Here is a 60,948-nt window from a genome sequence, read left to right on the forward strand (position 1 = left end):
TGTAGGAACGGTAGGCCTGATGCATTTAGGATGCTGGTCATCGCTGGAGCATCCAAATCTGTGCTGCCTTCCCAGCTAAACCAAAAAAATCAAATCAAATAAAAGGTGAATGATGCCAGAGGCCATCCGTGCTCATACAAAGCAACATGTAGCGTATCCTTCCAACGAGCAAGGTGTTTAACTGAAGTACTGAAAAACAACAACAGGAAGCACAACAGAAGTTTGGTCTGTAACCATTCTGTGTCCCTGAGAAATTTAGGCTGAAATGTATTGTCCTTCAAAACTTCTTTACTGTTGCAAAACCGAAACTTATGCACTGTATTTTTGCATGAGACAAACAAATAAAAATAATGAGAGAAACATGCTGACGAGGCAGAAATGACTGAGCAGGCACAATCTAGGGCACCTATAGGGAAGCTGGGAAATGGAAGCAGACGTGAACCGGGACCTTCGGGTATCATCAGGGACGGCATGGGCCGTAGACCTGAAACATCATGTGGTCTGGTGATCAGCAGTCTGTTTCCTTGACAGAACTCACTGTGCCACAGGAGGATGCAGCCAACGAGGCATGAGGAAGGAGCGAAGAGGAGGAGGAGGAGGAGGAGGCTCGGCTACACTGAGCTGGCAGTCGAGACTGAACAGCAAAGCCAGGATACACACTGTAGAGGCTGGGTGCTATGGGGTGGCAACTACAGTACATCCCCTGATTATCACATCTTACTAAAGTTACTGTACAGTTGACACCATGCTAGCACTCATGGCAGCGAGTTGTACGCCCAGCGAGATCCACTCTAAGAGTCCTCTTGTAGTCGCTTTGTAAGTCAGCTGGAGTACAGGTTTTCACAGTAGGCCAGTCTGGCCTAGATCACATCAACTCACAACCCGCCTCCCCTCCAGCGGTGTCTAAAGCGAGTCAGGAACAGTTGTATCAAAATAACTTTTTAAAGAGGGCCCTTTGAAGCAGCGCCTCTGTCGGAGCAGGCTCTGTGTGGCTTCGGAGCATGATGGCAGCAGCAGCAGCAGCATGGAGTGAAACAAGAGAGAAGAGAGAAAGAGGGAGAGAGAGAGGGAGATGATGACTTATCTGCCTTCCATTTTGTTGTTTTGATCCCATGCAACTAAAAAGTGAAATTGCAGAACTCTCCCTGGTTTGTGTAGGAAACTGATGAGGCCAGTTCTCACATTTGAAGCAAGGAAAAAACATGGAAAAAGGGACCAGAGGGAGAGAAAGAGGGAGAGGGATACAGTAATCAAAGTTAAGAGACGGTAGACAAGCCTCGAGATGAAAGCAGCGACGAGCTGACAGCGGGACTTGACCGAGGAAGAGGAAAGAGGCCGTCGTCAAACGGATAAAGTGACAAAGGGAGAGAGAGGCAGACAGTGAGAGACAGAGAGTCAGATTGTGAGAAATAGTGGGAATCAGCAACAAGATCACAAGAGAGGAAGAGGAATAAGACTGCGTTTGGATTGAAAAGAAATGGGTAATGAGATGCTAATGTAACAACAAAGGAGCGAGCGCCCTCCGGGGGGAGCTATGCTACAGCAAGCTGCTTCAGTGTGAACGCATTAGAGGGTGGAATCAAATTTTAAAAATGCCCTTTATTAAACTACTGCAATGTACACAGATTCGTTCAGGCTCATATATAACGATAAAAGCCAAGTGATATTTCCCTCGCCCCACCTCTGGCCCAGTCTGAATAAAATAAAAACAATTTAAGCAAAGAGGGGCGATTGAGGTGACAAAACGGGAAGAAACTGCGAGGAGCAGAGATAGTATCAGGCTCACGTAACACCTCCTTCACAGTAGACATTCATGTCACCTTCCACTGTGTGATGTGATGGGAGGTGAGCATGAGGACAAGCGGGCGAGGAGGAGCGAAAAGAGCGAAGAAGAAATGATGGCGTCCCTTGAGGGACGCCGGAGAGGAGAAATGAGGAGAAAGCAGTGAGCAGACAGGCGTTTGTGTGGGAGGAGGAGATGAAGCTTTACGACTAAAGAGGAATAATGGTGAGATCCATGGTGCAAAAGATGTAATTACTCAAGAGAATACGTGCAGGAGAGGAGAGATGTGGAGGATCTGTATGAAAAGAGCGACTGGGCAGTACTCAAGAGGCCGTCAAAGAGAATACTGGGGGAAGGGGAGGAGCGCTGTACACTGACAGATATCAGCCTTGAGCTATTAAAAGACGCACTACGAGAAAATTAGAAAGCTGGAAAATCATTACATCGCGAGTCCTCAAGAGGATGCTGAGAAGGAGCCAATACCAAAAGGACATCGAAAGAAAAATAAAAGCAAGCTTTAGACCACACGTTAAACCTTGTGGATTGTGGGATTTTTGTGCTATAAAGAGATGCGGAGGTAACAGAGGTGTGCGTTCAAGAGTATCATTGTGTGGAAAGTGTGTCGGATTCATATGTTGGATGAGGCCCAGAGAGCAGACGAAGGCAGGGAAAACAAAGAAGTTACAGCGTGATCTCAAGAGGATGTTGTGAATGAGTGAATGAGTACAAAGAAACAAGGTTGAAGGGAAAAAATCCATCAGGAGAGTCGGTTGGGGTGCTGCTGCAGGTGGAAAGAACGATGCAATAAAAACCTGAGTGAGACCAAGTTTTCACAAGATCCGTGTTTACTTAACTCTGTCTCAACCGGTGGGACAGAAAAATGTCCGTATCTATCCTCACCTCTCTTGTTTGCCTTTCGGCTCTATTGTTGCATAAACTTCTGACTCATCTAGTCAACTTTCCATGGCCCCAAACTAAAAGATTTGAACCTGTTGAAGAATGCAACGTCACATTTTTAGGGTGAATTCAACAGCTAAGACTGTATGTTAATGTACCCCCCCGCCTCACAAAACAGCAAATTCAGCGAGCACTGCTGTAGCTCGGAGGACCTGCAGGCCCGGAGCGTGTTAGCGGTTGCGCGGGCTAATTGGGTTTCCGTTCCTAATTAGGCCAATTAATTAGGAAATGCAGCTGAGGCTATGAGCACTTCATCAGGTCATTTAGGGATTATGGGGACGGAAGAAGAGTCGTGGGAAGAGTGGAGAAGCAGCGCAAAGGAATGGAGGAGTTTATGAGCAAAAAGGTCATTTGCGAAGCGCCTTTGTTGCGAGAATACCTCAGCGATGGACCCCATCACCCTCCTGCTGAATCTTAAATGATTCATGGACTGAGGGCAATTACCCATTTGTGACAATTCAATCCAATCAATCACTGCTTTTGGGAGTCAGTGAATTGAAAACAGAGCCTGCTAATTCAGGCAATTTCCCCGACTGACACGCATTGTTGTTTAATCTGCCATGAGAAACACGTGAAATGGAAGAAAGGAAAAGAAAGAAAAGAGAAGAGCAAGAGGAGAGTTCGCAGACAGAAGACTGTAAAATGTGCTTTCTCGAGTCCGTGTGACTCCAAGTTCCCAGAGGTTTCTAAATCCTCCAACACCAGCAGAGTGTACCGATAACTCATTTCTCCCCACTATACGGCACAGCCCGAGATTTAGGTTAAGTCAAATATGAAAAATATCACCTTCAGTTGTTATTGGGGACAAGCCTGCCTCCAACAAAATGATGTTCCCGTACGACTGAACTGCATTCTCAATAAAGCTTTGAGGGGAGCTTATCGTCTCCCGGGTTACGGTCGCAGTTTTAAACATGCAACGACAACGAGGTTAGTAAAAACATCTTGGTGAGGCTTTAAATTTGTACTTGTGTTACGTTGTTTAAGTGACAGTCGTACATTACAATTAGTCAACATTGATTTATGGTGTCACACAGGATTCGAACAGCGCCGTCCTTGGTGAAAGTCTTGTGTTGACCTACCTGTCCACCTGTCCATGCAGACTTCTGCAGACTGTGCTGTGATTAGAAACATGTTTGTGATTTGATCAGAGACCAGGCTGCTGCATGCTGGTCCCTTTAGAACAAATGTGTCCAGACACTCACCTCCACTAAGAGGAAGCAGGGCACGATGTAGGTGCTGGTCTTCTGCTGGCCGCCGTCTCCTGGGAGGCTCCTCATAGCCCTCCTCTGTGCCGACAGCTGGCTGTCCATCATCTGTGGGGTCAAAGGTCATTGCAAAGCTTCAGTTTACTTTGTTCAAAAGGATATGCTGGGTGCAGAGCTACTGTGCAGCAAAAAACACAAACGACTGTGTTTGACAGAAGCTTTAAAGGAAAATGTTGAACTCATTAAGAAACATCATCACACAAGCATAATGACACTGATCTCATCTGAAGGTCATCCACGCTCTCATCTCTTCTCCTTCAGATTATTAAAACTCATTGTATGCAGGGTTGAGTCGTAGAGATCAATAGAAGATCATATCGGCCCTGTTTGAGCCTCACCTCACTTGTTACCGTTGCGTTTTAGGATTGATTTTAAGATTTTATTGATCCCCTCCATGAGGTGTACCTCATGGATCAGCCACTAGCTACGAGCTGGGAGGCAGCCTCAGATCCTCAGGCTGGGCTCTGCTGGCGGTTCCTGAGCACCGGCTCAAAACCAAAGGTGTCCTGGATTTTGCAGTCAATGCCCCTCGGCACTGGAACTCCTTGTCTGAGTGTCTGATGTTCGCAGAATCAATGAAATCCGCAAATCACTTCAATGTAAAGCACTTTCGAAAAGGGCTTTATAAATAAAATGTATTACTAATGTTATTATTGTGTGCTACTTTACATTTCCATGTTATGCTATTTTATGTTATCTACATTTCAGAGGGAAACATTGTACACTCCTCTGTCAGCTGTAGTCACTTTGCATATTCTGATCATTAATACAAACGGTGTAAAGAGTGCATGAGCACTCACCTGGTGCCGTCCATCCATTAGTAAACCAGGGACCTTCAACACTGCTGATAGCGCATGTGTTTCATATATTCAATGTTACCGATAATCACGTCTGAGCACAAAAAGGCAATCCTTTTAACATCCGTCATCATCATGTGCTCACCCGCTTATATGCACATACACAACGCATACAACTCACTCATATATGCAGATGCATCAAAAATGCACACACACACACACACGCGCGTGCACACACACAAGTGAAGGTAAGCAATCAAAAGAGTTTTGAGGAGGGGGGGGGGGCGAGGTTGAAAGGAGGAGAAGTAGAGTGGAAAGAGAGGAGCGATGATCAAAAACAAAAGCCTGACAGAAAGAGATAAGAGAGAGACAAAGTCATGATGCAGACGTTCGGAGACTCCTCAGAAGTGTGTGTGTGTGTGTGTGTGGGGGGGGGAGCAGACTCAGCACTGGGAAATAACAGCAATCGGGGGATAACAGGTAGAAGTTGAGGAAAAACAGCCTCAGCCCCTAAAGTGGGAATAGGAGGAGACAGGGGAAGAGATGGTGGGGAAAGTTAGTGCAGGAAGGCCAACTTATGATGATGCTCAAGGGTTTCAGACATGCAAATGACTGCGCTCATGCAGAATAATGTCAGCTTCTGCAGGTTTTTTTTTTTTTTTTAAGTTTAGGGACGCCTCAAAAGGGATTCAATATCCCCTTTGAATCAAACAGCAGTTATTCTAAGAACTTTGAAATTGTGATTTTATCAATCACAAAGTAACTGCCCTCAGCAAGTCTTCAACATAATTTTATTCATTCAAACACCAATTGGTTTTCTTCTCAGATATCGAGCCTATTCCTTCATCTCCTTGACAACAATTATCTCGCCGGCTTTATGGCTGAGAGCAAATCTCTGTTGCTATGTCAGCCCTTTCTCCGATCAATGGTTGTTTTTGGGGAGAGGGAGGAAGCCACTAGTAAAATGTTACGTACAACATGAAACAACAATGACAGGCACCACCATTTAAACCCTGATATCCACGGAGTTCTTCAAAGCTCTATTAAAGTAAAAGACGATTCATTCCTTTACACAAATGCTAAAATCGTCACCATCACCTGTGATGAAAATACAAATGATATAGTACTACCGGTATATTAGTATATTTGCACGTAAGGAGAACAGGAAAAATGACCATTTAATACTGCTGCAACACATTTTAAGGAGCATTACAGCGTATGCATTAATAACTAAAGCATTAAATATGTAACACTCCCTGTAACCTAAATTCTCTTGGATCTCCTCTCATCTGGAAGAGTTTAATCTAACAGAAAAATGTATCTAGACTTCTGAACCAGCAACAAGCTGAGTTTTAAAGAAATGTTCAAACTTGCTGTCACAGTGCCCATGAACTGAAACTTCAATTATCTGGCAATTAAGTCCCTTTTGGCAGTTTCTGTTCATGGATTTATCATCACAGCTCTCTATTTATAGATTCACGAGAGACTTGATGAAGATGTTCTGATACCACCTCAAACGCTGGATCGAGGAGCATGCAGGTCTTTCACGTTATCATAGAATTGATCAAGAACAAGATGTTTCACGCTCTACCAGATGTGTACGCCATGCCTACAGCCAACGTACGGACTTAGTTTTGAGTCTCATCATGATGCGTTAAAGTTGAGCTGAACCTTACAACCTGCAGCTCTGATAACGGCTGTTGCAAGTTGCAGATTGATTGATGGATGATGATTGATGTCAAGATATTGTTGGTTGACATCGGTTGGTACCAGCTGATGTAAGCACACACCATATTGGATTTTGAGTTAAAATATGAATTAACAGTTTATTTGGGTGATTTGTTTTGCCTTCTATTAAATATGTGGACAGTGTGACCAAGGATGTGATCTAGCATTTTTCATTTCAGCTTAAGATTAAAGTTTGAGTAAGTGAGTCTATTCAGAAATATTTCTGTTTTACTAATTGAAATCCTGGTAACGTATACCGTCACCAATAGCAATTAATAAATTCAATGATTTGACATAAAAACATTTAAAAAATGTAATCTGTGGCCATGGCAGGACTGTAAAAACCCCGTCCAATCAAAAAAGTCGGCCGGAGAAAATAATTGGACGGCCTGTCTGCAGGGGCGGATCTAGGATTATGGGAGATTCTAGGTTTAGCCCAGAGGGACGAAAGATGTATGCGCAAAGTCCTGGCTTATATTCTGCGTATGCTAACTGTTATTACAACTGACGGTAATGAAAACCATCTAGCAAAAACTATAACTTTAAATCTTTTTTTTTTCTGGCATAGACGCCTTTTATTAGCAGTGGGCAGATAGGAAACACAGCAGAGAGAGGGGGTGTGACATGCAGCACAAAACCTGGATTCGAACCAGGGTTGGCTGCCTATACGCGTATTCATGGCATGTGCTCTAACCACTCGGCCACCTGCGCACTTGAAAGCTACTACTTTGTCAGTGACTAACTTCTCACACACTGGGTGTTAATCTTAACATTCACAGACCTAAAACATCTGTTCCGACGTTGGTCGTTAATTGTTGGTCGTTGCGCCGCCGCCGAGACAAACTTTCTTCTGTCCATCATGTAGCTACGTCCATCTGACATGTCGATTTGAACCCGCGGGCGGAATCAACACAGGAAAGAGAGAGAGGACACACTTCTTCCCGGCAGGGCAGGCTATGAACGCAGGTTACTTTCCCGCTACTGCTGCCTCTCTGTTGGACTCCGGTACTGCAGGAAGGCTACACTTCAGACTCTGGTGCGGTCAGGGGAGGGAGACTGACATAAACCGCGTTGAGCTTTTCCCCCCTACTGTAAACATTCAGGGCTTTGGCAAAAACATCCGGGGCTTGAGCGCAAGTAGCCATCCCCTAACCCCGCCCCTGCCTGTCTGTCAATGCTTACATTTTGATTGCAGCTCTGTCGATATCAAGCACTCGTTTCTGGGGGAGCGGCTTTGAACAGGTCTGAATGAAGGGGGCGGGACTTTAAGCTCTGTTCAGTAAATTAGAGCACCAGGAAAAGGAATTATAATGCTATCAGGATGTGTTCAAACGTAATTTTGTACAAATTTAGGTTTTGATAAGAAACTGGTAAAAATAAAGTTGTTTAAGAGACATTTTCAACTTAAAATCTGAAATAGATATTTGAGAGGGAATTGTGACCTGTTTAATATTAAATATATTAATTTATTAATTTAAAAATATGTTTTTTTTAACAACGGCTGTTTGGTCATTTTTAATTAACAATGTTAATTTTGCTTTTGATAGCCCAGACCCATTAACTGGTAACTAAATAATACATTTTAAGCAAACAAAACAAATATTTTATATTTTTACAAAAATGTCGAAGAGCAATATGCATCCAGTTTTCATGTTTTGTGTCGTAAATGTTTATTGCTGCATTTTGATCAGGTTACGGCTGCAGCTCACGAATATCAGCTGACCACCCACTGATCGTCCTCCGCTGACATTCGTTCTAAATAGTTTGATCGGTGGTCTCTCTAACCGTTGACATCCTTAGCTGATATGCAAGTTCAGGTATTGGCATCAGGAAGCAAAATATGTTATTGGAAAAAATGGTTGAAACACCTGATAATATTCCTTAAAAAAATCGTACTACTTGCACAAGCCATGCATAGTCTGTCCAGCTACGATGTTAAACTGAGTGACAGGCACACAGAGTGGTGCAAACGACACTCGCTGTGTTTAAGTGTGTTAATTATTCATGCTGTGGTTCATATACTTGTTTTCTTCGCTATCTCTTGGCTGCCTCACGGAAAACACTATCTCACTATTTCAATATAAGTTCAACCTTCTACTATAGTCGATACGGCATTAATTGATACTAGAGAGAAAAGGTTGTACAAGTTGTGGCAGCAGATAAAGGGATTGCAAAGACACACACACAGAGACACACTAACACACACACACACACACACACACAAAAACACACAGAGACACACTAACACACACACACAAAAACACACACAGAGACACACTAACACACACACACACACACACAGACACACACACACACACACACACACACACACACACACACACACACACACACACACACACACACAAACACACAAACACACACACACACAAAAATACACACACACACACGGTTGTCTGCCTTTATGGACCCGTCTTCCAAAGCAGTGAGAAGCAATCAGGCATAAGGTTGGCATGACTGATTGTCTCTTGTGTTGCTGTCCATGTTGTTCACTATGATGTGCATCCCATATGCTACGCACTGGCACCACGACAACAAAGACTGACTCACTATCTCGCCGGCACACACACACACACACACACACACACACACACACACACACACACACACACACACACACACACACACACACACACACACACACACACGTACACACACTTTCAGCAACTGATATTCACACACCTGTATACAGAGGCTCATTCACACCCATCGCATTACATGTCAACTTGGCTGTCAGTCCAACAAGTGTTGCTGCACAGCTGATGCCTGTGTGTGTGTGTGTGTGTGTGTGTGTGTGTGTGTGAGACACAGAGAGAGAACATCTTGCACAGAATTCCTCCTGCGCTGCACCTCAGGTTCAGCGATGTGGGTCGTGGAGATGCTCGATCGCGCTCACACACACTGTCTCTCTCTCACTCTCTCACATGCACATTCAGAACGAACCCTTTTAAAAAAAACATAGCAGACCAGCAGGGCAGTAACTGGTTCGAGACAACTCACCTGAAATCTCTGTATGTTGGAAATGGTGCTGCTGCTGCTGCTGCACAGTGGCCGCTGCCTCCTCTGGGTTTCCGTCTCTAGGAGGATTTGCTCCTGCATTGGACTCCCATTCTGTGGTTGCGTTGTGGTCTTGGCTCTGCTTCTTTCTCTTTTCCCCTTTATGTCTCTTTCAAAGCAAAACCACCCCTCACTTCCGCCGCTCCGCCACCAAGAAGCCCTCGGCACTGAGTGAGAAGAGAGAGAGGGAGAGAGATAGAGAGCTTGCCCACTGCCAGGCACCAAGCCTCCAGTCAGCCGAGTCTATATCTGTCTGCACTCTGCCGCTAGGTCGCTAAGCTAAATATGATGATCTTCAACAGCACTTCAAGGCTAATTAGTCAAGTGAAGGGATCCACAGGCTTGGTGAGGGAAGCTTCCCAGTGCAGTAGCCGGTGGATATGAGGAGAGATGAGAGAGTCTGTGTGCGTGCGTGGATCTGCACGCTTGTGTGTGAGAGAAGGAGAGAGAGAGGAGAGGCAAACAGGAGGAGGAGAAAACAGAGAGTGGGAAGAGGGAATAAGAGAATTAGACAGCTGGAGAGGAGATGGGAAGCAGAAAAGAGCCAGTGTGTGTGTTTGTGGAGGGAGAGAGAGAGAGAGAGAGAGAGAGAGAGAGAGAGAGAGAGAGAGAGAGAGAGAGAGAGAGAGACTGTATGTCAGAGTCTGAGGCAACACAGTGGCTAAAATGGGAGACACTTTAGTAATGATCCATTGACAGTGATAGTGATAGTGGAATCTCTCTGGAGGTTCTAACTAGAACCATTCCTTTTAATAAGGATGCAAACAAGAAACCTCCCCAGAGGTTTCTACCAAGAACCATGTCATATACCAAGGTTTTAATATAGGACCCAACCAGGGGGTTCTACCAAGAACCATGTCATATACCAAGGTTTTAATATAGGACCCAACCAGGGGGTTCTACCAAGAACCATGTCATATACCAAGGTTTTAATATAGGACGCAACCAGGGGGTTCTACCAAGAACCATGTCATATACCAAGGTTTTAATATAGGACCCAACCAGGGGGTTCTACCAAGAACCATGTCATATACCAAGGTTTTAATATAGGACCCAACCAGAGGTTTCTACCAAGAACCATGTCATATACCAAGGTTTTAATATAGGACCCAACCAGGGGGTTCTACCAAGAACCATGTCATATACCAAGGTTTTAATATAGGACCCAACCAGGGGGTTCTACCAAGAACCATGTCATATACCAATGTTTTAATATAGGACGCAACCAGGGGGTTCTACCAAGAACCATGTCATATACCAAGGTTTTTATATAGGACCCAACCAGGGTGTTCTACCAAGACGCTTACACGATCCAAGGGTTTCACCTGGAACATTAATGGAGGGGGTATATCCCAAACCCGCAAAAATCCTGGTCCATATTCACAGTGATTGGGGTGAGTGGGTTAGATAATTGGTTTCAACTATCCTGGAAGACGCGAATAGATGCAAATTCAGGCTGGTAACGCACAAATGACGAATTAGGTGAATAGGCGACATTTCTTCATTTGCTTATTCATGTGAAAGCCAGCTTTGGGATTCTCCTCCTGTCGTCACTGAATCATAAATGGAGATAAAAATATTGTAGCGGTCTTTGGTCTCCCAGAGCTCTACGATAGAACCTCACATTAGAAGAGAGACGGAACCAAACTATATGTATAAACCAGAGACTGTGTTACAAACAACAAGTTCACTGGATGACATTATTTTATGTGTTGATGGAGCAACTACAGTGTTAGCATAGCCTAGCTCTGATCGATCCAAACTCCATTCAGAAAACAAGCTGTTTTCTGAATGGAGTTGCTCCAAAAGTTGTTTGCTTGTGGACAGACCTAACATACCATGACTGAGTTTTTACACATTTTTTAACCATTTATTGCAATTAAATCACATGAAAATTATTTATTTTGTGTTCATACCGCTGTAGTAAACCAGCCGAAGTGTCTTGCTATTCACAGTGAATACAGCACAGTGAATTTCACTATGAATTCAGAAAAGACGGTGTTTGGTTTCCAACATGTCTAGTACAACGGGTCTAGTGCATGTGATACAAATAAACACAAATTATCCTGCGGTCAAACTTGCGTGAGCAACACAATTTGCTTTGTATAACACTACAGTAAAACTTGAGCAGATAGCATTGTTGGTTCTGCTGCTCAATTGCCAGTTACATCACTGACTTACCACAGAATAGAACAGTGGGTCACAGGTGATTTTACTTCGATCGCTAAATACATTTCGGAATTTCTCCCATAGTTTTTTATTTAAGATTTATATCTGCAGTACACCTTTGAACCATATGAGGGAGCCTGAATGTTCATATTGTTCTAATAATTGTTGCCTACTTACATGCTAACAGTGAATCTAAAATGAAAGTCCTTCAGTGGACCAGCGTTCCACTAAAGGTGGAATACTGCTCTGAAAGGCTGGGGGCTACCATTGAAACCTTATTTTATATACTGGTGGATACTGTGTATGTGTGCTTTTGATCTCTGGATGATTTATTGTTTGACTTGTACAGCACTTTGGTCAACTTTGTTGTTTTTAAATGTGCTCTATAAATAAAGTGGATTGGATTGGATAAAAACACATATTATGTGGTGTGACAAACACCAGAACACATTCATATTTTACTTTCTCTCAGGAGAATAGGGGGTCAAGGAAAAGGTATGGAATCCCTCTGGCGAATACAAATTTCCACTTCACAGCCTCATGAAAGCTGCCTGTCGTCTTGCTTCACTCAAACAAATCATTCCACTCACAGGAAAGCTTTTTTTTTTTACCCCCACTGATTGAATCTTGGATAAAATCATGTGATGTCACGGATGTCATTGTTCCCATGGCAACACACTGCTTTCATAGAGTGAAATGACGAACGAAATGCACATAAAAGTGCACATACAATGTCGAAAACAAGTGCCACTTAAAAATGGCCTTGTTCGCAAAGCATTGAACACCCATTGCTGAATGACACCCCTCTCACAAGATTGCAGCGACACACCTAATATAACTAGCTTCACTCAATGCTGTCTGAGGTTAAAAAAAACCCTTCAAATTCAGAAGTTGGTGACAAAGAGGACTTCAAGTAAAATAAGCTTGAGGAGCAAAAATAACATGACTCCATTAATGATTTTTTATCACTGACATTGTGATCAAAAGCTGAAAACTTATGAGGCAGGATCAGCAAGTTAAAGCGCTGCCATTTCTTCCTCTTCTCATTGTCATCGTTACTATGGCTACTTGAATAAACCCTAAAAGGCAAAGCAGCTTTATGTATTTCATGACAGGGAATGTGCTTTACATCGAAGAGAAAAATAAAGTAAGAAAAAGGCATGAAATAAATAAATAAACAAGCATATTCATGTTGCAACAGTGTGTAAAAACACTCTACAAGACTGTTAAGTCTCTAGGTTTAATAATATTCAAACTTGTAAAAATCACTGCATTGTTTATTTTATCTAAAATTACTCTATTACTCTAATAAAAGCCATTAAAACTGCGCATTGATATCAAATCTCGTCTCGTCAAAGCTAGAAGCAGGTTCTGGGTTCAGTTGTTGTTAATGTCCGGCTGCTTCCAGTTTACGTAAGTGAAGCTAGTTGGTAATATCAGGTTCAAGAGAGTTTCCTTTCAGCATACGGCGATCTTAACATGTTCCCTTGCCTGAATCCCATTGGCCAAAAGTTTATGGAGTCTCATAATTCATAAATGCACACAGAAATTCATAAATGCACAAAAAAGATTTACAAATGTATTTGGGGATTTGTATATACATGTGACTCAAAACACAAATACATTTTCAATGCACACACAAAAATACAGCTGAATGCATTTACTTTCTGTCACTGAAAACAGGTTTCAGACCTGATTTAGCGTCACGATTCATGCTAAACAGTCATTCATAATTCTGGAATATGACTTATGTAAAAGATTCACAAGAAATTAGTACTTTTTACTTACATTTGAACTGCCAGAGGCCATCTTTCGTCTCCGCCGTCTGGAGGAGGGGAGACACTCACGTGATTGGCTGTAAAGGAGGGAGACATCTGATTGGCTACAGACAACCTCCTCTTAGAAAAAACGCATTTGTGGATCAGAGTCACGTCAGGGGAGTCTCAAAAGCTTCACACACAAATGCAGGGAGGTTTACAAATTAAAAGCACTTTGTAAATACAGGTCCAACAGTTCATATATGAATGTAACAAGCCCCAAATGCGTATTTGATGAAGATTGCAAATACTTTAACATTCATGTATTTGTGATTTTTTTTTAGATTTGTGTGTGCATTGGAAATATGTTTATGAATCTTGTTTTTTATATGTGAATATTTTTTACTTACATATGAAATGAAACATATTTGTGTGTGCATTGAAAATGTATTTGTGTTTTGAGTCACATGTATATACAAATCCCCAAATACATTTGTAAATCTTTTTTGTGCATTTATGAATTTCTGTGTGCATTTATGAATTATGAGACTGTTCTAGCCCCATAAAAGTTCACTGGCTCTGATTGGACCAGGAAGCGGTGAGATAAACAAGCTGGTAAGATATACCGCTCAACGAAATGCAATTCATGTATACTGGTCAGATAACAACTTCCCAATACTCCCAGTATGAATATGAATATGAGGAAGGCGTACTGGCAGAAGTCAGCATGAGCCTGAAATTCACATTAGCCTGTAACTTTTAGCCAATCGATGACCTTTATAATTTGGTTCCGCCCTCTGAGCTGTCAATCACTACAGAGCCAAGACTGAATGTTATTACGCTTGGAAAAATAGTTTCTCACAAGAACTGAATTTGGAGTCGGAAATTTGAGCTAGAGGATTTTAACGATGAGGTGAGCTTTAACTAACACTGACAAACATTTTCAGATACATTGTATCTTTTATTGAATATGGACATAATGTAAACAAACAAAAATAAATCAATTTTGGTAAACATGACGGAGGTTTATGTAAACTAGGTGATTAGTGTTGTCGAGCTGTAGTAACACTGGTATGGTCCTTTAAGTGTCCACTACATTGATCCTCCATAAAGTGAAGTCATAAGTGGCACAACCTTTAAAAGCTCCCGCAAGGTGGACATTTTCCACAGATACAAGGTTGCTTTATGTAACAGTAGCACCTGGCTGCCGCAAGGACAAAGAAACAACCGCAGTGTATTTCAGTGACTACATTAATATCTGTCTTTTACAGCCTCCCAACGGGCATCTACATTATCCACCCCATCCTTTTAACACTCCTATTCACACTCTGCAGGTGTGTGGTTTTCAATCAGCATCGCTTCCATGATGGTGATGATAACTTTTACATATGCCTGCATGGTCTCAAAATTATCTTTATTTATTATGATTTAATTATTATTATATGAAATGCTTCTGGTAGCAACATACATAATAAAGATGTAATGAGGGAGAGGAGTTGTCAAACTCAAGGGCGAAATGAAGAAGGTAAGACCCTGTAGGACTCAGTAAGCACACAGAGGTGGGCATGTGTAGCCTGCAAATACTTGCAAACACACACACACTCCCTACATCCAATGCAGTAGCTATTGTGCCCTTTGTGTAGTAAGGTGTCATGTACAGCATACACGACTTTCATACAGCAGACCTGAGTCCGTCTCCTGAAACAATGAACAACACGATCTTTCCCTAACGGTAACCAAGTGTTTTAGCTGAGGGCCGAGGTTCTACACAGAACCATTTGCTTCAGAAGAATGCTTTTTGGAGATAAGAGTTGTGATTTGTGAAATACTACTTTCGAAGAAACTGCCCCCCCCCCCCCCCCCCCCCATTAAAAAAAAAAAAACATTTGTATTGTAGGCACACGAACACAAACGCATGGACACAAATGGTGGTCTTTTCATGCAACAAAAGCACACAGAAGCAAACAAAGAGAGGTTCTTTAGAAGGTGCTGGTACTGGTATGCATGAACACACAGGTACAAAAGCACATGCATGCAGTATTGTGAACGAAAGCTTGCTATACTGACAAATATCCAGCCTCCGCCCCCCCTCCGTCCCCCCAGACTGTTTAGCCATAATGTAAAGGGGCAGCTGTGTGATATGAGCCTGTGTGCTCACGTTATCTGGCTGTTCATGTGAAGACTCCCTCTTGTCTTGGGGAATCGGAAGTAGGCCGAGGCAGAGGATGTGCTCATTTCATACACCATCACTGTGGATCACAGCCAAGGACATGCTTGCTTCAAATTGCCGTGCTGAATTTCAGCCATAAAGAATTAATCAGATTTTTAGCAAAATGGGATTATAAAGAAGATATAGCACAGGTCAGCTAAGCTGTAATTCATGTGACTAAAACACTGACCATCTCTAAAGTATGATAGTACATCAGGGGTCCACGCCGTGGATTTGGGCAAATTAAAAAAGCAATTAATTGGGATAAAATGAGCCTGAATTATATTGTCATATAAATTAAGCAAGAGTGAGATTTAATACAATAGACATAAAAATAGGTTGATCGTGAAGCTGGGGAGTAGCTGAATGGTGACTTTGGTCTAACCTTGCTGTCATTCATCAAGAACAACTTCTTATCTTTCCCACACATGGGTCAACAGTATTATTTTCTGACATGATGTAATACAGGACACTTCAAGGAAATGGGTTTTCTTCTTGTGTGAACAGCATAAAGCCAAGTATGGCTGCATGCTAAATATACTCCCAATACATTCGTTTTAATATTGCAAAAAAAATACAAGGAACACAATATAGTATAAAACATATTAAAACAAAAACAGCTGGAAATGACATCCTACACCTCAGCAGGCCCAGAGGGATGTGCAGTGTGTAGTGTATTTAAGTTTGACTGATCTTAAAAAAAAACCTACCTGAAGAATACGACACACACCATTAGCTTGAAAGGTTTGGAGCTCCTTCACAGAGGACGGCGGCAGCAGCCAATTTGGATTCACAATGGATTCCCACAGAGACCCTGTATCACAAAGGGGGAAATAATTATCAAAAGAAGTCACTTTTTGCAGCATAATTAATTGATCATTTGTTAGTTCATTGAGAGGCACAGGGCACTGATTTTGGAAAAAAATATCTACGGTAGTCAATGGCGAGAGACAAATCCCTTTTTTATCCAGTTTGAATTGTTCCATGAATTACAGATGTTTGTCAATTGTATTACCTTATCTTATTATCTTTTATTTATCTTATTATCTTATCTTTTTTATTGACGAACATCATATGTGTAAGTCAGTCACAAATCCCAAAAATATCTCAAAAAATAATTATGTTGCCCATGACTGCCATGTGTCTGGAATGAGGTCCCACCGGGGACAGTGGAGGGGGAGGGACTTCACCTCTCTATAACCTCTGTATTTTCACTCATATACACCAATATACATACAACCAATAACTAATATCCTGTTCTTATCCTGTAAAGTGTTGTGTTTTAGCTTTTAGAATATTTACATTTTCTTTTCCATGGAAATAAATGGATGGTGGTCGACCTCGAAACACACACATGAGAGCGACCCCCCCCCCCCCCCCCAAAAAAAAGACCCTTTGTAATATCAGGAAAGCAAGCCAGTCGTTTTACACCCGAGTTCCCTTTTCATGTTGAAAAGCAGGATGTGGAATGAAAGGATTTGTACACTATTGAGGCACAGCTTTCATGCGGAGAAGCGTTTTTCATCGCATGTAATAGTTTTGCACATATTCTGGTTGGACTTTTATTCATGAGACACATAGTTCAATTCAAAAGCGCTTCTGATGACATGAAATGGCCTTGAGAAGCTGCAAGAAACAGACCATACTGTGATATGGATTTCTATGGTTGAGTAGCAACAATAAAAACAATGATATTACTGATTAAACGATGACTGTGGTAATAGAATAATCGTGTATGACACTTAAATTGACTGCTCAACCAAAGAAGAAACGCATGGCAGAAAGCATCTCAACCTGCTACTGGTGGAGCAGAAGCTGTTTGTGTCGCTGCAGCGCGACGACAACAGGAAACATGAGGCTGCTGCTGCGTGGAGGGCTGGTCTGGAGTCAGGTAACCGGCGGACAGACCGACTCTATTCCTCCTCACAGACGGGTTCAGACACGAAGGGAGGCGGTGTGAGAGCGGCTCGCCCGGGCAGCGTTTTTCTATCGCGACCTTGGAAACAAACTTTTACACGCCAGCTAAAGTTCGTTCGACGAACGTATCGTAACATACCGTAACGTAACGTAACGTAACGTAACGTAACGTCCGGTGTTCACGTCGTATGCGTCGCATTCTGTCGCGAGCGTCGCCTCCGCGGCTAACTCAGGTGTTCAGGCTACAAGTTCGCCTCTTTTAGCTCTTTTTAGCTAAGTAATTAGTGACTGCGCTGGAAAGAGTCTCTCCCCCTCTCTCTCTCTCCCTCTCTCTCCCCCTCTCTCTCTCATCGTGCGTCAAACATCTCCACCTTTCGACTCGGTGTCCTCCTCCAGGTTCATTGGACTTGCAGTATCAAGTGGCCGAGTTTGAACAGGTACGTGTATCTCGACACAACACTACTCTGCATGAATGTGGACACATATTAGTGTAGCTGCGTGGTGGTGGTGGTGGTCGGTTGACACCTTTTGAAACCGGGCCAGGAGGTGGAAGTGAGCCCAGAGTAGCAGAGAGCAGCTGTTGACTTGTCTGACCTCTGTTAAACATTACAAACCAAAGAGTCTTATATTGTCATGCGGGCCTATTGATTAAAAAATCCTTTGAAATATAATATGGCTCTTCCAAGTGATGAGTTCTGTCACTTTTTTGGCTTGTTTAAACCTGACCCAACTTTACGAAGAGAAAAAGGAAGTACATTCTGCGCTTGGATACGGAAAAGACTTTCACTGTGCAGAGTTTACAAGGAGCCTTATCACAGTTATTGTAGATTTTATCTTTAAAGATATGGCTGTGTGTGTGTGTGTGTGTGTGTGTGTGTGTGTGTGTGTGTGTGTGTGTGTGTGTGCAGTAGCATATGTGTCTCTTGACATTTATTTTTGACATAAAGTGTAAGACGAGCTGGAGCTTTTTTTTGTCAGAAGCTTCAAGTGTGCAGGGTATTTACAAGAGCTTTATGATGCAGTGGTTAAGATAGCGGGCCTATCCTTTCACACTTTCCTCGCTGCTGTTGCAGCTGCATCTCTTTACCGACACACACACACAAAAGATCTCAAGTTCTGTATAACACATTAACCACACATTTTGTTGTCGGACTTTGATACGTGGGATTCACCTATTTAACGACAAACCACGCAGCTGTTTCATCGCTTTTAACCACAGCTATGCTAGGACTCTGCTGAAAGCCCGTCCCTGCTTTACAAGCCATCAAACAAACACTGCTCAGCACATACTGATTCACGAGCAGAGATCCCAGCAGGAGCTCCTGACATGGCTCTTCTTCTGTCAGGCTGGAGAACTGGGGGCCTTGAGGCCATATCCGGGGGGAGGGGTGTTACTCACCTCTGGCTTAATTTGACTCTCAGGAAGCAGTTACTGTCTTGGGGGTTTGTTAACAAGCATACTCATGACTGAGGTTTCAAAGAGAAGTTGCACAAAGGATCACTGCACAGGATGGATGGAAATATAAATGTCAGAGCAGCCAAAGAAGCAAGCTGACTACAAATCAGCTACGACACAATAAATAGGACAATCACTGTCCCGGGATAATTATTAAATTAACTGGTGTTAGCCTTAGACAAGCATTCCTGTTCTAAATGCTGCATGTGCAAAAAAATGTTAAACTAGAAAGTTGCACTGTAACAACCATGGATGTAATGTTTGATTGAATCAATACAACCCTGTGTGGTACGTCGCCGTCTTATTAGATGAATTGTATAACCTTGCCAAAAAACCTGAATCTAATTCAACAAGCTACCTGCTGCCTACAGCATCTTGAGTGGTGGTGAGTTACAGCACTGTGTGTACTAGGGATGCAACGGTTCTCAATATAATATTGAACCGTACGGTACGCCATGCACGGTTCAATATGCACTTGTGAATTGAGGTATTTTTTTGCAAGAAAATTTTGCATAATTTCATGTTTCCATCCTTGTATTTCTCTCTGAATTGGCAATGTCAGAGCTTTAGAGGAGAACTTGAACACAGCACGTGAACACATGCTGTGATGGGGAAACGCCTCCCTGCCTAGTAAATATCCAACGTCCTGAAAGCAGGATGGCTGAGCAGGTAACTCTTTCTGATACCTTCCAACAAGCCGATTCTACCGGTGCAGAAAACACAAGAACAGAACAAGTGCAGTGGGACGTTTCTTGCTAAAGATTTGCAGCCCTTTTCCGTAGTTCAGGCTTCCGTCACCTAATCAAAACGCTCGATCCCTGCTACACTTTTCAGCACTAACGTAATTCCTGACTTCTATAAAACAACAGAAAGGCATTGACGTGGAACTGGCTAAAGCACAGAGCCGAGCACTGACCCGGATAGTTGGACCTCTCGGGCAACAGTTATCTCACTGTGACGGTCCGCTATATGTCGGAGTGGAGCTGAAGAACACAGTACTCCAAAACTGTCCCTTGATTGAAAGTCAAATAGGCTACTGAAGTACAGATCTTTTTATTTAAAAAGGTGACTTTATGTTTACAGGAATATTTATTTAAAACTGTTTTAAATATGTACATATTTCAAATTTGTACATTTACCTTTAAAATTGTTTTACACCCTTTTATCCTTTACCAGTCATCAAGGCTTAGAAGCACTATTGCATTTTTTAAAGTGTTACATTTTTTTTCTTCATATTTATGTATTTTATTATACAATACACTTGAATGTGTGTGAATGTAAAAAAAAAACGTAGCTTATAAGGAAAATAATTAAATATATTTTTAATATATAAATAGCAATTTTTTTCTCCTTGTGCACAAAATGTGTACCGAAACAGAACCGAAGCCGTAACTCAAGAAGGTACGTATTTAACTGTGGGCTAACTGTATTGTTTCATCCCTAGTGTGTACTAGTAATTCTGTTAGCGGTTGGCCAACCACACCGTCCAAAACAAAACATGAATAAAAGTGTGGCAAACTATTTTACCCTTGTGGCCACAGAGGTGACTCTGCTGTTTTATCAGTAGTGGCGCCAACCGGCTGGGGGCCAGTTAAGAGTAGCGAGTGAGGAGTCGGCAGGCAGTCAACGGTGGTATAAAACGGGCAATAAAAGATGTTCAGAGAAAGTGTGAGTCACCGCAACCACGGGATTTCCTTGAGCTTGCAGCCATAATTGGCCACCCAAAATATCATGCAGTTTTGCTACAGCAGAATGCGATATTAGCCGTGGACAGACACAGAGATGCACAGTCACAGAAACAAAAAGATAAGATTTATAAATGCGTACGATTTGTGTGCAATTTTGGGCACTCATAAATGTGCGTTAAAATTTACACACAAATACTAAACTATTTGAACAAATGCACAAATAAGAATCTGAATAAATATTCATATTTTACGTAGATATTTTTGACTTCATCTTATCACATCTAATCGTGTTTCCCTACGAAAAGCTTCCTGTGTATACAGAAGTCTGGAAATATTTGTGAAATTCTTGGTATTTGTTTGTACATTGTGTGCATTCGTGAGTACCCAAAATTAGGCTCAAATCAGTGTTCAGATTTTAACACAAATTTCACTTCATAGTTAACCGATCATTAACCATTAACTGACTGGATTAGTGCCTTGCATGCGGGGGTGCTGTGGTTGGAGTCCCTAACGAGCCGCGTGGCTGCAACAATAACCGATGCACACACTGGTTAAATCAATCATTTACCACCAGCTGCAGTTTTTGCGCAAAACAGGCAACTGGTCCCCAGGTCACCTGACGGGAGAGTTAGCAGCCACAATGTTGCCTGCATTGTCAGGGACACATGCAGCCACTTTCCCAGTAAGTCTCCTCCGCAGCAGCCGTGTCTGCCTGGCTCAAAGTGTATTACCCGGATCGGATAATGGCTCCAATATTGACTAATTAGCTATATATATATATATATATATATATATCGGATGAATGAGGCCGATCCAGCATTCCGATCCAGTCATTTCATTTTTATTAATATCATACACAGCAATACAGTTACAGCGATCTAGTCACTTCAATTCTAGGTTTGCAGCGCTGGTTACGTCATCACGCACAACACGCACAGCAGCTAGTGACGAGCAAACACAGAGCAACATGGAGCAAGCGTCAGTTAATTAAGCCATTGTTTGTTGGGTTTCAGGCAGCTGCTACATTTTATATTACATTTTAAAATATCTGTTTGCAGTGCACTTTACATGGTTACAAGTGTTATTTATTTCTTGTTGCTGCTAATGTACACTTTGTTATTTGTTAATAAATAATATTAAGTACATTTATATCTGTGGCAATGTCACATGACAAGGTATACGGTTCATTCATTCAACAGTAGTATCGGATCGGTATTGGGTATTGGGTATCGGCCGATATGCTCAGCCCAGGTATCGGTATCGGATTGGATCGGAAGAAAACTGGATCGGTGCATCTCTACCCCAAATGTAGCGACTACTAAGACTCAATTAAGGTGGGCTGACCTTTAAGGTGGACCAGCTATTCTCCCTTAGGGGCTGATCACACTGCGACACATCCTAACAGGTGTTGGCACATTAAAAACACCCAGAGAAGAGGGTAAACCACTTTCTACAGCAGCTAGTAAAACACAATGCAGGTTTTGCGGCATTGTAACAATGGCTTGACAGACAGAGTGTTTCTAATGGTGCTATCAGGGCCTCAAGTGACACGCCGCTCCTTTTGAGCTTGTGAGCTTTTTTAAAAACGGTTAATTATTAACAGCGTGAGCCCACATGCGAGAGATCAGATGAATCTCCTGGGGGAGATAATATAAAAGTCCCAACAGCCATGTCTTGGATGCTTGCAGTTACATCAGTCTGAGCATACGTGATCAGATCAGCTTTGTCTAGACTTTGCACAGTCACTGGTTTTGTCATTCTGTTGTAGTGGAATCATATGCAAACCATTGTGTTTTACTACTGTGTCATGCTGCTCTCACAATTGTTAGCTGTTTGACTGCATTGAGTGTTTTGCTGACTGCTTATGTTCGCACACTGATATTTTTGTGATTAGTCAGACAGCAGATCTGTCTACTCCAGCCTTTCATCTATTCAACACTATTTGTAATGTATATGAAATGTATTTTTAAATTAAGGTCTTGGCTGTAGCATTCAATTATTTGTGATATTTTTGAGTGGTGATAAGTTTATTTTTCAACTGTAAAACCTTTGTTGCTTTGTGCATGAAGCTAAATTCAAGTGATTTATCTGTCTGATATACTGGCCTGTTTGTTCCTATTCAGCTGAAATGTTTTCTTCTTTCTTTGACACATACATCATATAGCAGAGTCCGGGTCGATGTGCCAGTCGCGTTCAAAGCAGTTTGCTTTTGTTGTGAAGCTGCAGTAAACTTCTCCAATGTAGATGAGAAGTGAGACGGGTAGAGTGGGCGAGATAGCTGTTGAAGACAGATAAAAGGGCAGGAGAAACTGTGTGGTCGTCAGCAACACCAATCAGCAGAAAGCTTTATCTTTTCAAATTGTGTTGGAGAGAGAAGGAGAGCTTCGGCAAGGTGGAGGGAGATTAAAAATCATCCAGATAAAGGGGAGGACAGAAGAATAGCTAGGAGAGATGAAATCCACCACTTCTTTGCTTGGCAAAATGGGTGATGGATGGCTTTTCAGCAGGAGGGGAATTCCTCACAGCCACATTGCCCCCGGTATATCTCATGTCTGTCTGTCCACCCTCACATGAAGTTATATTGGTTTTTCACATCTCTTCATCTCTTAGTGGAGCATTGTCATCAGAAACAAACTCAACTGGCACATTTCAGTGTGTCAGCGTAGCGTTTTATGGGTTGGGAAGCACAGCCTGATGATTTATGACGCACCATCAATATTACAGTACATTACAATATTAACACTTCTACCTTATGCTCCCTCTTTGTACGTCATGTTCATGCTCTGCCTGCCTGTGTGCTTCAGGCTGTTTTTATTATGGCTTTACAGAGGATTAGACTCATACACCAGGTGAACAAAGATGGAACAAGATTTACCTGAAAACAAGATCAGTTAGACACTGGCTACACGCACAGGTTGTTTTTTTCATTTTGGTAGTAGAGAGATGGAAGTTTGATTAGTGTGAACAATGTGTACCACACTCGGGTCCACTTTAAAAGGTGCTCTCAAGTACGGTTCATGAGTACTCGGGTACGAGAAGGCAGGCGTTCTCGTCTCTTTAAAGTATAAACAATAATAGGCATAATGCAAAGGTCGACTCGTATGGGCTTGGGATCTTGTGATTGGGTGGCAATATTTTACACTGTAGTATCAACCTAAAGTCACAAAGATAGGGCCCTATGAAATACGTTTTAATTTTTTCCAGATTTTGTTTAATTTTTTCCCAAATTCCGTGTTTTCCGTTTACATTTTTCTAAATTCTGTGTTTTCTGTTTTAATTTTTTCTATATTTTACAATTTTAGAGCTTTCCATCAAATGGTGTCTAATCATGTGGTTGATGAATCAAAATTAAGAAATTTACTGAAGAAACATTCTAATTCCTTGTCATTTAGAGACCATAAATCGTCCATAAAACCATAAAAATGTGCATAAATATGCAAGTGTATGTGCAATAATTTATGGAGGAGCCGCAATATACCACCCACTTTTTCAATGGGGCGGTAACTCCACTGAGCTATCAGCACACTTATGACATTCATTTAATCAATCAGATCTAGTAGTGCTCTTATGATGGGACAGTCATATTATACAACTATTAACTTACACATTCACACAGCTCACAAGTTTTTGCGACTGGAGCAGATGTTCGCACACCATGTTCTTGATGTGAAAAACGGAAAAACATTACTAGTAGGACTATTTAATATTTCATTTCTATGAAATTGGAGTGGGATTCACAACGAAAAGCACAAAATGCACAGGAGGCACAGATATCTTGGCCAAGGTTTATTGATCACTATGAGATCATCAGGGTTATTTTCTCAGATTTTGTAAAGCTTCTTTATTCGACTGCGTAGTACCCAGAATCACCAGAATCACTATAGAATGATGAGTCTGAGTACTATGCAGCCACATAAAGAAGCTGAACCCATGTGTGAAGTGGGTGAGTTATTGCAGTCTGTGTTTAGCAAATGGTGTGATCGGCTTACCACAGATATTTAAATTGACACATACACTAAATTGCTTTCCAGTGAGCTCATGTGACCTATAGAAAGTTACTGCATAATGTCACCATCCATGTCTAACATGCCTGAGATACCAGCCTCGCCCCAACATTGAAGTTTGAGCTATAGTCACACTCTTTTCCTTTGTGTGTTTGTGTGCTATCCTTTCATTTGCAGTAGTCTGTTGACTTGAAGCCTCAGAAATTGTGGCTGACATTTGGTGAGAGGTGGAAGATTAAAAAAATTACCATCTGCTTTTTCACATTATGCCTATTGTCCACAGTACACATGCCCTTCTTCTGACACCGGCAACAATGTATTAATCACACAGACAAGGATTAGACAGTTAAGTAATGTGTTGTGGTTTTAAAGGTAATTGTCTGAGGAGAGAACTTAGAGAACAACCTGAGCTGTGTCTGACAGCATCATATTTTAGCTTCTTTACTCTCCAGAATTTACCTTCCTCGTGAAAGTCTAGTCTCTCCATTGAGGGGGCTTTTCCCTGCACTTCAGTAGCTTGTGAACATGAATGTGGGACTGTAGGAATCTTGATAAAAAGCCATGGTATTATAGATACTGTGTATATGTACAGTCAGCTGCCAATCTAATACAAACAGCCCTGCAATAATCCTACTTAATCCATGACGGTTATGGTATAAATCTGTTTAAAAATGGTTTGAAACATATTGCGTTATACAAATAGGTGTTTCTGTAATGCAGCATACCCTCATTGATATAAATTATGTGGAGAAAGTATTCAAAACAGCAGTATGATGCAGTACATTTATCTACAAACAGCAACCTCCAAATTCATCAGTACCTCCATTACCTCTATAAAACAAAAGCTAAGCTCATAAGGCCTTGATCACACTGAGACGAGCAGCAACAGGTGCTGCCGCCTCAAACACACCCATGGCAAAGTGTGTCGGGCAAAACAGCTGATCTGCCTGTGGGGGGGGGGGGGGGGGGGGCGATCAGGCGATCAAATATGGATTCAAGCAGATGTCAAGCTCTTCTGTTGGATGAGGAGTGGAAAAAAAGTTCTAAAATCAAACGTGTTCTTGGGTTTGCAACGTACTGAAAAAATGTGTATAGTTCATCTTGATTAAAAATCAACTTTTGCTCTGCATTTGCCTTTGTCCCTTCCTGCCACATCTAAAGTAGGGTCCGATGAGTTGATGATGTGGAAAACACGGACAGAATTGCGGAATCTGACAATGAAAATGGAATCAACCGTAAAACGCACAATTCCGTGGAATTTGTCAAAATCTGGATACAATTTAAAATCGATGTTTTCTCTCACTATATAAGTGTTTGTCATCGCACCTAAGCTGAAAGAAAAGAAAAAAACCTGTTGTCGAGAGTTTCTACCGTGTTTAATTAACTGGCACACCGCTTCATCCAGCATCTCTCCTCTGTTTCAGCCCCGCCCCTCTGTTTTACCGAGGGGCGGGGCTGAGACACACACGCGCGCACACACACACACACACACACACACACACACACACACACACACACACACACACACACACACACACACACACACACACACACACACACAGATCAATAGTCATGTCAGAGACATTTATTATAACCTTTCAACATACAACTTTTCAACAAGAAATGACTCGACCTGCAAGAATCCATGTGATGAGCTGAAAGTGAAACTTACATAGCGGCGGTGAATGTCGGGGGGGGGGGGGGGGGGGGGGGGGTTTATTTGACTGCATCACTGTCTCATGAACTTTTCAAACCATAAATTGATGTTCAGCTTTTCTTACTGACTTCTCACTTGATTTATTATCTCAGTAAACATTGTAAACATGAGTTTATGGACTCAATGGCTAGTCTTCTTCAATATAGCATGGTGTTCATTTAGTAAATTAGGGTCCATTGAGAATACAGTAAACGATAAAGCAGGATAGGCTTTAGGGCGGGTCTACCATGGCGTTGGCAGGTCTGGGAGTTGTCTGTATTTTCATCTGAGAACTTTATTCCTTTCACAGTCTGGTTCCTGTTGATGAAAGTATGACATACGGTTTTACTTAGCTTCTCTCTCTCGTGTCACTTATGGTGGATGAAAACCAAGATGGCGACAGCTGAACTGGAGGCAAAATGACAGTCCACAAACCAATGGGTGACATCACTGTGACTACATCCACGTCTTGTATACAGTTTGTTCCCTCCCCATGATTCAGATCTGCTCCAAAATGTAATGGGTTCTTCTTTGGTCCATGCTGCACACTTCCACAAAGTTTCATGGAAATCGGGCCAGTTGTTTGTCCGTAACCCTGCTGACAAACAACACTACCAACAAACCATGTATTAATGTTTGGCGGAATTGGGCCCACATGTTTCATGATTTGTGTAAACCTTTATGGTGGAAGAGACAAAGTGTTGCCACAATTTAGGGACGCCAGCAAGCTTCATGTTCTTCCAAAGCTGCAGCTGATGTGTGATGTTGTTTATTCAGTTAATTGGCAATAAAAAAAGACATCAATGCCAATTTGCAACTAATTTGGAAGAAGCTCGCCTGTTGTGAAGTTGCTCAAAATGCTAACGACACATCCGCATCCTACACTGGAATTTCTGAAACGTTTCTTTTGTCTATTATTCAGCACAAGTTACCATTCAAGACTCTAATTAATCCATTTGTAAATCACACATTAAATGCAATACCCTGTTATGTTAAGATGTGGCCTTGTCAGACTGTTTAGGATCACTCTTTTGGCGCTATTATGGCATAGTGTTACAATCACCATTACTTCTCAGTATTATAGTGTCCTTGACTTATTGATTATTTTTTTAACTGTGAAATAGCCTCGTTTGGGATGGCAGAATATTCTTGTGTGCCATGCCTGTTGTTATCTTGAAGTGTGCTTTGAATAGTGTTTGCAGTCATTTCATTCAGCAGTGTTGATCAGTATTATATCTAATCTAATGTTTACCCAGCCTGTAATGGAGACTTTTAGCCATTCCTCCATCACAACATTAGTCTTGCGTTTTTTTTTTCAGAAGTTAATTTTCATTTTTGCATGTCCGAGTCCCAAGAAACAGCATATATTTTTGTTTTTTTCCGCTGAACAAAAGGTGTAAATCCAATGAAAAAAGAGTTGCTTTTTTGTCAAGGGAACCAGTTTGATCTAACTTGGCCTACAAAAATACATCATCATTGCACCACTCTATTATGTATCTGTAATAAACAGAATACCATCTGTCCCCTTTCAGTCGTCCTGCTGCACATTTTACTTTATTTGCCTGCCCAGGTCAAGCTTTGATGGCAAAGAGTTTCCTCGATGTTTATGACCTTGTGTTAATGAAACCTAAAGAACACATTTTGTCAAAGAGCAGGCATTCCTGTGCACCAGCCATGTTGGTGTGAAGTGCTGTTGACAGAGTTGTTATCGAAACCCCACAGTGTTGGGTTCTGGGAACCATTCAAGACCTTAAACCCTGGTTCAAATGGCTTTGGAACCAGACACGGCTGAAAAATGAACCTATACTTAAATAATTTCCGATGTTTGAACCAGTTAATTTCAACATCCAAGATACTTCAACAAAGTTTTAGACGCGCATTGGAAGATCAGATATTAAGCTGTCAATGTGACAAAGTATGTGATAGTTTATCTAAGGGCCAATAACAAGAGGGCAATGTATTGTGAACAAGTTTTGCTGTATACTTTGTGCATAACCTGTGAAAGGCTGGGACTACTGTCGGACATTCTTTTAATACGTTTTTTGAAATCAAGATTCCTTTGGTTAGTGTGAGATTGAAGGACTCCTTCCATTAAGTTTTAAAATCAACCAAAAATGAAGACACATTGAAAGGCAGATGAGAGAACAGCTGAAGTGATGTGGTCCACTGTGAATCCAATTAAAAACCAAGTATCCTAATAAAAACGCTGTGACTTTAAAGGGATAGTTCAGAATTTTGGTCATAAGACCTATTTTCCAAGTGAGCCGGTGTGTTCGAGACGTCTGGAGACGTTTTCAAGAAATTTCATTCAGTTCTTCTAGTTGCCGAGTTTGCTTATGCTTATGCTAAAACCAACCTTGCATTTTTAAGGATTTATGTCTCAGCAGCAGCAGCAGCGTGTCATACTTCCTAGTAGGCTATGGCAGCGGCGGACTGATATCACCTAGCACTTATAAGTTACCGGTTCTATAATAGTGAGTGAGTGTTTTTAATGCCTGTCTAGCTAAGAACCATTGACTTGCGCTAGCCATAGCATAAGCAAACTCGGCAACTAGAAGAACTGAATGAAATTTCTTGAAAACGTCTCCAGACGTCTCGAACACACCGGCTCACTTGGAAAATAGGTCTTATGTCCAAAATGAACTGAACTATCCCTTTAAAGAGATCATCAGGTCTGCTGAAATAATACAACTGCCATCAGTTGATATTGAAAGAGATACCAGTTAACTGAGTTTCAAGCCACATATTAAACAGAGAGGGCATCAATCGTGGTTTTTTCCCACATCGTCGAGCTTGTTAGACAAGATTCTTTTATTTTAATGAAATACAATACAGTTAGGAGGTTTTACATTCACATTAATACCGGAACAGGATTCCGGAAGTGAAACCCGACATTGAGCTGATCACAGAGGTAAAGTAAAGCATTGCACAGTCGAGATCCTGTTCATATAATGCTCTTATTAAGAATGATTTTTTTTTTTTTAAATCAATACTCCTCAAAGCCATCAGTGCAGAAATATACATGGTTCACGCTCATTTTGATGTGAAGTCATCCTTCACCGCTTTCACAAATGTGATCTCAGAGATGGTGAACAGCTGTGGGTTGCAAGACAAGTGTACTATCTCTATAACTTCCTCGATGATGGGCTGGATTTCAGTTTGTTTGTCCACAGCGATGATGACGAGGAAAGTTAAACATCACGCTCTGCCCGACTAAACATTTACAAGGTGACTGCTGGGATTAGAGAAAGAAAAAACAAAAAAACCCTATGGCTCGACATTGCAAGCTCCTTATCATCTGGTGAATGACCCACAGACGTAGTGTATTTGTAATGCTGTACTGCGTTGTCCTGATGGGGCTTGATGCTGATTTCGGCTGTGCTGTGTTTTGTGAGATAATATGTGTGTAATGACTGAGCCATGAGGCCCCGAGGCACACAGGCCTTCAGGCTTTTGACTCCATTACAATAGTGAAAATGAACCGAGACTGGATTACACCAGTCCTGCATTCCTCTCCAAACCTGTTTGACACACACACAGGCTCACACACACAGGCTCACACACACACAGACAGACACACACACACACACAGACTCACACACAGACACACACACATACACGCACACAAATCCTGCACACAGACAGACAAATCACCGAAGCAAGCCATTACATGTCTTCCACACATATTCTGGAAGTTTAAAGAGAAAACTCAGCAGCTGCATGGATGCACACGGGGAATCGGAAAACACATTAGGGGAAGTCCTAGAATAGTTCTAGCAAAAACAGGCTTATCATTCAAAAGTATCACAATGAGTTGGTTTCCCTGTAGTTTATGCTGCTGCTGCTGTGTATAGTCAAAGAAAGGCATTTTTTAAAAATTGGCTGGTCTTCAAGCCAGATCAGGTTCACACCTTTGTTGTGATCCATCATCCTGTGGGAACAACAGAACTCCATTAGCACAGTTGAACCTTTTTCTGGTCCACAGTGTGGTCAGTGATTAAAATCACAAAGGAGCATATGACCTGCAGCCAGCAGTTTCAATTAGGGATGCACTGAATATTCGGCCACCGAAAATTTTAATACTTTTATCACCGAAACAACACGGCCGAAACGGAAAGTTGTGATGACGCAAACAAAAACCGCGGCCAGCACACGCTTGTCTGGATAAGCGCCAAACATGTCTGCGGTGTGGACGTTTCGCTGAGATCTATTCGGATCCTCTGCAATTCCTCGGGACTGTGCTTGATCCGCGTTAGAAAGATCATTACTTGGATGTGGGATTAAAGCAGCGCGCACGACAAATAATCCGGGTGCGATGGATGCAGAGTTCCCGCTTGGAGATGGAGAAGCGCAGGGGAAGGAGAGCAGAGCGCAGAAAAAACTTGTCCCTCTGCGCCAGATGAGGGGCATGCACCCTCGTTGTCTGATATGTTCGATGAGAAATTAAACATTTTATTTTTATTTTTATTATTGTGCATTGTTGTAATGTTAGTGCGAAATAAATATTGTCAGACTTTTGTAATTAATTTATTCTTTGAATTGCAATGCCTTGATTTTAGTGAGGTTAGTACACAGTCATAGCCATAAATGCAATGGTACTAATAATTGGAATATTAATTTCTTTCTGTGTTTTCGGTTTTCGGCCTTGGTTTCCTCATTTTCGGTATTCAGTTTCGGCCAAGAATTTTAATTTCGGTGCATCCCTAGTTTCAATGAAGACCCACACTGACAGAGTGGCTCCCTGAGCAGAGGAAATGGCAGAAGGTCGCTTTGCCTTTTGATTTCAGTGGCATTTTCCAGGTGGACTCTGCCTCTAAAGTGCTGCTGTGGGATGAAAACCACATTCAAACTTACATTTTTTTTCTTGAAAGGGACAACAGCTTAACTGCTTTCATTAACATTAATAATTAATGATTAATGATTAATGATTAATTTCATGACTTGTCAGAACAGTGAAAAATCACCTTCACATGTTACCAGTGCCAATGGGGTCATCTTGAAATCTCAAAAAGATATCTAGTTGCCTTTTTTTAATTTACATGATCAACAAATGTGGAGAAGCTGGAACAGAACTTTTTGGGCATTTTTGCTGAATAAATTACTTTTGGCTACGACTACTATAATAGCTGGGCAATATTGAGAAAATCAAATTATACAATATTTTTGACCAAATACTTCCAATACCATGATGTTTGATAAATAATCATCAATAATGTATTAATAGCAGTAATGTGAATATAATGAATATGTGTATAAAGGCAAATAGAACAGCTAGAACAGAAATTATACAAAAATGATTACTGTAATGTAGACGTCAGAACCAGGAAAAACTACACTTATGATATATAACAATGTAATATAGAATGTAAGGGCGATATCTAGTCTTGCATCTTCATGTATTTCCTTTTGCAGAAACGTCCCTTACCAGGTTAGTGCTAACTGTAGGTTCACCATTGGGATTAAAGTCACTGTCACACACAGAGTCGAGTGAAACATCTGCATGTGAGAAACTGACAAAAGGTGTCGGGTGTCTCTGTGAACTGGATGTGTGTCTTGATGCAGGCAGAATGTTTATGATGGGTCACAGCCTCCAGTGTCTCGTCAGGACTTGTCAGAACAGGTGTCTCAGACTCCTGATCCTCTCTTCATGTTGCATTTCTATGATGTCGCTGTGTCTCATCTGTCTCTTCTTCACTTCTTCCATCGTCTGCTTGCATTTTCTCATGGCTTGTCAGCTGCAAGGCAGGTGAGGCAGGTCATGACGAGGACTCAGCGTTGTCGGTCCAGGTTTTTGCACTGGTTTTTATTTGAGCAGAGACTCGATTGGAAAAGTGTTCAGGTTTTGCTGCCTTTTCTGTTTATCTTTTTCTCTCCCCCCTCCAATTACATCGCCATTTGATGCCATCACACAGAGGCTTATTTCTAAACTGAAATTACATACAGATATAAGTATGTATATGTCATGCATGACATCACTGTTTACTAAACTCTTTATATTATAAAACACTATAATGACATTCAGTTAGTGGCTCAGGCACAACTCAGCCCTCAGTCACAGTGTCTGTTTCCCATGAAGCCTCAAAGCCTGTAATCTTCACTCCTTTTGCAAAGCTTAAAACACACACACATACACACATGCACCCTCTTATCATGAACACTAATATGTGCTTCAGTGTTTGAGGAGATAAAGCTGTAGATAGAAGAGTTCATGAATGGTGGAACGTTGAAACCACTGTGATTCAGTCTGTCTTGCAGCATCAGGGCGACAGGTGATAAGCCATTGTCTTCTGCTTTCAGGTGTTGACTGAATGCGATATACATACAGATGTACATGTAGAGCTGAGCAGTGAATCAACACGTCACCAATACTGTCATGTTGGTATGTTTAGTACATACTTTTACCTTAATGGGTTTTGCCCCAGGTGTGGTTGTTATGTAGCAGGACATTGTCATATCAAATAGTATCACACAAGCAGATCATATTCATGATTGTATTTTTATATATAGGATCACAATGCCATTTATTTTCATCGTATATCCTCAGAAATGAATTAACCAACATAAGATACCCTCTTCTTACAGCAAGCATTTAGACAATAAAATCAAACCCAAATGCAAAAAAAAAGAAGAAAATCACATATTTTCTTTTCAAAACAAACTCTGCACAAAACTCTGTGATTGCCCACTCATAGATTTTGTGAGAGATACTTTTAATTTTTTATCCCACAGCATGAATAATTAAATCATGATACCACAGTTTAACAGCAATTATTCTCCTATGTATGAGGAAGTCCTAATGGCTGTGGTTTGAACTGGTTTGTTTAAATATAACATCGACTTAAAAAGCCATGTTTCAATTCACATATTTGGATGCCCATTTTGAAGTATGACATTAGATTCATTTGGTAAAATTTCCTCAATTGGGCAAAAATGTTTTTACGCTTGCTTGAGGTGTTTCTTTATATTTGTTGAAATAAGAGTTGAGCCATAAATGCGTTATGGAAAGGCCTTTGCTGAAATAATTTAGCAAACATTTAACTCACATGACCGATCAGCTGTTTCTGGTCTCGGTGTCTTCTTGGATATCCCCATAATGTGTGAATGCTTCTATTTGTCTCTGGACAACATGAAATGTTTCCAGTCGTAGATGACGTGTCTCTCCATGTTTCTCTAGTAGATGAGTTAAATGACCAAGCCGACTTGTTTTGTTTCTGTTTTACAACCTCTACTTCTTCATCTCTGTTACCTGGCGGATTACAGCCTTAGCCTATAGCACCAACTTCTGAGCAATCCGCTGCAGCTGAGTTTTGTATCGCACTAAATTATTTGTCACATTTTAAATGATTAGCTTGTCAATTGACAGGAGGGCAATATCGAGCAGTGTATGTAGCCATAAATAATATTTAGCTTTATGTCAACCATCTGTGTTTGGCTGATGAGATCATGTCAGTGGCCACAGTGAGACAAAGCTGGTGGCTAAACGTAGGTGTACTAAATCTTTAGCTGTGTTTCTAAGGAATCCAGCTCAGTTGTTACACAATACGCAAAATATTTTCACGTGTCTTTAAGCAACAGTTGGAGATGATATCTGATTTATTATTTATATCTGGTTTAATTTGGTTTATAACCGACACGGTTGAGGTCCTGAATTTATTAGTATTAGGGGGTAAGGGTTAGGGGTTAATTTTGTATTCACTCTGAGATATTTTAATAAAGGCAGCCCGCAAAACTACATCGTAAACTCCAGCATCCAGCAGCTGCATTGAAATAATCTTACTGCAGTTTCCTGCCTAAACTGAGGGTCTGATATGCCTCCGAACTCCACGATCTCTTACTCAAACTGGACTTCATATATCATACTTTCATGCAGGGCTGTTTTCAGTCTGCACACCCTCTATAGTGCAGCATGAGTTGTTTGCAGTCACTATAATTAAATTCCCACACTTGAATCCATTTGCGACAATGATGCAGATCGATGCTGTCAAAACTGCCCAGTGAATGAGTTGCCTGCCAGTCCATATCACATCATTTTTACACCTCCTGCTTTGCTTGTTAACCAGTAAGCTTGCACACACGATGGACCAACAGGAAAAAAATGACCAATCTAGAGCAACCGAAGAGCCGCCGCAACCTTGACGGTGGACTTAGAGACGTCCATGTCACATTACAAACGGAGATCAGATGTGCTGTGGGTGTGCGTCATGTATACAAGTGTTCTTTTACACACTAGGATACTGTTGAATAGAGACAAATGCATTGTGATGTGTGGTACCTGATAGAACCCCACCGATCTCCCCCTGAATGCTTTTCATGGCTGAACATAAAGTCAAAATGAGAGCAAAGGAATTTGCTCCTCTGAGTTGCTATTGTTTCATCATAGATTCCTCTCTCAGCATGATTTAGTCAAATTGTCAGCACATTAGGGTTGCTTTTTCTCACCACTGAACACCTGAAAGATTTCTTTTGATATTCCCTCACAGCGATGCCTTTGATGCTCTCGAGCCCACGTAGAGATAATTTGCGTAAGCTTACTGTACATATCTACGTGGTTACTGCCCTGATGAATATGGTATCGGTAGGTTAACGACATCTTTGGTTGCTTTGAAGTGCATGCGTTGTTTGAACCTCTGTGTTACTTTCAGAGGTGAGACTGAAGTAGTACCGTCATGATGATACATTACTCGATGTATTCTTGACGTTGATAATCCCCAACACGCGCCAAAGTCTACTACACTGTTGGCTCTGTGACGTAGGAGGGGCACACATATTGCACATTAACCCTCCATCCTTAACTGATGCACACACACACACACACACACACACACACACACACACACACACACACACACACACACACACACACACACACACACAGCAGTGGAATGCAGTGTTTTCATTCCCCCGACCTGGACTGCCAATCAGAGGAACTTGGCTGGGTGCTGTCGCAGCAGCACCGTCAGAGCACCACACATTCCACCCATTCCACACACACACACACACACACGCACACACAAACACAAATGCGCACAAACACCCTCCCACCACGTGTCAGATTTATTTCATTCTAGATATGCATTCCATCTCCAATAATGCAATTTCTGCTGCAGTCTGTAAAGCGGCTGGAAATCGATACCTGATGAAAAAGCACTTTACAACAATCCCTTTTCTCCATCCCTGGAGCTCCAGAGTTACTGCCTCTTTGACTGCCTCTGTCTCTGATTGAAGTTCCACCTAGGAATTTGTTTTACAGTTGGCCGACTGTCTGTGTGAGGCAGGCTCTTCCTGAGTGACGGCCAGTGACGACAGCAGAGGATGTGCTGGTTCAGAGATCAGGGTCGTTGCGATTGCGTGTTCTGTCTCTAATCGTCTAGAGGACGGCGATGTTTGTACTCTTCCTGTTCCCAAACATGCGGTTGGAAGGATATTTTCAGTGGCCTTGGAATAGTCTGTCTCTCAGGCCTGAACCTGTCCTTCAGTCAGTATTTAAAGCCTTCTACATCTTTGCCCCATCTCATCCTACACTCTAAATGTAACGTACACTCTAATGCTGCGTGAAAAGAGTTGAACACGTATCTAATAGGACCTGTAGAAGCAGCGCTTTAAATTAGCCTTTCTAGCGAATGAACTGCACTTCAAAGCAAAGATGATTCCAGGGTGGCATCACTAATACCGGCATTAGAAATGAATACAGGTACTAATGCTAGCACTCAAATGTGGGATTCCAGCACTGTATGTGATTGAGGGCATACAATCTACTGTAATAGTCCAACCTCACCTCTGCCTCCCACTCTCTCTCTCTCTCTCTTTCTCCTGTCTTCACTGTGATCATCCCCCACCTCCTTCCTCTCTCGTCTTCAATAAATGGAGCAGAAACTTCAAAGTGCAGCAGTCTAACAGCAGCGTAATTGCATCATCGCACAAAACCAAAATGTCACTGGGTGGCCTTTTAACGACCCCCTCCCCATCCCCAAACCCCTATTAGACCTGAAACTAATTCAGCAACTTGGTGTACACTCTGAATTCAGTGGCCAGTATTTAAAGATCGTTCTTTAAATCTGAAAAGACTTTGAGCTTTCCAAATACTTCCCTGGCATTAAATGCATCATATATCATAGTAAACTCAATCAGACAAGCAATCTGAATAGGTCGTGTTGGGCTGGCTGAATTTATAAAATGTTGTGACTTTTTTATTGACAAAAAGATCAATTCATTCATTCTTGCATTTATAATATAATAACAGAGATCAAAGATTCGTCAAATCTAGTGAGCGGGACCGAAGGTTCAACGCTTTCATGCTCCACCGCAGCCCTCAAGTCAAAGTCAACAACCCTGTACTCTTATCTTTCTCCTAAAGATTTGCTCCCATACCCATTACACCTATTATTATTGCATTTGAATCGGTGAGTGTCACATATCATGATATTGGATTTAAATTCCTGAAACATGTGCTTTTCATTGGCAACGTATCTCCATTCCATCTGGTATGGCTGCTGCACGCCACCACTGATATATTCTACATGCCGGTTGTAAGTGGCTTTTGTGAATTTTGCTTAGTTTGAAAATAATGAAGGCCTTTCTTTTTTCATGCACTATGATTTGGATGAAGCTTAACACCAAATAATTTGTGGAGGAGGTCTGCTGATCCTTTTATTTAAAACAACAATAATACCCGCTGCAGCCTCATGCCTTGTATTATTGTAGTATCGCTTTCGTATTTTCATTCATATCTCTCATGTATAGTCAGTTATGTGCTGCCTGTGAGTGTTTCACAGAAATCCGAGAGCAGTGAGCTGTGATACTAAATGATTCTTATAGTTTTGCATACCAGACACCCTACTGTTCTCCCATCTGTTCCCACAGAGCTAATGTCACTACACTAGCACTCAGCATATAGACTTCATGGCACCCCACTAGGTAAATATACATTGTTATGTAAATATGCACACATACACTGGAGGCAAACATACATTCTTTTGCACCACGGCAGGAGGAATGTTTCATGCTGACAGTTTGCAGGAAGACTGAATGAGTGACTGGCAGCCGGAGCTTCCTACACACACTCTGTCAAGCTCTTGCAATTTAAATGCAATAATATTGCATTATCTGATGTTTTTTAATTAAACAATATATGTAAGAAACATATTTGACTATACAATTAGTCAGTGACAAATTGATTGGCAACTGTCTGTGTGCATGTGTTGGCGAATACTACTGTACAACTTTTGGGGATTCAGAGAAAGCTGCAGGAAATGTATTCATTGTATGTATTGTATTGACTCAAGTGATGTCACTTGAGTCAACAACACTGAGCCGCCCTGCACACTCATATGACAAACTGTTTCTATTGGCTTCCTGTTTCAATATTATACCGTCTGTAAGTCATTACTTTTATTATCTTATAATACATTCATGGGCAATATGCTGTAAAGCCTTTACCACGGTGAATGTATTGAAGGTACAATATACCACATTCAAAGTATTAATACATCAGCAAACAACTGTTGTCTATGTAAATATTTAGCAGAGTAATGTCAACCTGAGCAGAGAATGAAGTCACTCTCCCTCTGTGTGTGTTGTTATCCGAGCTTCTCCTGGCTATGTTGACATAGCCGTATGCTTTTAGTGCATGTTCGTGCATTTGCCTGACTGGCTAGCTCACGACTGGCGCTCTGCACTGCGCTCATACAGCGGTTAACAGCTGATTAGGCCTTCCTGACCGACAGCGTTGTCGTGTTCTCCCCTCCGGTAAACTCTGTTAGCTCTGTCAGCACGTTTGCTGTAATTTGTACTGTTAGTGCTGTTAGGCGTCACCGTGCTGAGAACCGTTGACAAGCAAGGACGCGTAAAACAGACATTATATCTTGTTCTGCTGCAACTATTGAACCTGTGCTTTTTCTTCAATGACATGAAAAATGACGGCCAAAGAAAAAGGCCCGTGGACTAATCGATAGATGAACTAATCACTTCTATAGAATGTACTTTCCTCTCTGCACTACCGTTTCTCCAGCAGCTGATCTAATCTTGTTTCGTTGACCATTGCACCTTCAGTCTCTTGTGTGAGCGAGTGTGGTTTGGGGAGGGAGAGTGAGAGCCTGGGAGATATAAACTGGGAGAGACTCGCTGTGTGGGAGGTCATACCACTGAGGTCACACAGCCTACAACTTGCTCAACTGAGAAGTGTTTGTGTACAGGACACATATTATTACCTTGAGAAGCAAAACTCTGTCAGTCTTAATGGAGCAGAGGCTCATTTTAGTCGTCTGTGTCGGCTTGTGAAAGACGTTGGAGGTGTCTCACGGCTGTAGCCGAGCTGTGTTCATGGCCGTGTGCCATATTGGACTTCTACCGCTGCTGTGTGAGGCGAGTGTGCAGGGAACAAGTCACACATCACATCTGTGGGTTGCTGTGCTTTCTGAATACCACAAGAGGGTTGTGGGAGTTGTGTGAAAATTCACAGTGAAGGTGCAAAGATTCATGGTCAAAGAAAAACAAAAATCACATTAATCACACTTGTGGTTAGTTGTATAATGTGGACACTGCCAAATAAAGAGCATGCATGATTAATAGGGAATCCTGAATGATTCTGATTAAGTCTATAATATTGTCGCCCTTTACCACACTTTCCATATCGTATTTTTACTAGTGCATGTTGGTCCATCCTGGAAGAGGCAGTCTCCTTTATTGCTCTGCCTGAATTTCCCAAGATAAGTCTGAGGAAGAAATAAAAAAAATCATTACAAAGAGTTTATCTATCTGACAACTTTTTGTTGTGAAATTCTTAATCCATCACCTTTTTTGGGACAATCAGCTGGATTTTAGAAATGCTGCGGCCCAAAATCTGAGCTTGTTATCGCTCATGCATTTTAAGACGCTCCTTCTCTCTCATCCTCTTGTCTCCTTCAACGTTGCATTGACTTGTTCTGTTCATTTTTCTCTCCGTCTTCTACTCTCTGGTCTCTTACCCTCAGCATTTTCACTGACTTTCTCTTTAACTCCTCACTTGGCTCTCCTGGTAAAGAGTATTCAAAATAATGTATGATCATATAGACCTTTTATTATTTCATCTTTGTTTTTGTGTTTGCATCATATTGTCTCGATCAGTGCATAAACGTGAGCAAAATATGTTATACAACTATGAGGTGAGTGAGGTGAGTTTCTGTTTGTGGGCATAATGCTAATCCTGTCCTGGACACAGTGCACAGGAGCTGCTCGTCTGTCTCAGTGCAGAAAGTAAACACGGGGCTATTTATATGTAAATGCTAGCGGCCTCTGCTCGCATCATCTTGCAGTGATAATAAAAATAAAGAGGGGTGCCTAATTGTACCATGAATTTCAGCCCTTCACATAAACTTAATTGAAAGGAAAGCATTAGCTGACCATAGACCATCGACCGGTGACCAGATGTTCAGTTTCACAGTGACGTCACACACCATCATTTAGCTCAAAACTACAAGCCGAATGAAGGCGTAGAGGATCAACCTTGAAAAACATTGGAGCATCTAACTTAGACTCTTTATGGAGCCTTATATATTGTTTTCACTACCACTTTACAGCTAACGTTAATGGAGGTTGAAGTGACTTGTATAATGATGAGTATCATTATAAAACTATCATGATGTGTTCAGATGTAATCTTGTAAAATTTAGTTTTTGCTGAGAAACTTGAATGAATGCAGTTGGTTGAAGGAGTTTCACAGTGATATAAAAAGAGGGAAGTGTGACCTGTTCACCTTCCTAACAAGTGCTAAGCAGCAAATAATACATAAAAAAGCCAAAACAAGGCAAATATATATATTTAAAAAAAAAAAATTATTAATTATTTTAAAGGAGTCATCACCTGGTTTTATACGTATCCAGCCCCCCTTGGATCGCTTTGGATCAATTCGTAAAACTTATTAGAAAAAAAAAAAAAAATTTTAATCAAACATTGAGCTTGTTCTGACCCTTTTTCGTACCGCGATTTTATCACGCGAGATTACGCGCGAGGTTTTGACTGGTCCGGATGTGCATTGTATAATATGTAATGAGGCGCGCGTTGATTCGCTGCAGGAAGGACAGAGCCGGGGGGGCTTGCCTGCATGCAGACTCCAAAACATAATGGCGGCGCTTCGGCGATTTCAGGTAGCGGACGGGGCGGGGTTGGGTGGTGAAAGAGGGGTGGGCTTATGCAAGTAGCCGCCACGGTGACGTCACCGAAGGCGCAGAATCAAAATCTCGTGCTTTAGGAATGCACACCCTTGTGTGCTATTCCTGTTCGGAAAAAGAGCAGAAGCGAAAAAACGGCGCCACTTTCAAACTCCAGCCTTTCAGGCAAGTTTCAACTGAGGTCAAACACAGATATGCATGTTTTAACAAGAGAAATTGCGATTTCCAGGTGATGACTCCTTTAAGGCAATTATTTCACAACCTTTTCTCTACCTTGAAAGAAAATGCTAACTTCCATACCTCTTTGAACTCATTGGTGGATACAGCCATGCTGACAATCATTTAATGAAACAATCCAATCCAACCAGCAGACCTTGCTCAGAAATGATCAGTCTTACAGGAAATGGTAGATTTAATCTAAAATGTCTCCACTCTTCCGATTTTTGAACAAGCTCTTGTCTTACGTTTGGGCCACAGGCCGTTCCGTCTTTGTGGATGTGAACACCGAGCCAGTTGCTGCCTCTCCCGTCGCCCCTTCCTTCTCATCTTCTCTCCCACCATCTTGACTTTCTCAGCCTCTTAACTCTTTGACTTTGTCAGCCTTCCCTCTACCCTCCTGTATCATGTCTAATTATCGAAGTGGGTGTGTGTCTACGGGGAGCTCCTCAATACCTCCTCATCAAAGCCTCTGTTTGTGTTTGCTTGTTTATCTCTGGCTGCTATTCTAGGCGCTCTCCTGCAGCCCTGATGAGACACAAGCCTGCACTCCCTACGGAGGCTTATACTGTAAGCTGTCACTGCACCTCCAGTCATTCAGTCACACTGCCAAAATTAGGTTTTCTTTCTTTCTACCTCTGTTACTCTTGAAGGGTATCTATCTATCTATCTATCTATCTATCTATCTATCTATCTATCTATCTATCTATCTATCTATCTATCTATCTATCTATCTATCTATCTATCTATCTATCTCATATATATATATATATATATATATATATATATATATATATATATATATATATATATCATATATAGCTCCAGTGTATTGAAAGGCATGCTCCTGGTTGTTTCCTCATCAAAATACCTCTTCCCTCTCTTTCTTTCATCCTTCTGTTTTCCCCTCCGTACATAGTGCACCTACATTTTTCACATTGGTTTATGTGGGCCCGGTCCCCCTTTGACCCCGTCACCCCACGAGGCTGCCCGAGGAGTCCTTTTGTTGGTAGGGAGATGTTTTTCCACCATGTTAACTATCACCCTTTAAGATCTACCCATATTTTAGAGCTGAGCAACAATAGCTCTGCTGAGTTGCCTCCTGGGGAGAAATGAGAAACCTCATTTGTAGAGAATGCGAGTGTCGGGTTTGGGGAGAAATGAGTAATGTGTCCGATGTGTCAAAGCTAATTGGGGTGGTTTGTGAGGATTTGGGGTTTTTTAAAACGTAAGTGTCAATGTGCAGTTATATAAGCTAAGACCAGTTTTATATTATCGGTGTCCATAGACAGAGCTGTTTTATGCATCTGTAAAGTATTTGTGTGTGTGTGTGTGTGTGTGTGTGTGTGTGTGTGTGTGTGTGTGTGTGTGTGTGTGTGTGTGTGTGTGTGTGTGTGTGTGTGTGTGTGTGTGTGTGTGTGTGTGTGTGTTAGGGCTGCAGCTATCGATTCTTTTTGTAATCGATTAATTTAGCACTTTATCGATCGATTAATCGAGGAATCGGATAAAAAAAATTGCGTTTTTAAACAACCAAAACAAATAATGCATAACGAAAATGATGTGGCTGTAAAATGATCAAGCATTTCTAAAAAAAATAAACAGAGGTATTCATTCCAACTCCAAAATTTGGCTCCAAAACTAAGCCCATTTATTAAGTGCCAGTGAGAATTTAACAACAATACAGTTAAATCAACTTGGATAAAACATGGATAACATTTAATACAAACTTAAATAGTAAAGGCCATTTGGCCTTGGTTTTGTTTGCTTAATACAACATTACAAAAAAAGGATTGCACCTTCTGCAAATTACTCACCTGAGAACAAAGAATGAATATAACATATCAAGCCAAACAGGTACACAATGTGAACAATTTATAAAAATAAATGTAAATAAAACAATTGTATATAGTGTACTTCTTCTGTGCCATTTATGTATTTAGCTTTCTCTATCACTACAGTAACTGTTTGACCATTCTTTTCTCTGCTTTGAACTCCTCCGTCCGTTTGGGCAAACACAACAACTCACGGCCAAGCGTAAATCAGGCTTTCCGATTGGCTGTAAAAGCCGCTACGGGAGCCAATACGAGCGTCCGATGCATAAACGTAACTCTATACGTCACTCGCAAGATGGCGGATGAGAAGTGATCGATATACATAAACAAAACGGAGAAATGCGCCACGGAGACGAGGAGACATCTAGTCACACATTTTACTACTTTACGCATTCGTTTTGTTGTCAGAAATAAATCGCTCACATGGGCAAGCAGGATACCGTTGTTTAGCCCCGTTTCTCTAGTTTAAGAGGGGAAAAAAACGCATGTTTCTAGCGCAAACCATTACGGAGTTATGACGCTCTAAAAACAACATGATATTTTGTAGCGTATACGCTACAATGGGTCTCAGAGGGTTAAAATCAGCGAACATCAATGTAAAGGTTTAGGCTACGTTACCTTGTTTCAGCGACTCTTGGTGAAACAGCATGTGGATGTTTTCTATTCAGATGTTGAATCATTGACGTCGTACTGCAGTGGTAAGCCAGGTCTGCTTTGCAGTAGACACACTGCACCTTGTTCTCTTCCTCCTTCAATATATAATGATCCCAAACTTTTGATACTCTCTGTCGTTTACGGACATTCTGAGTCTGACTTTCCGCCATCGCACCGAATAAATTCAGAATGAATGACCGTGTATGACGCGCTGGTGTGCTTCCTGAACAACGGTCCGTGTGGAACAATCAGATCCCTGCACATAGGCGCGTCATAGGAATTTAACGAGGCTTCGAGGCAGATGTTTTGCCTCGAGGAATTTTCATAATCGAGTTAATCGAGTAACTCGATGAATCGTTGCAGCCCTAGTGTGTGTGTGTGTGTGTGTGTGTGTGTGTGTGTGTGTGTATGGGTATGTATGGGTGTGTGTGCATGTGTGTTCCTTGGTGAGCACATATTTTTTGCTTCAAAGCTCTGTGATGGCGATTAGCGACAACGGCCGTGACAGTGTGGTATTTGTCACAGAAATAGGGCGCCGTATTGCTCAAATCTCCCCCAACGTGTGCTCCCAGTTGCTCTGATGGCTAAATGTGTTTTTTGGTGTAGAACAGATCTCTTTACACACCACACAGGATTGTCAGTGACTGGAAGATTATTGCTGCCGTTGGGTTTAAAGTTCCAATTTCCAATAACGGTATTTTCACGATAATTCTTCTTATCATAGAAAGTCTTTTTTTCTTCTTCGTGAAACTCACTCAGAATTCCATGTCGGCCAAAAATAAGTGTTGTTTCCCTCCTGAGAAGTTGACTAAAAGCGGAGTTGTGGCTTGTGATGGCAGGAACTCGCTAATGACTGAGTCGCTGTGAGCTGGTTGCTATGTATGACTCTAGTCTATGCTCTCTCATGTGCTTGAATTTGAGGAGCTCAAATATTGTCCTATTTAGTGTCAGCTGAAGGGGAAAACAAATATTGCTTGTGCTCATTTCTTCAACATGCCAGAGGCCAAGTTATGAATGAACCAAAAGGTTTCATGTGGGAATGGTTCGGAGACGTATGCTTTTGTATGCCGAGTCTGACCCGCTGTTGCACTGACATGCTTCATGCTTTTAGACCATTTTCATATGTCATCCTCCCAATCACTGATGGATGTGTACTGTTAAACTACCCAATCGCCACAGCATAGCTGCTGAATGTTTCCAAATATTATTCATTGTTTACAATGGTACTAGCACTGAACTGGAAGCAAATACAGGAGAAAAAAACGGCTGATCAGCATAAGGTCAATAGACTATTTCACAGTTCACAACGTCAGCCTTCCAAACGTGTCCCAGTTTATTTCCTGTTGCAGTGTATGTGAATGGCAGTAAAAATGGATTCAAGCTGTTGCCTAGCAATGTTTTTTCTGTTGAAACGATCTAAATCCTCTGATGTAGCATGGGTGGAACTCAAGTAGTTCGGGGACTAATGCAGAAATGAAACATGCTTTAGACCAGACACAACTACAGAAACCCCAGAACACAGCACAGCACCCTACAGCACAAAGAATAGACATCTCAAAAGAAGACCATTATGAATAGGTTTTAGGAGAAGTGCAGAGTATACATGTAATGTAGTGTAATGGAAAGCCAACTGGCTAGAGAGAATTAACCTTATTACTGTATTTATTTGACCTCTGACCTTCAAACCTGTCTTGTTGTGTCACAGCTGCCAGGATGGATGAGACGGCGAAGTACAAACAGCGGCTTGAGGCCATTGCGGTGAGTTCATACACACAAACACACACACACTCAAAATCAAGTGGCGATGCTTGCAGGCAATCATCATATGAGAAATCCCCCCCCAGCAGCCCCCTCTGGTCACCACAACCACGAGAGTTTCTGGAGCATGCAGCCACCCAAAATATTATATATATATATATATATATATATATATATATAATAATATTAGCCGTGCTCCCAGACAGACACATGTGACCAACAACATGATACCTGGCAGAGATAACAATAAATTGAGATTTATGAAAAGAAAATTCAGCTCATCTCTCATCGTCTTTTATGTTCCCCTTTACCTTGTTGGAACACAGAAAGGACTTCTGTTTATAATAAACATTAGAACCTGTACCGTCTCTTTAGTAAAATGCTCAAAAAGAGAAATTGTTACATAAACATGACAACGTTTACCAGCGAGGTATCTAGTACTTGTCTACTTCAGATTCTTCTACGTAGAGAAAGCCCTCTAAGCTGTCCGTAACTCCTAAATAATTTATGGAGTGTGTGATGTGGTGAGCCAGGGTGTCCCTGGTCCCACAACAACACCGGGTTGCCAAGGGGACAGCTGCTCTTAACATCATGAGATATAGAGTATACACAATGTCTTTGGTGACAGTGTCCTTGTGACAGATGGTTGACCAGGTGTCCCTGTTTTACTCTTTCCCAGTGATGTTTTATTCACTGCCATCTCTTCCCTTTCTTTGTTTCTGTTCATTAATTTACATCCCCTTGAATTTGTCTGACTGCCTCCATCGTTCTCTTAATTAGAATAAAATTGTTCTCCTCTTGCTCCAACTCCCTCTCCACCTCCACTATCAACTACGTCGACACTCACTCTCTTCCTTCGCAATTTCTCTGCTGTCCTCCTTGTTTTCCTCCGCCAGGAGAAGCGACGGCTGCAGGAGGAGCAGGACAGAGCCAGGAGAGACATGGAGGATGAGAAGCTCAGACTACAGCAGCTCAAGGTCTGACACACTTAGACAGGATGTTCTCAGCCGTCTCGTTGGTTCACACACACATGCAGCCTTCATTTCTCCATCTGAAATCCTCTGCAGACCCATTCCAGCTTGTTAGAAAACAGATTGCTTCAATCTATTATATTTTCTCACACACACACACACACACACACACACACACACACACACACACACACACACACACACACACACACGCCGCATGAACTGTACAACCTTTCACACTTCCTGGTTGTGCCGGTCCCTGGCAAGGTTAGAGGCAAGCCTTCCTTTGCTGAAATCAGTTTTTATGGGATTGTTTACACACTCCGCAAATCACAGAGCCACTCTATTGTTTTCACATCATTTCCAGACTGCCGTTCCCACTTCCTACTCCTCTGTGCTACGCTGGGCTGGGGCGCATTCCTCAAATTCTGGGAAATTTGTGTCAGTGTGTGTTTTGTGTGCAGGCCGGTGTGCGTTACTTTGCATATGCTCACCACGTTTGTTTGTACGCAGCGTTCCAAACACGAAATGCATCTATTTAATCAAGTTTCAAGAGGCGTCAGAGATTAATATAAAATGATTATGTCGACGCTCTCCCTCAGGAGGTGATATCATCGTTGCTTTTAGTGCGTTCATTATCGTTGACTTTGAGTGTGACCCCAGGGCAGATGTAAGGATGTGATAGGCTCATGCACAGCTCCTGACCTGCAGGAAAGTTAGGAGAGGGCTGTGTCCAGTCAGCCAAAGGCACAGGGAGGGGAACAGAGCAGGGCTTGTTCTGCGCTGCAGGAGAAAACACAGAGATGGTTTTGTGACGCTTATAGTTAAGTGGGTAGCTACTGACTAACAGTTGCCAGATTTTGGGGAAACATGAGGCCATAGGCTGCAGGGGAGTATGGGTTTTCAGGTGCTTTCCCCTCAGTCGTAAGTGAGAAGCTTGCAGACATCACCTGGCTTTACACAGTAAGACTAAGTGTAGCTAAGTGTAGTGTAGATCAGATTTATTAAAGTAAAAGTTTTCCTCTTGTCAGGGTAAGCTGGAGAGCAGCCTTCCTAGAGTTTATTTTCTGTCTCAAGAGCAATTTAGCAGCGCAAACGCTGAAATTGAATCAAGGTCAACTAGGTCGCAACATGGCTGTTTACTGAGTCACCCTGCAGCCTCGGTGTAGAATGGTTTGAGGGGGAAAATTGTTCCTGACAGTTTACTGCTTAAAACTAGATCAATGAAGAGTTTAATATCTACATTTTGCAACCATTTGAAAAGTTCATTTTTGGCAGGTCAGTTGTGGAGTCAATAATGGCAGGCTTGGTTTGACTAGTTGGCAGTGTAACCAGTATCAGCATGACATCATCTCACTTTCATCACATATTCTGGTATTTTCCACCTTTTGTCAGTTAAAAAAATCACGCAGAAATTCTCTTAAATTTCTCTTGTATTTACTCTAAATTTGCCATTAAGCGAAAAGTAAAGGGAAACCCCAGATGCACCAAAGTTTCTTCATCCACATCTGCTGTTACACAGGTTTGCTGAATGATGAATTCCACTTGGTTTCAAATGGTCTGTTTGTTTGTTATTAACATAATTAATGCCCCCATAAACACTATATGTGGGCAGGTGTTATGCTGTGTGCAAATGCTCTGGTATGTACCCAAGAATTAGAGCGATGCCACATAAAAACAGGCTTACAGGTTAGAAGAAGAAGAACATCAGTAGTGAAAGTGAGTTAATTCATTTTAATGTGTAAAATAAACTGAAGCAAGGTAAACGTGATTTTCCAGAGTGACAGTACTGCATTAAGATAGGCTAGTCTTCCATGATCAGTGGACCAATTGTATTTCTTGCACCCACAACTTTATTAATCCACATCATTAGAATTACCCTAAAACGTAATATAATCTTAATTATATTTATGATCTAATATTTGTGCTTTTTTTATGTTCCTCAAATATAAAAATGAAAAATTGCATAGGACAAAAATGTGTGGACTCGACCACTCGTAAAATGTTCTCCTACCTAAGAGAAGAGTAAAAATAAGAAAACATTGGTGATCCCAGACGAATAACAGAATAAGAAACATAAATAAGAGGACATTTGTTGTGTTCACTTCCTGCATGAGGCCGATCCTCACATACACAAACACACTTACAGCCTTTAAAGAGTTTGTGCTAGATGCCCAGCGGGGGTCTGGAACAAAAGGTGAAAAACAAAAAAGCAGAAATGGGGCGTTATTTAAATGAGTATTAGACTTCAGTCTGTCAGGAAGATGCTGTTCAGAGAGTCGTAGACTGCTCTGGCTTTTCGTAAGACTTGAAGGTGCTTAGGAATGGAAAGTGTCCTTGGAGTGGTGTGGGAACAAGATGAGGGTTAAAAATGCTGCACGCATGCTATAAATTCATACTAGTGTTCTCTGCTCTGCCAAGATGAAGTCTGGTGACACAGCAGGTGTTACTGTCTCTCACCGGGGTTCTCACCTTCGCACTCTCAAATAACCACACTTCCCTTTACCCTCTTTCATCTCAATGTCTCACTCTGGCATGTCACTGCTGTCTGCACTTCACTCTTTTTCTTAGGCTGCGTCTGAAATCAGGCTTTCAATCATAATGAAACATCCTATATTTTACACTCTTGAGCAGAACATTGAGATTTACATTTTGAGTCATCATCATTTAGCATTGTTACTGATAAGCGTAATGTGGTGTGACTGTAATTTTTGTATTCATGCAGAGCATTGCATTTTGGGATTCTTGGTTTAAAAAAAAGTAGGCTGTGTCCCAATTCCATACTATGCACTAATTATTTAAAGCATCTGCCTCGCAGTCCACCAGTGGACAGTCTGATGAGCACCCATTTTGGGGTGGTTGAATATGTGCAGTAATTCTTACTAATGTGGTATCCATCTGGACATTTCTGACTTAAACAGACACACATTGCAGTTGGTAAACTCCATATACTGAATTTGATGCACTAGTAGCCTAAACACAACGAGGCTGTGAAGGCTGACGAGTCAGAGTGGAGACGTTTGGTGTTCTCATTCAGCTACTTGATAGTAACCGCCTTTTAAACGTCAAAGCTTCAAAATTCACGAGAGGGGTTTTTAATCAACATATTTTATATCATAGAAATAAACGTTAAAATATTTAACTTGTATTAACCATAGAACTTATTTCAGGTATTTAACCAAAAACCCATTGCTTATATAACACAGTATAAGCATGTCACTGCAATGCAATGCAGCTAAAAGTTGACTCTCTCTCTCTCTCTCTCTCTCTCTTTCTGTCGCTCTCTGTCTCGCTCTCTCTGTCTCTCTCGCTCTCTTTCTCTGTCTGTCTGTCTGTCTGTCTCTCTCTGTCTCTCTCTCCCTTCCTTCCTCACTCCAGAGGAAGTCTCTGAGGGACCAGTGGTTGATGGAGGCAGCTCCCTTGTCCCCAACCTCCCCGGATGCCCAGACTCCCCGCTCCCCTCTCTGGGGCGCCCAGGCCCAGGAGATCGAAGATCACATTGACAAGTACGACAACTGTGTTTGTTTGTGTGTGTTTGTGTGTGTGTGTGTGTGTGTGTGTGTGTGTGTGTGTGTGTGTGTGTGTGTGTGTGTGTGTGTGTGTGTGTGTGTGTGTGTGTGTGTGTGTGTGTGTGTGTGTGTGTGTGTGTGTGTGTGTGAGAGAGAGAATCAGAGCTGGAAGACAAGGAGACCATTAGTGAGCTGACAGAGCTGGAGAGAACTGACACATTTTTGTTGTATTTGTAAAGTTGAAACCTCATGTATAATTGATCGTTGCTGCATTCCCTTTTCCTGTTTTAGTTCTCTTGTCATTTTTGCTGTCGTCGTGCATTATGCATGCGTTGGCAAAGTTGAGTTTAAATTCTGCCGGTACTGAACTGCACACAGGCAGCGAGCGAGAGGTCTGCACATTTGCCAACCAGGACGAGACTTTTCTGTATTGCAGGAGACAACATTGTCTCATCCCTGAAGATCCCGGTCTTGTTACTGCAAAGGTCTATAGCTCAGTCTCACTTTCCTGGAAGACTCCACGCACGCACGCACACGCACACGCACACAAACACACACACACACACACACACACTGCCCACGGCCTCTGGGGGAATTTAAACGTGCTTTAGGGGAAAAAAGCCTACTTGCTTTTATCATATTGATGCTGTGTGTGTGTGTGTGTGTGTGTGTGTGTGTGTGTGTGTGTGTGTGTGTGTGTGTGTGTGTGTGTGTGTGTGTGTGTGTGTGTGTGTGTGTGCGCGTGTGCGTGTGTACCATGTTGACCGTCTCAGGTTGCAGTTGGAGAGTCAGCGGTTGGCAGAGGAGGAAGAGAAGCTGAAGGAACAGATGGAGGATGGCCAAACGGTGAGGAAGACACACACACACACACACACACTCCATGGACATAAAGGAGCCTGGAATACGTGTCGAACAAGCTTGCTCCATCAAATTCTATTACACCGAAAATCTCCGACAACTTTCTGTCTGTGGCTTTCTGCCATGAATAATTCATTTCCTCTGTTAATGTACCTTTGATGTAGCACCTCTTGTTCAGAACTTCGTGAATGTAAGCAGCCCTGTTACATAAACAATTCAACACTTGATCCACTCTGGAGTTATTGTTTCACCTCAAGCCAACCACAAGTGTATTTACCTCACGTTATCCTTCCTCTTCTGCTGTGCGCTCCGGAGGATTACATTTTTAATAGCTGTACCAGCGTGTAATGGAAGGCTTTGAATGCATGACCTTCTCCCCTGTGTGAAAATACATCACTTTCAACAGCAATGCTTTGATTTAGTGGGCAGACTGACTGAGTGAGTGTGTGACAGCTAATGTCTGGCAACTCAAACACATTCTTTTTTATCACATCTTTTTTTTCACCTATTGAATTCTGATGAGATTAGGGATGTGTATTATATTCAGGTCCAAGGAAAACTGTCTTTGAAATGTAAAGGGAACACAAATATGATTACTGTTAATAAAAGGAGATCGGATGTTGTTGAGTATAAACTGCACCAATCTGTGGACAGGGGTTGACTTTTCAAAGGTCAGGAAGGGCTTTTTAGTGAAATCACTCCCCCTTGTGACCAGACAGGATGGTCTTTTAACAGCTCAGCTCATCACTGTCATTCATCTGAGAGGCCACAGTGGAAGGATAGAGTGTAGGATAGACACCTATCTCGACGACGTGAGGGAAAATGTTGTGGATTGTGTCAGTTTCCTTGAAGCTTGTGTGACTTTCCAGTATTTGCATTTCATTTGTTGTCTTTTTATATTCCCACTGAAATACGGCAGATGTTCAAGCAACACAACACACATTTTTTTGCCATGTGAGTTGCACAATAAATGAATTCCTTCCATTGTCCGTCTTACCCGACAGGAGGCGGTGGTAATGACAGATGCTGCAGCAGGTGAGTGCGATCATAAGAAGAATTGTTTGGATTACAGTGGACTTTTAGAAAACAGAGATGCTGATGAATCGATGTAAATGTCTCACACACGCAAGCTCAGTATGTAACAGACGCCTGGAACGCGTTGCTGTTGTCCGTCTGCCTGCCTTATTCGACACACTGTCTCAAACATGTCAGCCACACAACACTTTATCATGTTAAACCCGCTGCCTTTCTGTCTGCTACCACAGCTACAAGTACGTATTGATTTTTTTATGCATTTTCTTGCAATGGAAATAATTTAAATGCTATGTAAAGAAAAGAAGTTCATTCTTAATTAGGATTTTATCATCTATTCGTACGTTGATACTATGATGAGATAAGTTATCCAAATAAGCAGAGATGTGTTGATTGAGCCTCATTATTCCGTCCTCAGTGAGGCCCTCATTATGTAGTTACATCTTATTTTGAATATTTTCATTATCTGAGAAATAGCTGCACGTCTAACTACCTGCTAATAACAACGTTTTTACTTCCTCAGAAATGGACCAAGATGCTGTTGTACAGAACGGACAGAACAATGCAGCAGCATCAGGTGGGTACAGAGTTGACTTGTGTGTCGTGAAATACACACAATACAATATTCTCATGAAGCTTGTGCTTGAGTGAACACCCCAATTATCCAGAAACTATTACTGCACACTTCACATCTATATTAAAAACAGACCTGAAAACATCTTATTGTTAATTCTTAACTAATCACCATCTTACCCCAACCCCTTAAAGACCAAGAAGCCCCCTATAGAAACAAGTGTCCGTATGCATTGTATAACTGATCTGAATACATTTGCATCATAAAGGAAGGAGGTCTGCTGGCATACCTATACGTCACAGAGAAGTCCATACATGCTGTGATGAATATTTAAGCATGTTGAATAAGATTGTGCATATATATATATATATATGCAAATAAGTACTTAAGTGCATAACTTGCGTTTTTAGAGGGCATCGGGTACGTGGACAGCAACTCAAGCTGCTGAAGTGGACAAGAGAGTTTTGAAAAGGCCCCGTCCATTTGTATTTAAATCATCCAGGGTCCATAACTTCACATCTAGATTTGCATCAGATGCATGCTCTTAATTCTGTTGCTAGTTTATCTGCCGCTCACTTCTGCCTCGTGTCTAACTTCTTCATCAAATATTGTTTCTCTTCTCATCTCACCTTAAAATGCTCAGAATCTTTTACATGTCTCTCTTTTTTTCTTTAGTATTTAGTTTGTAATTATACATCCACAAAGCTAATAAAACTAATATCCACTTCCATCGATTGATACAGTCTGCTCTGTAATCAAAATTAGCCTTCATTCATTGGGATACACGTCATAGCCTGTAGCTAAATCAGTGCTACCCTTGATTAGCCTTGATTAGTGTGTTATATTCCAGCAGAATGAGTGAATCACATTTAGATGTCTCAGTGGCAGAACCGTCTGCTTACTGCATTACAATACCTACATTAGCTGCATGGAGCACAGACATATTGGTTGTAAGCAACATCTATATTACAATCAGAACATCGTTTTCAAATTCACTCAACATGGTTAATGTCCCTCCTTTACTCACAGCAACGTTTATTTTGTGTTTTTGTCTTCAGAAACAACTGAAGATGAAGTGATGACAAACCAAAGCACGCTACTGGATGAATCTGCAGCTGTCCTGACCAACGGTGAAGCAGACGCCACTCATGACACACAGTCCACCACCAACGGACCAGTTGTGACCTCTGAGGGTGTTGTTAGCATGAAACCGGAGCCTGGGTTGATATCGGGTGTTTCTGAGGCCAAGCCTGGTCGGGTTCCAGGCGTCGACATTAATGAGGATGAAGAAGAAGGGACTCTGGTGATGCGAGCAGAACGTGTGATCATCACAGATGAAGGGGACGATGTACCTGAGGATCTCTCACTCCAGGAAGCTCAGCAGGAGAGCATGCAGTCAGAGGAAACCCCTCTGCTGAATCCTGAAGCATGCCAAGAGGGCGGGGAGGCCGTAGTAACAACAGAAGCTGCACCAGAAACATCCACACAACCAGAAGAGAGTGAGGCAGCTGAACCCACTAAAGAGGCTCAACCTGCAACTGCAGATGGAGACTTGCAGGGTGGCACGGAGACAAATGAACATGAAAATGTAGATGGAGAAACTAAACCTGAAGGACAGGACAAAGAATCGGAAGACCAAACCTCTGTCCAGGTGCAGTCCTCAGCCAATGCCCTAGAGGGCAGTGCAGTGGCTTTGGTGCCAGTCTACTCTGAGACGCAACCGTCCACTCCCAACCCCAAGCTGGAGGCTGAGGGTGAAACCGGAACGTCACCAGAGGAAGCTGAGACGGCGTTAAAAGCCCAAGACCCTGCCACGCTGCCTCAACAGTTCCAGGACGTGCCCTTGGCTGATCCCCAGGAGAACCAGAGGATAGAGGCAACGCTGGGGGAGCAGGAACCCCTTCTGTCGCAGGCCAAATGCCCCGACACCCAAGCAGAGACAGCAGCAGCTCCCAGCACAGAGCCTCCCAGCCTGACCAGGGCCAGCCAGGGAGAGGAGACTGAGGCTCCCAAACACAAAACCTGCCAGTGCTGCTCCGTCATGTAAATGCCCTCTCACATTCATCTCCTCTCCCCGTTCTTCAGTTCATAACACACTCCTTCCCTCGTCCCTTTGTTTAACGCAGCCAACCTTTAACGGATCCGTTCACAAGCTTCCCTTCCCTCCCAACTCTCCCTGCCCTTTGGTGCTCCGAGAGGAAGTGAGCTCTCCTACCTGAACACAGGGGGCGGTATGGACTGGACTTGTCAGTGTTTAAGTGCCTTTAGGAGCTCTCTATGCAGAACTACACTTTTCAATTCTTTCCTCACACAATGTGGACCAAAACATGAGTTGTTTGTTTTTTTCTTTTACACTGTTTGAGTTTGATTTCATTTTCCTGGTTAGCAGATGAGCCATCCAATGTACATAGGATCATCAAACCCACATAGTAGATGCGGTTACTTAAAAAAACCCAGACTGTATTATTTTTAAACTGTTGTATCTACATGCATAAATCATTAGATCATTTTTCATAATCTAAATATAAGATTAAACGTCCAAATATCTGGAGAGTTTCTGAGAGGACATTCTTTTAATTTAATGACTATTATGCTTCCTTTTTTTTAATTTTAGATATCTTACTGTATCTTACTGTGATATGCCTGAACATTTGTATTCACGGTAATGCAGGTTTTGACAATTCACCGATAACAGTATGAATTAATTTATAAACAACAGCGTACACCACTGAATATTTTATGGGACGTTGTCAGTTTTAAGAGAGAAATTATTTTAAAATAACCGTATGCATTTTGTATTTTCCCCAGATGGGCTTTGAAAGAGGGGCTCCACAGCTCCTGATATAGATATGTGATGGATGTAGAACGTGTATACTGAAACGTGGACTTGAGAGTGTCTGAGACCTTGAAATGATTGATGAATGGTTTAATGATTAAACTGACATTTGTAATACATTGCTTGATGTACTTGATGTTCATCCAGCATTTCTCTTCCGGTAAACCGTGAATTTGTCCCCAAACAACAACATTGCTTAATTTAAAAGCAAACACCCTGGATAATGTTTAATGATGAGGTTTTTCTATCTGTGCAGCTTGAGCTAAATGTCCCCCCGAATGGAAGAAGAGAACTGACGGGATCTATCTATAGAAAGAAAGAACAGGATTACAGGGACTAAACTCATGACATGATGTACCTGCTGTTCCCAGCAACAAGTCTCAAAAATCCTCCACTTATGCAATTATGTGGAGCTTGTCAAAGCGTCCTACCAGCAGTGTCCTACCTGGCCTTGTGGTAGTTTTATGACTAACAGCACAGTCATCTCAGGGGCCAAACCAAAGCTTGGGTTGCTGGGGGAAGGGATGCAGAAGCCGGCTCCTGTAGCTATGAAAATGAGTCCTCTGAGCCGAGAGCTCCAAGGGGGGTCCTGTCCAACAGTAATAGGATTTCACGTGAGGAGCCAGTACTTCTTCATATATATATATATACAGTATATATATATATGATGAATGTAATAGAGCGATTTTCAGTAAACACAAAGCACATATGGACGTTGTAGCTTTTAATGTGAGCGAATGAAGATTAAAAACATTTTTATTGCCTGCTATTTACAATCTCTGAGTTGCAGCGAACTCACTACATTATTCCATGAAAACGAGTGACTAGTGTAAATAAGCAGGGATCAGTCGTCGAGCAGGTGGACCCCCTGATGCACTATAAAACTAGAGCAGCCTCTCTACCGGCACAGCTTTCAGACAGACGCTGCAGTGCTGCTGAGTCGAGATGATTCGTTTGACTTCGACATCCAGAGACATGTTGGCTGTGTGTACCGTCGCTCTCCTCTGCCTGATGTCTGTGAGCCATTCAGCTCCTCTGGACTGTAAAGACTTGGTCGAGCCGCTGCATCTTCTGGATCCTCGTCAGTTGGAGGGCACATGGACTCTAGTTGCAGATAGTCTGAGAATCATCGAAGCCACACTGCCTCCTCAACACAGCGACAGCACAAGTATTAAATTCTACAACTCAACGTTTGTCCAAGCCAATCGCTTTGACAACCTGTGCCAATATACGTTCCAAAACGTCTCAATAGTGGGACCTAACTTCCACTATAAGGCAGGGCCAGGGTTTCACTTCAATGGGACCTTATACCAAACATCCTGTGTGGACTGTGTGATGCTGAGCTTCAACACTGATACGCCACATTTTAAGATAAAGGAATTGTGCCTGTTCAGCAAAAGGAGAGAAGTGGACCAAAAGGAGATGGAGGAGTTCAGCGCTCAGGTGAAGTGTCTGAAGATGCCTCGACACAATGTGATGGATCCAACCAAGGAGCTCTGTCCGGTCCACTCAAACTCCAACTAATGAGACTGATGAGGAGAAAAACAGCTTCCAATGGCTGAAGATAATTTTGGTACTGATATATTCAGTGACTGTGCGATTTCATGAATAATCAGAAAGACCTTCCTGCTGTGATCATAATTTGTATTGTATCATATCGTTTTTTGTCTCACGCTCATTGCTTGGGTGTCTTTTAAACCAAACACCATGTCAGTTTGCATTAAATTTTCTAAAATGCCTCAAGACAACTACTGGCCTTCCAGTACAAAGGATATATAGAAAAATACAAATGCTGAAATGTTTTATTCGATTTGCATTAATGCCTGACCACAGGGTAGACCAGTAAACATCCAGTGTAAACAGTGAGCTAAACTGTTTACTCATTTTATTTCACAATCGCTAAATCCACAGGTGGATAAGGGAATATGAAACCAGCAACGCCTCTAAAACAGACAGTCAGACACCACAGTGCAACTGATAGAAACATCCTAAAACAGGAGGAGAGATGGCCAGAGACATGTTTACCGTGTTTGCAACCGTTCTCTGCCTGATGTCTGTGAGCCACGCAGCTCCTCTGGCCTGTAAAGACCTGATCCGGCCTTTGGATCACCTGGACCATTTCAGCGGAACATGGGCTTTAGTCGCAGGCAGTCTCCACGACAATGCGACTGCGGAACTGCTAAAACAACAAAAGAGTGTAGCTATTCAAGTCCACAATTCCACATACACCCAAAGCATCCGCTTAAGGGACCAGTGCCAGTACGAGTTCCACAACTTCTCAGTAGAAGGCAGCACCTTTACGCTCAAGATGAAAACTCTCAACTTTACTGGGACCATCTTCCATACATCCTGTCCGGACTGTTTGGTGCTGTGGCTGGACCTGAAATACAACATATCCGACTTCTATCTGTTCAGCAGGAGGAGGGAGGTGGAGCAGAGAGACATGGAGGAGTTCCGAGCTCAGGTGGAGTGTCTGAACAGGCCTCCGCCTGTCTTGATGGATCCAACTCAGGAGCTTTGTCCAGAGCAGACTGACAGCGAGCCAGCGGCCAACACTGAGGAGAAAACACAGGGACAGGAGGCTTAGGACGTTTGCTGTTTGTTCACACAGTCTGAAAGAATGGTAATGAATTTGAATTGTATCCTGTCAAGGAAAAATAAATGATTTAAGAAAATGTGATATGTTTTGAGCTTTATCACAAGATTCCTTTTGTCCAGGGTAATTGAGATAAAACAGTCATGGAATTTGACTTGCAATATTAGATACGTGCTGTTTAGCAAACAGACGGTTCAGGTTCTCCAGAAAGACAAATTGGTGGCTATTGAGAAAAGAGAACAGGGAGCACAATTTCAAGGGAAAAAAACATGACCATAAAGATGCAAAGCTTCAGCACGTTTAGCTGCTGTCTTGGATTCACACAGCAATTAATAAAAGCAGGCTTGTGACTCGTAGCCAACAACCGTGGACTCAGTCAGTGTGTGAGTTTTATTTTCAGACAGAATTATTTTCTTTTGATACGTTAATGATCAATGAATCTCAAGAGAGAATAGACCTTTTTTTCACAGCAGACATTTTCACTAGGAAAAGCATGGCTGTTACTTATTAACACTAGGGTTGGCTCTGTTCTATGTGAGAGAGAGACAGTCAGCATGCATAGGTGTGAAACTCAATCAGTAAGTTCATTTTGCTAACATTTTTTATGGAAACGAATAATTTAAAAAATATATATATCCACAGAGCTTTTAGAAAGGTGCAGAATCAAAAGTATCACTTCTCGTGAAAAACATTTTTTGATTGTGAGTAACTAAGAATAATAGTAATAGTAATTTGTTAACAGTGTCACAGCTCTTGTCAATCAGATTTATTTCTCTTTTTATTATCTTATTGCAGTGTATAAACTGTTAGAATGAACTGACAACCCATTGAGGGCGCATGCGCTTCAAGCAACAGCTGTGTTGTGACGTGAATGCAATGGAAGGGGGTCGAGAGTGACATCTAGTGGCTGGATGTTATCAATGTTGTCAATAGCACCTTTAAAGCTGTATTCTACGATTTGAAAGGTTTGAAAAAAGCAAACGCAAAAAGCACCCCCCCCCCCTCACACACACACATACACACACCCCTCCCCTCTGTGCTCCTCCGAGTTCGTATCGTTCCACCTCCCCTCTTTTACAAAAGCAGTTCAGCGAAATGTGTTTCTGAAAACATTTTTATGCGAGAAATAAGTTATGCAGTTGCTGAATCTGTCTTTATTTTAGATCGACAAACGGTCAGTTTGTAAGATTTTCGAGAGCTTGCGGGCGGCCCGTCTCTGGAAACTCGCCGCTCCGCGCCGGCATTACACGGCTTCTTACATAGACAATGAATGGGAACATCCCCTCCGCTATGAACTCAAGCAGGCCATTTAGTTTAGTTTCCCTGGGTGCACAACATGTACAAAGCAGTAATAGTGTTTATTACGGCCACGAATGATGACACATTATCGGTGTAAATCCAGCGGGTGCCGGTCGGATTTCTCTCTCACCCCGACTGCAGTACGTCCCCGATCCCAAACTGGGGCAACAAGCGTCTTGTCCGCTCGTAGTTTCAAACGCGGAAGTGAGCCGGGACGAGACGTGAGCAGGAGCAGGAGAGTGAGCAAGGATGGGATTGGAACATTTAGCCAATAGTAGCCATGCGGACCGGATGGCTACTATTGGCTAAAGTTTGGCTCAAGTGAAAAATCGCAGACTACAGCTTTAATGTTATCATTTTGCACCTGTGCTGTTCCATGTGTGACATGTCACCACACTGGAGGGGAAAACAATTCATCACTCTCCATTGACTTTGTATACTGTGAAGGGGCCTCCTCGTCACTTTAGTGTACTAGCAAACACAAATACCTAAAAGCTGCTGCGCGGTGGGATGGGAAAACTGAGGATAAAGGCAATAAGACATGATGCATCAATGAGAAGAATGGGAGAAATGTAGGATCCTGACACTCAGCATGCTAACGTAACATGTGCAGTATTTCGTCCAAATGTCAGATCTATATTTTTGTAAGTTTTGCTAAAGCATTTTAATGGTATGCAACATTTGTTATAGTGGAATGTGGATGTGTCAGAAAGCTTTGTAGTATGTTTGCAAGGCCTTAGCTGACTACAGTAACTTGCTAACACATTAGCTCAATAACAGCTAACTTGTCCCATCATGTCATCATAAGGTGCTACAATAATCCTTAGATGTGCTGAAATCTAACATTTTAGCCAACTACAGGCATTTATTTCAGTGGTTTCCAGCTACATATTGTGGAACTGTTGTCCCTATTATCTGCATTTATGTAAAACCCTTATCTTTGAAATCCATTTCTACCCGTATTTCAATCTGAGCACTCACTATTGTCAGGATTTCAATCCAAGAAAAGTAAAAACACAAACTGTTTTGTTGTGTAAAGTGTGAAAGGCAACATTGAGAGAGAGCCATGATTGAGATTGAGTCATGCTCCAGTGTAAACACTCAAAAGTCCCGGTGCTCAAAACATTAAGTTTCACAATCCCAGAATCCACAGATCCAAAAGGGACTCTGCTCTCTGGTGTTTTCAGTATTGTGAAACCGGAGCTTTCTGAAACAACTATAAAATCAGCCGTATTATTCCAACACTACAGAGCGACTGATACCTGATATAATCATCCAAAGACCTCAACAGACATCTCATAATGATTTCACCATACAGAGACACGTTTGCTGCCATTTTTCTCTTCTGCTTGATGCCTGTGAGCCATTCGGCACCTCTGACCTGCGAAGACTTGCTGCGGCCTTCGGACCAACTGGACCCTAGTCATTTGGAGGGGAGACGGGCTATGGTTGCAGGAAGTCTGAGCCATCTACCATTCATGGAGAGGTTAGGAAGTAGAGAGAGCGCTACGGCTTACTTCTCCGGCAACACCAGTGAAACCAGCATCTCCTTCCGTCGCAGCTCGCGTATGGACAACGAGTGCCACTACGCTTCCTACAACATCTCCCTGGAAGGCAGCAGCTTCACCTTCGATGACGTCAACACGACCTTCACCTATACATCCTGTAAAGACTGCTTACTCTTGAGCTGCAATGTGGAGTCTGGAAAGCGGCAGCACTTTTACCTGTTCAGCAGGAGGCGGGAGTTAGACCAGGAGGAGATCGAGGAGTTCAGGGCCCAGGTGAAGTGTCTGAACATGCCTCCACCTGTTGTGATGGATCCCACCAAGCCTCTTTGTCCAGAGGCTGGCGATCCAGCCCAAGAGAAGACGGAGGGACAGAAGCACTGAAAGACATCCAGGAGATAATGAGTCATGCAGTTTAATCTGTAACTTTAATTACATTACCTTTCAAAATACAACCTTTTCAGAAGATTTTATTTGAAACGATTTAGCCAATTTTGTGACACAATAAAGATAGTGTGTAGACCTGATTACATGAACAGACACTGGTTCACTGAAAATATATATCATATAAGTATATGTGATTTAGTGTCCAGTTAATTGGCAACATTATATCAGAAAAGCACATACTAGGACATGGCATGATCATAATGAGAAATTACATTC

The 60,948-nt window shown here is 42.0% G+C and overlaps 1 protein-coding gene and 1 pseudogene across 3 annotated transcripts in view; one reads left to right on the top strand and one right to left on the bottom strand.

The window, feature by feature from the left end:
* Positions 1 to 10,009, bottom strand: part of LOC311010638 (phospholipid phosphatase-related protein type 5-like) — a 45,593-nt pseudogene extending 35,584 nt beyond the window's left edge. Inside the window, exons 1-2 of the transcript XR_014599427.1 lie at positions 9,549 to 10,009; positions 3,943 to 4,053 (exon numbers count right to left, since the gene is read on the bottom strand). The product of XR_014599427.1 is annotated as a phospholipid phosphatase-related protein type 5-like (transcript). The remainder of the gene's footprint in view (positions 1 to 3,942; positions 4,054 to 9,548) is intronic.
* Positions 10,010 to 17,591: 7,582 nt separating this feature from the next.
* palm3 (paralemmin 3) lies at positions 17,592 to 55,004 on the top strand. 2 transcript variants are annotated; one of them, XM_084005214.1, is made up of 9 exons: positions 17,592 to 18,094; positions 41,374 to 41,431; positions 45,053 to 45,105; positions 46,002 to 46,082; positions 49,455 to 49,582; positions 50,359 to 50,431; positions 51,448 to 51,478; positions 51,999 to 52,052; positions 53,108 to 55,004. In XM_084005214.1, exons 3-9 carry the CDS (start codon positions 45,061 to 45,063, stop codon positions 54,094 to 54,096), a joined length of 1,401 nt encoding a protein of 466 aa, XP_083861340.1. In that variant the 5' UTR covers positions 17,592 to 18,094; positions 41,374 to 41,431; positions 45,053 to 45,060; the 3' UTR covers positions 54,097 to 55,004. The 2 variants fall into 2 exon arrangements, with proteins under 2 accessions (XP_083861340.1, XP_083861339.1); XM_084005213.1 differs by lacking the exon at positions 41,374 to 41,431 and having other exon boundaries at positions 17,593 to 18,094.
* The last annotated feature ends 5,944 nt before the right edge of the window (positions 55,005 to 60,948 follow it).

The sequence above is a fragment of the Eutrigla gurnardus genome (assembly GCF_963514095.1).
Source record: "Eutrigla gurnardus genome assembly, chromosome: 3".
Taxonomy (NCBI): domain Eukaryota; kingdom Metazoa; phylum Chordata; class Actinopteri; order Perciformes; family Triglidae; genus Eutrigla; species Eutrigla gurnardus.

Bases quoted from the DNA above. Each gene is read 5' to 3' on its own strand.
- palm3 (XM_084005214.1), top strand. From the start codon at position 45,061: ATGGATGAGACGGCGAAGTACAAACAGCGGCTTGAGGCCATTGCG. The intron at 45,106-46,001 runs GTGAGTTCATAC...TTCCTCCGCCAG, and splicing joins AGCGGCTTGAGGCCATTGCG to GAGAAGCGACGGCTGCAGGA. The intron at 49,583-50,358 runs GTACGACAACTG...TGACCGTCTCAG, and splicing joins ATCGAAGATCACATTGACAA to GTTGCAGTTGGAGAGTCAGC.